Source organism: Leuciscus leuciscus, assembly GCF_965113295.1.
Source record: "Leuciscus leuciscus genome assembly, chromosome: 12".
NCBI lineage: Eukaryota > Metazoa > Chordata > Actinopteri > Cypriniformes > Leuciscidae > Leuciscus > Leuciscus leuciscus.
The window spans coordinates 40,811,406-40,883,494 of record NC_138736.1 but is presented as its reverse complement, the minus strand read 5'-3'; the positions used below and the strand labels follow the sequence as shown (position 1 = coordinate 40,883,494).

Here is a 72,089-nt window from a genome sequence, read left to right as displayed (position 1 = left end):
TAGGATTTAGTCCTGCAGAATTGGTTTTTGGACACACGGTAAGGGGCCCACTCAAAATGTTGAGAGAGAACTGGCTGACTGAGGAAAAATCGGATTGTAATCTACTAGAATATGTTAGTTCTTTTAGAGAGCGATTGCATAATGCTTGTAAATTGGCTCAGACCGCACTGGAAAGTACCCAAGTGAAAATGAAAAAACGTTTTGACAAGAATGCTGTTTCTCGTTCGTTCTCTGAGGGGGACAAGGTCTTGGTTTTATTGCCAATCCAGGGTGCTGCATTACAGGCTAGATTCTCTGGTCCGTATGTCATTGATAAGAAGCTGAATGAGACGAATTATGTTGTTCGGACTCCTGATCGGCAAAGAAAAACTCGCGTGTGTCATGTAAACATGCTGAAGCTGTATGTGAGTCGTGGGGAAGATATTGAGTTAAAAAGCTCTGTTATCACTCCAGTAGCCTCGATCGTGATTGCTTCTGACAGTGATGTTGATGAAGATGGACTGAATCTACAGAGTACTCTGATGTTGGGTGGTAGATTGAATAATTCCATGATTTTGGAGAATTTAAATTCTCATCTGGCGCATTTATCTGACTCTCAGCGCACTGATATAGTAAAGTTGATTAATTCACCCTTGGGGTTGTTTTCAGACGTTCCTACCTGCACTCAAGTACTGAAGCATGATATTGACGTAGGTGATCATTCACCGATTAAGCAACGTGCTTATAAAGTGAATCCAGTTAAACGTAAAGTTATGGAGGCAGAGGTAAAATATTTAGTTGCGAATGGATTTGCAGTTCCGAGTTTCAGCGCCTGGAGTTCACCCTGTTTATTAGTTCCGAAATCGGACGGAACACAACGGTTCTGCACGGATTATAGAAGAGTAAATGCCGTGACAAAACCAGATTCGTTTCCCCTCCCGCTTATGGAGGATTGTATCGATAACGTAGGCTCTGCGCGCTTCGTCACGAAACTCGACATGCTAAAGGGATACTGGCAAGTTCCCTTGACGGAGCGCGCGGCCGAAATATCTGCGTTTGTTACTCCGGATGATTTCCTTAATTATAGGGTGATGGCGTTCGGACTGCGCAACGCTCCGGCTACGTTTCAGCGCTTGATGAGTCAAGTGCTGGGCGGTGTTTCAAACTGTAAAGCTTACCTCGATGATATTGTTGTTTATTCGAATACGTGGGATGAGCACTTGACAACATTAAGTACTGTTTTTAATCGTTTACTGGATGCATCTCTTACTCTTAACTTGTCTAAGTGTGAGTTTGGCAAAGCGACAATTACCTACCTAGGGAAACAGGTTGGGCAAGGGCAGGTTCGACCTGTCGCTTTGAAAGTACAGGCTATTACAGAATTTGCAGTGCCCCGTACGAAACGTGAACTCAGGAGATTCCTAGGAATGTCTGGCTATTATCGGGGATTTTGTAAAAATTTCTCAGATGTTGTGTTGCCTCTAACAAATCTGCTTCGCGTATCACAAATTTTTGAGTGGACTGAGGAATGCCAGACTGCATTCGATTCTGTTAAAAACCTTTTGAGTAGTGGTCCTGTATTAACGGCTCCAAATTATTCCTGTGCATTTCAGTTGGATGTTGATGCAAGTGCTACTGGTGGTGGTGCTGTCATTCTGCAGGATGATGAAAATGGGATTGAGCATCCTGTTGGGTACTTCTCAAAGAAATTCCTGAAACATCAGTTAAATTACAGCACCATTGAGAAGGAGGCGTTGGCCTTTTTAATGGCTTTACAACACTTTGAGGTGTACATTGGCTCTAGTTCTCTTCCGGTGGTTGTATATACAGACCACAACCCATTAGTTTTTTTGTCTCGGATGAAAAACTCAAACCAACGAATTATGCGCTGGTCTCTCTTTGTCCAGGATTTTAACCTGGAAATTCGTTTTAAGAAAGGCAAGGATAACGTGTTGGCTGATGCACTATCACGGTCGTTTGATTTCGAGTAAATCTACTGTACTTTATTGTATGTAGATTCTTTGTGTGTGAGGGTGTTACGACCTGTGTTTAGCTTGTTTTCTATTGTTCTGTTCTTTTTCTCTTTCTTGTTTTCTCTAATTTCAAACAGGTTATCCAATCATGGGTTGTAAGCAGCCATTGGTTGCCCAGTCGGGGCGGGGTCTTTATAAGGACGCTGCTGGCACTCATCGAGGAGCTCATTGTTGGTTCGGTCGCACGTGGGTTGAGAGCTCCGGAATCCCTCCTCCGGCCGATGATCAAATTGTGTATTAGAGACTTTAATTAGTTCAAGTGAACGTGCATCTTGTGATAACCTTTGAACCGTTCTCCTATGTTTAAACCATCTTAACAGTGTGGAGCGTAGGGGTGTCCTGCCTTGTTTATTTTGTAATTGTTTGATCTCTGTTTTTGGGCAGGGAGTTAGGTAAGATAAATGTATTTTCTTTTGGGATTTGATTAGGTTATTCATTTCTCCTCTTTTCTTTTTATATTCGTTTTGTTTGTTATTTTGGCCTTTTGGACACCCTGAAGATTTGCTCTTTATTTCACTTGTTATTCTTTAATAAATGTATTACTTTTTGCTTCAATTTTGTGTATGAGTTTGATTATCGACCGGAGTGATGCGTGCTGGGATTCCATTTCCACAACCCAATAATTATTTATTACGCCTCTCTAGTGATTTATATTCCCCTAGAGGCGGGGCGTAATAATTGTGTTTCATTTTCTCACGACTCTAGTTCTAGTTCAGCAATATAAGTTATCAAAGCAAAAGCCAAAAAGTTCATCGGTCTGTACAATCATGAGTCATTTTTGGGGCAAAGAACCTTTCAGTAACAGATCTTAGAAGAACTATTTTTTTTCTAGAACAGTTTAATGATCAAAAAACACTTTTCCATTATAAAGAAACTTTTTATGGCTCTTCATGGACCCATTGATGCCAATAAAGAACCTATATATATATATATATATATATAAAACAAATTTTTATTGTAATATCATGGAGTATGACAAGAAAATTTCAAAGAAAATAACTTTATCCTTAATCTTCTTAGATTGGTTTAGATGATGGCCAGATCTCACACACTTCTGTTGTGGGAAAGCTCAAACAATCATAATCATTTGTGGTTAATATTCAGTAAAATAGCAATTATTCTGTTTCTGCCACCGTCTTTAATGCAATATTTATTAATCCAATATCAACAAACAATATTCAAACTTAGAGTTTAAGTAGCATGTTTAAAGCAACTGGCGTTTTTTATATCAATAAGAAAAGCAAGAGTCAAGTTCCGTCACAGCCAAAACAAACAAACACATGCTTGAATATCATAGACCTTTTGTTAGAAATCTTTAGACATTATATATTTAAGAGCATTTATATGTACATATAAGCTGAGTTTAAAGAAAATATAAATGCCATCTATTTTATGGCACATAAAGCTCGGCTATAAATAAAAATGTGTTGAATGTTAAATCTGTTGTTGAGAGTGTGATGAAGTAAACGGGTCTCCTCAGTCCTCTATACTGGAGTGCAGTTCAGATGATGTCCACAAGAGGAGACTCTGCTATTATATATGAAGTCCTCTACACTGGAGTGCAGTTCAGATGATGTCCACAAGAGGAGACTCTGCTATTATAGATGAAGTCCTCTACACTGGCGTGCAGTTCAGATGATGTCCTCAAGAGGAGAATCTGCTATTATAGATGAAGTCCTCTACACTGGAGTGCAGTTCAGTTGATGTCCACAAGAGGAGACTCTGCTATTATAGATGAAGTCCTCTACACTGGAGTGCAGTTCAGATGATGTCCACAAGAGGAGACTCTGCTATTATAGATGAAGTCCTCTACACTGGAGTGCAGTTCAGATGATGTCCACAAGAGGAGACTCTGCTATTACAGATGAAGTCCTCTACACTGGAGTGCAGTTCAGATGATGTCCACCAGAGGAGACTCTGCTATTATAGATGAAGTCCTCTACACTGGAGTGTAGTTCAGATGATGTCCACCAGAGGAGACTCTGCTATTATAGATGAAGTCCTCTACACTGGAGTGCAGTTCAGATGATGTCCACAAGAGGAGACTCTGCTATTATAGATGAAGTCCTCTACACTGGAGTGCAGTTCAGATAATGTCCACAAGAGGAGACTCTGCTATTATAGATGAAGTCCTCTACACTGGAGTGCAGTTCAGATAATGTCCACAAGAGGAGACTCTGCTATTATAGATGAAGTCCTCTACACTGGAGTGCAGTTCAGATGATGTCCACAAGAGGAGACTCTGCTATTATATATGAAGTCCTCTACACTGGAGTGCAGTTCAGATGATGTCCACAAGAGGAGACTCTGCTATTATAGATGAAGTCCTCTACACTGGCGTGCAGTTCAGATGATGTCCTCAAGAGGAGAATCTGCTATTATAGATGAAGTCCTCTACACTGGAGTGCAGTTCAGTTGATGTCCACAAGAGGAGACTCTGCTATTATAGATGAAGTCCTCTACACTGGAGTGCAGTTCAGATAATGTCCACCAGAGGAGACTCTGCTATTATAGATGAAGTCCTCTACACTGGAGTGCAGTTCAGATGATGTCCACAAGAGGAGACTCTGTTATTATAGATGAAGTCCTCTACACTGGAGTGCAGTTCAGATGATGTCCACAAGAGGAGACTCTGCTATTATAGATGAAGTCCTCTACACTGGAGTGCAGTTCAGATGATGTCCACAAGAGGAGACTCTGCTATTATAGATGAAGTCCTCTACACTGGAGTGCAGTTCAGATGATGTCCACAAGAGGAGACTCTGCTATTATAGATGAAGTCCTCTACACTGGAGTGCAGTTCAGATGATGTCCACAAGAGGAGACTCTGCTATTATAGATGAAGTCCTCTACACTGGAGTGCAGTTCAGATGATGTCCTCAAGAGGAGACTCTGCTATTATAGATGAAGTCCTCTACACTGGAGTGCAGTTCAGATGATGTCCACAAGAGGAGACTCTGCTATTATAGATGAAGTCCTCTACACTGGAGTGCAGTTCAGATGATGTCCACAAGAGGAGACTCTGCTATTATAGATGAAGTCCTCTACACTGGAGTGCAGTTCAGATGATGTCCACAAGAGGAGACTCTGCTATTATAGATGAAGTCCTCTACACTGGAGTGCAGTTCAGATGATGTCCACAAGAGGAGACTCTGCTATTGTAGATGAAGTCCTCTACACTGGAGTGCAGTTCAGATGATGTCCACAAGAGGAGACTCTGCTATTATAGATGAAGTCCTCTACACTGGAGTGCAGTTCAGATGATGTCCTCAAGAGGAGACTCTGCTATTATAGATGAAGTCCTCTACACTGGAGTGCAGTTCAGATGATGTCCTCAAGAGGAGACTCTGCTATTATAGATGAAGTCCTCTACACTGGAGTGCAGTTCAGATGATGTCCACAAGAGGAGACTCTGCTATTATAGATGAAGTCCTCTACACTGGAGTGCAGTTCAGATGATGTCCACAAGAGGAGACTCTGCTATTATAGATGAAGTCCTCTACACTGGAGTGCAGTTCAGATGATGTCCTCAAGAGGAGACTCTGCTATTATAGAGAAAGTCCTCTACACTGGAGTGCACTTCAGATGATGTCCACAAGAGGAGACTCTGCTATTATAGATGAAGTCCTCTACACTGGAGTGCAGTTCAGATGATGTCCACAAGAGGAGACTCTGCTATTATAAAGAAAGTCCTCTACACTGGAGTGCAGTTCAGATGATGTCCACAAGAGGAGACTCTGCTATTATAGATGAAGTCCTCTACACTGGAGTGCAGTTCAGATAATGTCCACAAGAGGAGACTCTGTTATTATAGATGAAGTCCTCTACACTGGAGTGCAGTTCAGATGATGTCCACAAGAGGAGACTCTGTTATTATAGATGAAGTCCTCTACACTGGAGTGCAGTTCAGATGATGTCCACAAGAGGAGACTCTGCTATTATAGATGAAGTCCTCTACACTGGAGTGCAGTTCAGATGATGTCCACAAGAGGAGACTCTGCTATTATAGATGAAGTCCTCTACACTGGAGTGCAGTTCAGATGATGTCCACAAGAGGAGACTCTGCTATTATAGATGAAGTCCTCTACACTGGAGTGCAGTTCAGATGATGTCCACAAGAGGAGACTCTGCTATTATAGATGAAGTCCTCTACACTGGAGTGCAGTTCAGATGATGTCCACAAGAGGAGACTCTGCTATTATAGATGAAGTCCTCTACACTGGAGTGCAGTTCAGATGATGTCCACAAGAGGAGACTCTGTTATTATAGATGAAGTCCTCTACACTGGAGTGCAGTTCAGATAATGTCCACCAGAGGAGACTCTGCTATTATAGATGAAGTCCTCTACACTGGAGTGCAGTTCAGATGATGTCCACAAGAGGAGACTCTGTTATTATAGATGAAGTCCTCTACACTGGAGTGCAGTTCAGACGATGTCCACAAGAGGAGACTCTGCTATTATAGATGAAGTCCTCTACACTGGAGTGCAGTTCAGATAATGTCCACCAGAGGAGACTCTGCTATTATAGATGAAGTCCTCTACACTGGAGTGCAGTTCAGATGATGTCCACAAGAGGAGACTCTGTTATTATAGATGAAGTCCTCTACACTGGAGTGCAGTTCAGATGATGTCCACAAGAGGAGACTCTGCTATTACAGATGAAGTCCTCTACACTGGAGTGCAGTTCAGATGATGTCCACAAGAGGAGACTCTGCTATTATAGATGAAGTCCTCTACACTGGAGTGCAGTTCAGATAATGTCCACAAGAGGAGACTCTGTTATTATAGATGAAGTCCTCTACACTGGAGTGCAGTTCAGATGATGTCCACAAGAGGAGACTCTGTTATTATAGATGAAGTCCTCTACACTGGAGTGCAGTTCAGATGATGTCCACAAGAGGAGACTCTGCTATTATAGATAAAGTCCTCTACACTGGAGTGCAGTTCAGATGATGTCCTCAAGAGGAGACTCTGTTATTATAGATGAAGTCCTCTACACTGGAGTGCAGTTCAGATAATGTCCACAAGAGGAGACTCTGCTATTATAGATGAAGTCCTCTACACTGGAGTGCAGTTCAGATGATGTCCACAAGAGGAGACTCTGTTATTATAGATGAAGTCCTCTACACTGGAGTGCAGTTCAGATAATGTCCACCAGAGGAGACTCTGCTATTATAGATGAAGTCCTCTACACTGGAGTGCAGTTCAGATGATGTCCACAAGAGGAGACTCTGTTATTATAGATGAAGTCCTCTACACTGGAGTGCAGTTCAGATGATGTCCACAAGAGGAGACTCTGCTATTATAGATGAAGTCCTCTACACTGGAGTGCAGTTCAGATGATGTCCACAAGAGGAGACTCTGTTATTATAGATGAAGTCCTCTACACTGGAGTGCAGTTCAGATGATGTCCACAAGAGGAGACTCTGCTATTATAGATGAAGTCCTCTACACTGGAGTGCAGTTCAGATGATGTCCACAAGAGGAGACTCTTCTATTATAGATAAAGTCCTCTACACTGGAGTGCAGTTCAGATGATGTCCACAAGAGGAGACTCTGCTATTATAGATGAAGTCCTCTACACTGGAGTGTAGTTCAGATGATGTCCACCAGAGGAGACTCTGCTATTATAGATAAAGTCCTCTACACTGGAGTGCAGTTCAGATGATGTCCACAAGAGGAGACTCTGCTATTATAGATGAAGTCCTCTACACTGGAGTGCAGTTCAGATGATGTCCACAAGAGGAGACTCTGCTATTATAGATGAAGTCCTCTACACTGGAGTGCAGTTCAGATGATGTCCACAAGAGGAGACTCTGCTATTATAGATAAAGTCACAAGAGGAGACTCTGTTATTATAGATGAAGTCCTCTACACTGGAGTGCAGTTCAGATAATGTCCACCAGAGGAGACTCTGCTATTATAAATGAGCTGATGTCTTCAGTGACTCTTCCAGTGAGAGCTAAACTGTAATCTTCTGTCTTCACTCCTGGAGATTAAAGTTCAGTTTTTGTGGATATATGTATTTAGTGTTTAATCAGCACGACACCACAAGAAGATCAGTGGATGAGTAGAAATATTATTTATTAAAGCATTTGGACAGCTTAATGTATGAATCAATATAATAAATATATATATATATATATAACAATAAGTCAAAGTAAAGTGTTAAGTATAATTTTTGTTTGTTTTATTTGTTATTTGCAATGCCAAAATGGACAATAAATGGATTTGGCATATCCGAATATGTCAGAAACAGACTAAGCCATTTGTGTCCCTACAGAGGGGAAAGGGAAAGAAGAAAAATATAATTTAGGCTAGGTTGATATTTTGAACGAATATACTAATGCCATCCTAAGTTATAACTTATACAGTTATGTGAATGCAATGCTAATGATATATTATTATTATTATTATTTTTATTTTTTTGGAAGGCATCCTAATCTCAGGAATTTGTTCTTTTCAATCTCGCTCCTTATGGGGAAAAACAACAACAAAAACAAGGAAGTTAGCTCTTGTTAGTTATATTATTATAGACTCTGCATTTGCACTGTAGAAATAATATTTTTACTACAAGAACATAGATTATTCATGTGTTATGAATATTGAAATCTAAATTCTGATTTGCACTATATAATTTGTACTAGTATAGAGTTTGCTGTTCTCATCGTTCTGTGTGTATATTTATTTTTCTCAGAAACCGGTTCAATTTACCTCTATATAAAATAACATAGGTTATAGCTTATAGTTTTTTTTTTTTCTCACTTTATGTCTCTTTCTATAATTTCTTTTAATACTAGAGGGTTAAGAAACATTACAAAAAGGAAAACAATTTTTCTGTTTCTTAAACAATTTAAATCTGACTTTTGTTTTTTTGCAAGAATGCCATTCAACCAAAGAGTATTATGTTTTTTGGAGATCTCAATGGGGATCCGATTTGTGGATGGCTTGAGTTATGGGCTTTGGGCTCATGGAACCAGTAACTCAGCTGGTGTTTCTATTCTCAAAAACTGGTTTAATGGGAAGATTGTGTGCTCTGACTGTGATCCAGGTGGAAGATATATCTGTCTCATACTGGATATTTCTAATGTAACGGGTATTATTGTCAATATTTATGGTTTTAATCAACAAAAACACAACGAAAAACGTATTGATCAAGTAGAAGAACATGTGTTGAAATTACTAACTAAATACCCAAATTCTTTTTTAGTTTTTGGAGGGGATTTTAACGTGGCTTTGGATAATGTCTTAGATAGATGGCCTCCAAAGTCACCTGATAACTGGAGTCTGTACTTAGAGGTTTATGCTGAGATTTCCTTTACTCGACAGTTGGAGAGAAACTCATCCTTCTCAAAAACACTTTACATGGAGCAACAATTCTCTTTCAAAGCAGTCTCGTATCGATATGTGGCTTATCTCTAGAGATCTAAATAATGTATCCTCTAATATTACTCCATCGCCTCTCTCTGATCACATATGCATATCCATATTCATTTCTCTTTCAGATACTGCTAACTTGCAAAGATTTACCTCCTTTTGGAAACTGAACAATTCATTGCTTAAATATAAAGAAGTAAAAGATCAAATTAAATGTATAATCACTAGTTACTGGGAAAAAGCAAATAAGGAAAACAATTTTTGGGAATTAGTGAAATATGAAATTGGTAAATACGTTCTTTAGCAAATTGGCTAAAAAGAAAAAGATGTATGAGAGTAAAATGTAAAATTTCACAGTCTGGCTTTATGCAAAATAGACACATATCTAACAATATAAGATTAATATTAGATATTTTAGATTATTCTGATATAATTAATAATGACAGATTATTTTTTTTTCTTAGATTATTACAAAGCTTTTGATACTTTAGAACACGTTTTTTATTTCAAGCTCTTAAAAAAATAGGATTTGGTGAGTTTTTCTGTAAGATGGTTAATATGTTATATGGAAATGGAAATAGTTATATTAAACTAAAAAACGGTACCTCTCCCAGATTTTTCCTTAATCGTGGTGTTCGACAGGGTTGTCCAGTGTCTCCTTATTTATTTTTAATTGCAGTGCAATTTCTTAATTTGCATATTACAAAGAGCAACCTAAAAAGCATAACTGTAGGAACTACAAAATTAATCATAAGTCATAAGCTGATGATACAGTGTTGTTTTTAGAAGACTCTTCTCAAATCCCTGTAGCCTTAAATATCCTTCAGTCATTCTCTAGAGCTTCTGGTCTAAGTCTGAATAATGATAAATGTGAATTATTGGCCATTAAAAATTGTAATGTTTCTTCAATATGTGGCATAGCTGTTAAAGCACTGTAAAATATCTTGGCATAGGAATAACTAAAGATAAAACTAGATGTGCAACAAACTTTAATCCGATTATTGCTAAAACAAAGAGAAAACTTAATTGCTGCTTCAAAGGGATCTATCTATTAAAGGAAGAGTTTTGCTCACTAAGGCCGAGGGACTTTCACTCTCTCTTATGCGGCTCAATCTCTCTATGTTGATAAGTCCACATGTAAATTGATTGAAAGAGATCTGACAGATTTTGTCTGGAAAAATAAGAACCACTATATGAAGAAATGGCTTATTCTAAACAATTATAACAAAGGTGGTTTAAATGTGATTGATTTTAGTTCTTTAAATTATACTTTTAAAATAAATTGGCTTCATCGGTATTTGAAAAATCAAGACTCCATCTGGAATATCTTCCCACAACAAGCTTTTTAAAAAATTGGGGGTATAAGATTTTTATTAATGTGCAATTACAACATATCTAAAATTCCCATCAAACTTTCAAATTTCCACCAACCGGTACTTTTGGCATGGGCTTTAATATATAAACACAATTTCACCCCCCATAAATTCTTTATTTGGAATAATCAAAATATTTTATACAAAAATAGATCTTTATTTTTTGATAAATGGTTTAATAACGGCTTACTTTTAGTATGTCAACTATTTAACAACCAAGGCTTTTTAATGACTTACACTGAATTTCTTTCTGAATACAATATGCCAGTGACCCCCAAAGAGTTTGCCATAGTTATGGGAGCAATACCAACAGGAATCTGTACTCTCTTAAAAAACTGCTTTCACTCTCCTACTATAATTACTACTTTTCCTGAGCCAACTGAAACTCCAATAGGTAAAATATGTTTTTCAGGAAAAAAAAGATAGAAATAATAAAGTTAGATCCCCTTTTCTTGAAAATATAATTTCTGTTTCTCCTGCAATCTCTTATTGGAGTCATTTATTTAAAAATGTAAAGTGGAAAAAGATTTGGTCCTTACAACAGAAATATTTTCTAACTAATAAAGTAAAAGAAGTGTCCTTTAAAATAATAAATACATTCTACCCTGTTAAATATTTTATGATTAAATATAAAAATAATATTGACACAAGATGCTCATTTTGCCAAGTTCACACAGAAACTGTTTATCCTTTATTTTGGTCATGTTTCTATACTGAACAACTATGGACAAATATTGAAATATTTATTAAAGATAATATCCAGCAAGATATATCAGTAACCTTTAAAGACATTATTTTTGGATACTTTGAGTCTGACCCCAATAAAATAAAAGCTTGTTTTGTTATTAATTTATTTTATTGGCAAATTTTACATTCATAAATGTAAATTCACCAATAACAAACCATTTTTTATTGTTTTTTGAAAGAATTTAAAATGTACCTTAACACTATTTCATCCTCAGTAAATAAGAAAGCAATTAAAACTATTTCAAATTGTAGTGACTTTAATTTGTGTACACTAAATGATATATAAGATGTGTCTTACCCTCATGATTCCTTTTTTCTTCTTCATTTTTCTTTATTTGTATTTGTCTTGGTTATGCACTGCTATTATGTATGTTCAGATTACATTGTACATATTATTATATTTTGTATTGACATTTTTGTAATTCTGATACAAATTTGTATACCATGTTTGTCATCTCTGTATTGTTTGCAAGCATAATAAAAAATAAATAAATAAAAATAAATAAAAAGAAGTGCTCGGAGGTGGCGTCTACTGGGTCCTAATGTCCTACCCCTACAGTAGGATAAATGTAACTTTTCCATATTAGCTTAAAGGGATACTTCACCTCTGGAAAGATGAATGTGTATTTAAAATAGGTCATTTATGTAGAAGAAATGTGAAGACATTTTTTAATTTGGAGCTTTCTTGACTGAGAAAAGCCAGAAAATGTATTTTTGGCTTATGTGGATGAAAGACAACAACTCCCAGAATGCACTTGCTTCGCTGCCCTAGGAGGCCACGCCTACCGGTAAGAGAGTGCAGTTGAAAACAACCATAGACAGTATAAACTGGACACAGCGACCCCATAGGTTTCAACGGAGAAAAGTGAAGCAAATTAGAAGCACTCATTTTCTGATGGCTGAGCATACTGCGCAGACTCACACTGAGCTTGACGACGTGGATGTGACGTGAGCAGCCTGCCTGACAGTTGTAAGTCTTCTAGTAGCTGTGCCAAGAGAAATCTGAATCATTCCCTTCCGAAACTTGCAGAAACAGAGAGCGTAAGTAGGAGCTATACATGAGCTAGGAGCAGGAGAAACTTTGTGACTCTCTATGGGCTTCTCCCTTGACTTTATCGGACTTTATGCCTCCACGTCCCCCCGATTGACTGCGAGCTTCTCCTCCTGTCTCTACGGTAATATCCAGAGAGTCGCGTGGTTATGACGCAATCGTTAGCCTGTTTTTACAAAAACTGCTTCTACGTGGCCATAACGTAAGATACAAGGTAATGGAGCATTTTATACATTGTCGTTTTTCTTTAGAAATAAATAATGGACAAATGGAGTCTTTAAACGCCTCAGATGTAAAGTTATTCGCTGTCAAAGTGACGCCAAAATGTCTGGGATTCGGCTTTTGCGTTCTACAGTCGCCATTCATCATGTTTACTGTGGCGAGCAGGATGAGGCTGAGGGGCGCGGGAGAACGATGAGAGGCCGGTGGAGTGATTACTGAGACGCGCCGGTCTCGTATCTCTCACGGAGGAGCGGGAATTTTCTTAGCAATGTTAAAACGCACATCAACCGATCACTTGTTTAAAGTTCATGTAAACACTACATTCAGATTCACCAATCGGAATGAATTCAGTTAGATTGAAACAAAAGGTGTGCATGTAAATAATGAATGGCGACCGCAGAAAGCAAAAGCCGAATACCGGACATTTTGAACGATCTCGCCCGCCGGACAAGTCCGGGAAAAGGAGGATGGTAACCCCTACTACTCAGCTTTCTCCACAGAACAACAGCCTGCTAGCTTAGCTTCCAAAGAAAGATGGCTGACACTGTGTACATTCTTTGAGTGAGATCCCACCCTCTATGGGCGGGTTGAAAACATGCGGGACAGCCCCTCCTACTGGCTGTAGTCTTTATCCTCTGCCCAAAAAATCCTCCGATGACGCAAAATGACGATTTTTGCGTCATCTGAGGATTTTTTCCAGACAAAAAATACATAAATCTCTCCTCTCAGGGGGATATGAGGGTGGAAAGCACGGTAATTCGAAAATACTACAGGTTTTCTACTAATACAAAGCTTAATGCTAAATCCTGAAGTATCCCTTTAATGTTACCTGTTGCTCGTGTAGTTTGAAGACTCGCGGCGAACTGCTGTAGATCCGCTGCAAGGGAAACTCCGCCTATGACGTCACCTCCGCCAAATACTTACTTCCGCCAATTATTATTTTTTAAATAATATATTTTTTTGTATTATTATTGTTAGTGGCAATGGTGTATAAGTGTATTGATATGTATTATAATATTTATAATAATAATAATTTACATGTATCAGAGAGGGGCACAATACATTTACACAATAAGGGGCAAAAGGGGCAGGGGCTTATAGTGAAAGTGAAAGTACATTCCAGTGTGTTTTATTTACAAGCGCCATTTTACACCCGGGTTTAAGAATCTTTAAATGAGAACAACGGATCATAGTAGCCTATCAAGTGATGTTTGTATTATGTAAGTTTGATTTAACGAGCTGTTGATGGAAAACTCGAGCCTCGAGGTGTTTAATAACTTTATATTCAGAGCAAGTGTTCCGGTGTGGCGCATGAACATTAACTTACTTCCTCACTAACGTAAGTAACCATGAAATATTAAAGTACATTACACATGAAATTCTTAATATACAGGGGTTTTTTTTAACTTATCAAATATTGGACATAGACATATAGCCTTGACCCTATATGTTAGAATACACTTTTACACGTTTTATGTAGGTCTAATTTTCGTTTTCATTACTAAAAACCAAACTTTTCTCTTTAACTTCTGTAGAGTTTGTTTTAACTTTTTTTTGTGCTGTGTTTCTTAAACTTTGATATAGTTTTCTGTGTAAATGAATGTCAATTACAAAGAGTGCTGTTGTTACAATCTCCCTTTATGTAACGTCATTTTTATTGAACATTTAATACCAATAAATACATTTATTAGTTTACATAAAAATCAATAGGAAACATTTTATTTTAAAATATGGACCTGTGTATACTGTATTAGTCAGTTTCACAGATGTATTAAATGTGGGCTTACAGTAAACTGTCCCATTTGTACAATATTTGAGGTTTCAGTGGAAGAACATTAAACTCTAGTGTTACAAACTTCCCAGTCTGTTCAGCCGAGATATTTCTGTTTTAAACACACACAGATGAAATACTGGTGCAAACGTGACATATCTGACTGAAGCTCCATGAAGACTGAATGAATCATGGACGACACACACACATTCAGACATGGAGATTCTTCTCCAGGATTCAGGTACTTCAATCTTCATATGATCTTAATGTTATAGAAGACTCATTTTCTGCACATAACAGGGTGTTGTGTGTGTTTGCCAGGGTTGGTATAGTGATCTGTTGTCTCTATCATATTCTGGTGCCGGGATATACAGTAGTTGGAGCCACTCAGGGTCTTTAAACACTGTCCAAAGACACACAGATACAGTAGACAGCTAGATGATATATGACATTATCCTTGGACAGTCTCATCACTCTTCAACACACTGTCTTAATAGACAACCTTCTCATGTGGGATTTATTTTCATGTTAAATCAGCCAAGTTGATTCTTGTCTCTATTCTGTTATCTCTGTTCTATTAAAGTCAGTTTAAGGGTGAAAGATCAATCTCACCGGAGTCCAGCTGTGTGTCCATGAGGAGTGACCGGTCTATGGATCAGCCAATCAAATTTGAGGGAAAACACACATCAACTGATCTGAGGTACAACATATCATAGATAGATAGATCTTCTCGAGTTAAATGCATGCAAACTTTGGAAAACATTTTTTTTTTGCCTCTCAGACAGGTTTCTTCTATGCATTTATTTTAATAGAGGAAAACAAGAAACATTTATTGAATTGAACCACATAGGCCCTGAAATTTTGAGAAAAAAACTGCTTTGTATTAACCGTTGTTCACAAAGCAGTCTTGTGTAATATGATTAGCGCAGACATTAATGATTTTAGGTAACTTGAGCGGCAGATTCCCATCATAAACAAAATGAATCCACTGTGTCTTCAGTGGCTCAGTTGCCGGGAGTAAATGAAGAGTCTGATGCTCACTCTTACATCCAACAACACACCTGGCTTTCTTAGTAGGGAACTGGGACATTTTTCTCATTTCTACAGCTGCTCCAGCACATAGAGAATGGCGGACTGTGTTCAGCTCACTGAGGGCGGGGTCTATCAGCATTAGTGGGCGGGGCCTAGGCATTTTGTGATGTCACAAAAAGTAGCATCTGCAAATGGCCTTTTCTGAGGCACAGATTATGATTTATGGAGATCCAAAAAAGAGGAGTGGGTGGATTTTTACCATTATAGGGTGGTTGTGTACACAGGGGCGGATTTAGGTCAAATATAGGAATGGGGCCCTATATAATAGGTTGGTTTCACGTGACATCACATTGCTGCTTCGCAAGATCGTGAAATTCAGATGGAGGGGAAGAAGTGAAATAGCTGAGGACCTGCCGTCCGAAAAAATGCCCATGTTTTGTGTAGTTTACGGCCACTCCAACCGTTCTAACCGAGAAAGAGGAAAGGAGTTTTATAGAGTACCAAAGATTGTCATTTATAAAGATGAGAAATGTAAAAAGCTCACAGAACAACGCCGTAAAAAGTGGATTTTAAACGTACGTCTGCGGTCGGGAGGAGCAGAGTCTGCTAATGCCCGTGTCTGCAGCGACCACTTCGTCGGAGGTACGTTAGCTAAGGTACGTTAGGTACGAACGAGCGATCTCATATGTAATCATATGCTTATTGCTTATTGCCACTGTTGCCTTTGGCTTGCTCAGTTGGGGATATTTTGGGGATATTTAATTTAATTTTATCAATCAATAAATTCCTCTTGAAACAAACTTTGTTGTATTATTTTAATTTAATACTGTGAAGCTGCTTTGATACAATCTGTATTGTGAAAAGCGCTATATAAATAAACTTGACTTGACTTGACTTGACTTATGTAAAATAACACGATCATCAACATTAAACAGCATATAAATCAAAACTGCCTAATGTTACCTAGGTGTTGATAAAAGAATGTATGAAGCTAGAATATTATTATTATTATTATTATTTTATTTTTTTTTAAAGGGAGAGGGTCTGTTCTTTCTTTTTAGATATTCATACAAAAAAAATAATGTGTGGACCATGAAAATGTGAAAATGGATCAGGTCTCCTCTCACAGCTGATCCAGAGTTTCAGTCCTGATGTTTCACTAACATCTACTGACACACAAAACACTGATAATCTGGACCAGAACAAAACTGACAAACTCAACCAAACTAAACACAACTACATCACTTATTGGGAAACACAAACACAACAACAGATTAAAAAGCAATGATAAAAGATGGATGGATTGATTCTCTATGTGAGGTTTATCTACATGCACTGTAATATAATTAAGAATTCTTGTTTCTGTTCTTTTGTTTCTTTTCTATTGAAGTCAAAACCACAGGGAGAAATCAATCTCACCGGAGCCCAGCTGTGTGTCCATGAAGAGTGACACGTCTATGATGGAGCCGATGAGATTTGAGGGAGAACACACATCAACTGATCTGAGGTACAACATTTCATTGATAGATAGATCTTCTTGAGTTACATGCATGCACACTCTGGAAAAATAAAAATGTTTGGCTCTCAGACAGGTTTGTTCTATCCATTTATTTTAATAGAGGAAAACAAGATACATTTATTGAATTGAACCACATAGGCCCCGAAAAATATCAAAAAAGATATCAAAAGACAGTTTTTCTAAGAACTGAAATCTAAAAGGATATAAAGGATATTGAGTTACAGACATGCAAACTTTGGAAAAATACACATGACAGTTTCTTCAGAGTCCAAATTTTAAACTGTCCCCGTTTGGCATATAGTGCAACAAACATAGGTGTAATTTGCGAGTTGGACATGTGGGACATGTGCCCACCACTCTGTGCCAGGGTCGATATTGTCCCCACCACTTTTTGAAACATCTCGCAGCACGGATGTACCTAATACACACGAAACATCTCCAGTTGACTAGCAAGAGTATTATTTTCATTAGTTTGTGTTAATTTCATTCTGGTTCTGGAATGTGGTGTTTTTGAACTCATGCTGAGTGTGTGTTGCCACTGTTATCAGTGTCAGAACGATCTCTTGTCTTCATAAAGACAACAGACGGACACTTCAATTAAATTATTTAAACATTAAATACAGACATGGCCATTTCTGACCATTTTATTAATTCTCCTATACAACTTAAACACTCAACTTACATGTTTCTGATCATCGTCTATCTTAATACATTTTTTTTATACTAATATTCAGCTGCAAAATATACTTGTGCTAAAATACAGTGTTATGTTAAAGTGTTAACAGGAGCGTTGAGGCGCTCATTGGCACCGCTCTATCGGGCTCTATATGAGTACTATATGAATTCTTGTCTCTGTTTTCTCGTCTCTGTTATATTGTCTCTGTTCTGTCCGTGTTTGTCCATAATTAGTGAACAGACTATGGACACTCGAGGAACATTTAGGGGAAGACACATGTCATCTAAAATGAGGTACAACATTTCTGTCATAAAGATATTTTACTATCACTTTTACTTCTTTAATTTATGTTGTAATCTAATGATTTATTCTTTTAGTCGTGATTCTCAACTGGTCCAAAGCACATTTAAATCAAATCTGCTGAAGAAGTTTCAGTGTCTGTATGAAGGAACAGCAAAGCCGGGAAACCCAACACTCCTGAATGAGATCTACACAGAGCTCTACATCACAGAGAGTGGAAGTGGAGAGATCAGTAATGAGCATGAGGTGAGACAGATTGAGACTCAATCCAGGAGAGCAGAAACAGAGGACACACCGATCAAATGCAATGACATCTTTAGACCTTTACCTGGACAAGACAAACCCATCAGAACTGTGCTGACAAAGGGAGTCGCTGGCATTGGGAAAACAGTCTCTGTGCAGAAGTTCATTGTGGAATGGGCTGAAGGGAAAGAGAATCAGGACGTCCAGCTCATATTTCCACTTCCTTTCAGAGAAATCAACTTGATGAAGGGCAAAACATTCAGTCTTTCAGATCTTCTTCATGTCTTTTTCCCTGAAACAAAAGAAATGGAAATATCCAGTGATGAATATAAAGTGTTGTTCATCTTTGATGGTCTGGATGAGTGTCGTCTGTCTCTGAACTTTAAGAGCGAAGTGAAACTGTGTAATATATCTGAATCAGCCTCAGTGGACGAGCTGCTGATGAACCTCATTGAGGGGAATCTGCTTCCCTCTGCTCTCATCTGGATCACCTCCAGACCAGCAGCAGCGGATCTCGTCCCCTCTGAGTGTGTCCATCGAGTGACAGAAGTACGAGGCTTCAATGAGCCACAGAAGGAGGAATACTTCAGGAAGAGAATCAGTGATCAGAGTCTGGCCAATACAATCATCACACACCTGAAGTCCTCGAGGAGCCTCCACATCATGTGCCACATCCCAGTGTTCTGCTGGATCTCAGCCACTGTTCTAGAGGAGATGTTGAGTGAAGCAGAGAGAGGAGAGATTCCCAAAACTCTCACTCAGATGTACACACACTTCCTGATCATTCAGACCAACATCAAACATGAGAAGGACTATGAGAAGAGAGTGAAAGAGGAAGACATGATTCTCAAACTGGGGAAACTGGCTTTCCAGCAGCTTGTGAAAGGCCACCTGATCTTCTATGAGGAAGACCTGAGAGAGTGTGGCATTGATGTGACAGAAGCATCAGTGTACTCAGGATTGTGCACTCAGATCTTCAGAGAGGACTTGGGCTTGTATCAGGGGAAAGTCTTCTGCTTTGTTCATCTGAGCATCCAGGAACATCTAGCAGCTCTATATGCACACATTCACTTTACAACTGAGAACAGAAATGTGTTTGACAAAACCAGACAAAGTTTCTTTACTAAAATCTTAAACCTGATGAAATATCCTTCATTATCTGAGCTGCATCAGAGAGCTGTGGATGAGGCTTTACAGAGTAAGAATGGACATCTGGACCTTTTCCTGCGTTTCCTTCTGGGTCTCTCATTGAAGTCCAATCAGACTCTCTTACGAGAACTACTGACACAGACTGGAAGCTGCTCCTACAACAAAGAGGAAACAGTTCAGTACATCAGACAGAAGATCAGGAAGAATCGCTCTCCAGAGAGATCCATCAATCTGTTCCACTGTCTGAATGAACTGGGTGATAATTCTCTGATGCAGGAGATCCAACGTTATCTGAAATCTGGAGAAATAAGAAAAAACAAACTCTCCTCTTCACAGTGGTCAGCTCTGGTTTATGTGTTGCTGACATCAGAGCAGAAGATGGATGTTTTTGATCTAAAACAGTTTATTGGAGCCAATAAAAGAGCAAATGAAGTTCTTCAGAAGCTGCTGCCTGTGGTTAAAGAATCCAGATCAGTTCAGTAAGTCACTCTGACAACAATCATTACACTGATAAAACATGATCACATTTATGATTTTAGCATGTGTTTTCGTACCAAAGCAATACTGTAATTGCAGAAATTCAAATATATCTTAAGTAACCCTTTACAATAACAGTACATGAATAATCATATCCTAATACCTGAATCAATAGTTAATTCAACATGAACTCATGATTAGCGAAGATATGAACTAATAATGAACCAAAGAAGAGCAATATTAACTACGACAGGAGTAATAAGGATTCACACATGAATAACAGAAGCCTTAACTGTTAGTACATGTTTGATAATAAATGCATTAATTAACATAGGGATAAACTAAATCAACCAGGCGCCATAAGAATAAATAAATACTCTGAATTTGAATTAAACATGATTTAATACTCAATTAATACTTCTTTAAGTCTCAGTGTTGTCTGTTTCTCTCCTGTGGTGAATAATGAATGATATACAAAAATAATGTACAGGGTTTCCCATACATAAGGTAAATTAGGTAAATTGTGGCCTGCCCAGGAAGATACAATTCCAATTCCAATTCAGTTGGATGACCCTTGTAAATTGCGTAAATGCAAATGGATTAATTTATGTCCCGTTGACCGGTCCATTGCATTACAAATAAAAGCAGAATCAATAAAGTCAAAAATGTGATTTGCAGTCAGGTTTGAGTGTGTGCGCTGTTTGCAAATCCATTTTTTTTTTTTAGCAGCTGCGGACAAATTCTTTCGACACACACCCAATATTATACGTAACACTCTGCGCTTATGTTTTAAAAACATAATTTAATATATAAATAACTATTTTTAAATAGCCCTCTTAAAGTGTTTATTACAAATAAATGACTAAATGCTACAAATTTATAAATTGTAATGAACAAACATATGCGTTGCATTTACAATTCTGTGAAAACAGGGGGTGCTGCAGCACTTCCCGCGGCCCTGGTTCACAAGCAGCTTTAACTGAGGCTAGAGTGATCTGTCAGACACATTAACCCTCTGAGGTCTGAGCTGTTTTCTGGGCCCTGGAGGTGGTCTGACATGCTCTGACATTTGTGTTTTTTTCTGTTACTTGTGACATTTTCATGGCTAAAGTCTAATTACACTGTATTCAGCACAAACTCTGCTACAATAATATATCAGCAGCATGTATGTAAAAGTTTGTAGTTTTGAGATAATGACATTTATGCGTGGTTTGTGAAAATACAAAAAAAGATTCTCACTGAAATAAGGCCATGAAACCCATACTGATTATTTCTTCACAAGACTTTTGAAAATTGTATGACATAGCCTAGAATAGTTGCTCCAAAACTATGTGAAAATCACCCTGACTGCTCATTCAGATAAGACAATATATTGATTTAAAATTTCTAAGACGTGTTTTGTGTGACAAAGCCATATGCGAAGGGGCGTGATCATCTCATGAATATGTAAGCTTTTAACACCTGAGAAAGACAAAGACACTCCCCTAACTGCCCTATTAGGAGCGATCAGGCCCTGTCATTCAGAGCAACCTTGCACAAAGAATGAGGAGATTTAAAAAAGAATGGCTTTTAGATTGTTTGGATTTATTTACAACACAACACAATCCAAAAATACAAATGACAAAAGAGCACATTGAAAACAATGATCCAAAGACAGAGACCTTTGTGCCATTCCTAAAAACATACCTTTCATTTCCAAGGTGTTTGATTTTCACTTTACCATGTTCATGTACAGAGACTCATGTGAATGTTGAAGTCAGCAGGACTCAGTTGCATCTGGTCCCTGAAAGAAAGAAAAAAAGAAAAAAACTGTGAACATACTGATATCAAGAGAAACTATAGGGCTGCACGATTTTGGGAATAGATTTTAGATTTTTCTGGTTAAAATTTCTTTTTAAAATTCACAGAATACACACACACACACACACACACACACACACACACACACACACACACACGTTTCCAACAATATATAATGAACACCAGGTCTGTTGTGCCTTGTAGGCATAGGCTACGCAGTGCTGCATAAAATAATAATAACAATAAATTAAATCTTCCAAAAGATTTCAAGAACAACTACGCTAGAGAAAAATATATTGATTATCATATGTTACTTCAAATGTTTCCATTCGTTATGATGATATGAAATGAGATAATAGTAAAAACATAAAGCCTAATGTTTGGTGCATTTTTCCTTTCAAACGCAATCGCGCTCCAAAATATGATACATTCAAACCCACAGCGCGCTCCAAAATATGATACATTCAAACCCACAGCGCGCTCCAAAATATGATAGCCTACATTCAAACGCGATCGCGCTCCAAAATATTAAACATTATGGTTATACATATCTATGTTTGAGCAGATATCCACAAACAGTATTTAACAGTAAACACGGGTCTAAATAGTATAATATTCACCATATATCTAGCAACAGTTCAACTGCAATGTGAAGTTTATGCAACAATACCATAAACTAATAAGTAAGAATTTCTTACCTTACATCTTTCTTGTCTTCAAATCGCGTTCTTCTTCTTCTGATGTAAATCCAATGTAAGCTCAGACGTGTCTTCCAAACTCGACGAAAAGCAGAGACTTGTGAAGTGTTTTGGTGTTTTGTGTTTGAGGTAACGAGGGCGTTCGCGTTCCATGTGGAGATTTGCATGTGAATCTCTTTTGCGCGAGTGGGCGTGTCGAATTAAAAAATAATTAGCAAGCGTTTTGAGATACTGGACATCCTGTTGGTTTTATACAAATTACTTAAACAGAGAATATTTGTTTTCAGTTTGAATCCGATCATTTAAAAGTACACACTTAAATGTGTATAAAGGTATATGGCTCATAAATGTGTGAGAAGTATTCGCTGAGTTATGTTTCAGTTTATAGGCGTGCTCAAGAAAAAAAAGTTCACCGCGACGGAGAGGCAGAACGCACACCCTGTTTATTTTCTTTATTTTACAAAAGCACAATGTTTTGATTTGATTGTAAGTGGACACATACAAAAGTAAAAATATCACAGATTCTTTTTTTATATTTCTTTTTTCTGTATAACCATAAATGACGGAGTAATTTAAGTTTATGTTGCTGCTATGTGAAAAAAATCCATCAAAACGCGTCGGCGCGTTTCTCGACCTCAGAGGGTTAAAGAGCCTCAAAACGGTATTTATCGTTTAAATTTCTTTAAAAAATTACCAAATTTGAAGGGTGAGACTTTGTGTTTCATATCAAAAGTAACCTGGTCTGTCCTGTCTGTCAGCGCGTTGTCAGTGCGTAGTCAGTGGACTCTCTGCTCCGCCATGTATTTTCTCCGCTCTGCGTGAGAACATGGTGTGGCGTGAGAGAGGCGTGGCTTGTTGGACATAGCAACAGTAACAAAGGGGGCGGGTCTTTGCGAACGTTCAATTGTTGTGTCACTATAGACCTTAATATGTAGAGCCCCTTTACAGCGCTGCGCTCATTGTCTTTTGTCTTCCGTTTTGTATTTTCACTGCAATCAGTGGCGGCTGGTGAAAAATATCTTAGGCAGGCCTGTGCCATATTCAGTCAGTTTCAATAGTTTGGTAACCATGGGAGCCATCAGGTCTTTTAGCGTTGTGGCATGCTCTTCCTCAAGACATCCGTCAAGCATCCACCCTTCTCTCCTTCAAAAACCTCTTAAAAACACATTTTTTCTCTGAATATTACTCTTCAGCTCACAGTCTGTAAATTATACCTTGTTATTGATGCTATTTGCTTGAATCCCTCTTTGTTTGTATCTTTAACCTAACTTTGCAAGTGACCTCTCTGTATATTACTTTCTGCCCTTGGTATGTGTATTGCTTTTTACATCCTTCTACGTATTTGCCCCCTTGAATCGATTTTTCCAGTGCATTTTTTTACTTGTACAAATACCTTAATAAAATAAATAATGCTTTAAATAAATAAAAAAGTTCAGTAGAGAAATATGCAATGATGGTTAAAACGAAGTGATGCTTTTGAATATTAGATTAAAACCGCCAGTAGGTGGCAGTAAGTCATTGTCTTTATGAGTGAGTCATCGAGTCATTAATTCATACAGTAATGAAGCAAATATCTGTATTTATGAATGAATGCTGCTGTTCTGCTGTGGCTTTCGTTGGAGCTATTATTTTGTTGTAAATAAAATACTGACAAAACTGTGTTGAAAATGAACATCACTTAAAGGACAAGTTCGGTATTTTACACTTAAAGCCCTGTTTACAGATCGTATCTGATGAAATAGAACGGTTAAGATTAAAATTTGGACACATGCTGCTGTCCCGAGAATTTTAGGTTTATTTCGCTCCCCCCCCCACCTCCACAATGGTTGCCAATATGCACTGGAAGATTCCGTCCTAAAAACACATTAAACTTTCGTTTACAAAGACGTGAAACTCACCGAGTGGTCAGGGGTGTTCACTGATATCTTCACTCAAAAATCGCTGAAAAAGATGCATTCCAACAGGTTTTATCGTAGTTTTTGTCCAACTCCATTGACTTAATAGGACGTGCTGTGAGACCACAGCACCTTTACGGTATTACTCCGCCGCTTCTTCTTCTGCTTCTTCTGTGTATTCAATGAAATGCCCGTGGTTTGCTTGCAATTGGCAAAGGTGCATTATCGCCACCATCTGGGCTGGAGTGTCTATTATTCAAGCTCTCAACGGAAGAATCACGGGTGTGACGCGTTTGGCAAAATAGGTCCACAAAAGCGAAATAAACCTATAATTTCCCGGGACAGGAGCATGTGTCCAAATTTTAATCTTAACCGTTCTATTTCATCAGATACGATCTGTAAACAGGGCTTTAAGTGTAAAATACCGAACTTGTCCTTTAATATCATACACTTTTACAGACTATACATGATGTATATGATAAGTCATATTTACAAAAACAATTCATAGACTTATTTTAGAAACATACAGTACTACATTCTCTTTAAAAAATGATAAATGATAAATGATAATAAATGATTCAATAACAAATACATTTTTAAGTCACTTGTCGCCACCTTGTGGCAAAACAATGTAATCGATAAAAAAAGCTGATTTACTCTATTTTGATTGCTATCGTAGACATCAGTGTTTATATTTGAACTTTAAACTTTTATCCCAGTACTTCTATGATAATTTCAACTATTGTATCACAGAAATAATTATAGGCTACTGTCAGAAGTTATAGTTTTCACTATCTGAAATCTCAGCATTAGTCTATAGAAAAGCTCAACACTGAACACTCAAAGATAACGACACTTTTCATCCTCTGTTGAAACGAAAGTGGCTAACTTCTGACAACCTCATCTATAAGCAAGGGCAAAAATAAAGCAAATTTAATTTGAATTAATATCAATTCTGTAATAAAAAAAAATTTGATTTTAAAATCGTTTAAAAAAAAATCGAGATACCTAGGTGAATTGATTTCTTTCTCCCAGCCCTACAAAATATTGTCCCTTACTGAAAAAGGTGTGACTGCAGAGAGGACGTATGCAAAAGGATGTTAAAAGCCTTAGGCATGCCACTCTAAAAAGTTTGATAACCAGTGGTCTATATGATATCCATTTAAACAACATAAACTAAACAATATATAGACTGAAAAACCCACACAATATCTGAGAAGTAAATGGGAAAGAGTAAAATATAAAATTTCCATAACAATTCCTCCTCTTTATCATTCTCTGATAAACGATTTAGTTTCATTAACATTAGTTTTGATCAAATATTTTTGGTTGAGAACCAGACCCTCATTTCAGACCCTGCATCCTTCTAACCAATGTAGTTGTTCAAAATTCCCTCTAATACTTCCATTGCGGACTGTCTTTCATAGCTTATTACACATCAGTTAATAGATTTTCTACATTTGCACCTAACAAGTCAATACCTAGTTTGATTCAATCAAATAAAATCATAAAACTTTTCTTCAACCATTAATTGGTCAACATTTTCCTCCAGGTCTGTTGATCATCTTGTTGCCTCATGGATGTTCCGTTTTCACCATTTTGACACTTTGCGCGCCGTTGCAATGGTCTTTCCATCGTTGGCAGGAGAGGAATGTTTCTAGCACATATCCTTGATCACCCACTTTATTATTTGCGTTGGCGTGTGGGGTTGCTGATGTTGGTTGGTGTAGTTTAAGGTGAGATGCTTGGATCCAGGTCTAACACTCTCCAATCATTTTCAAATCCTTACAAGATTTTCCCTTAGATCACGATCGCACCCCCACTGGAATGAGTCATTTACTGTCTGCTGTCACCTGTGAATGGAGACCTTAAGTGATTTTATTAGTGACCGCTTGTCTTGTCGTCCCTTTTGGTGTGACCTGTGGAATTTTCAACCTGAAACATATCATCGGATAATTTCTTGCTCATTAAATAGCACTCAGGGTCCTTTTCCCCTGAAAAACACTCAACCCACGTTGCTCATGTTAACAAAACAATATTTATACATTTGGAACAGAATCAGTTCTGTTTGATGCAATCCGTTCCGACATCCTGAAAAATAAAATTTTTCAGTTATGCGCTGCGCAGGTGTGGCACCTTTCTGCCACAATAATAACCCAGGCCAGGATAACTAGTCAAATTCATCCATAGCCATTGTTTTCACTGGGCACAGTCTGCCCTGCCCGTTCACTCCTGTATGACAAGATCAGCTGGTTTTAGACAAAAGGTCCTTCTAACCCCCTGGGGCTTTCCTAAATGCAAATGGTCCTTTTGACCCCCTGGGCTTTCCTGTCCTTCTGACCCCTCTGAAGAGTTGAAAGGCTCTTATCTGACCATTTGTTCATGTGTGTGTGTCTTTGCCCATGCCATGTGCGCAAAAGTCTGCATCTTCTGTAAAGAAAAACAAATGTTGAGGTTATTGTCACATAGTTTTCTTTTGTCTGCTGTGCTGCCGCATCTGCCCTGGCGTTTCCTGTCGAAACAATTCTTGTTATTAGCACACTTAAAAATACAAACAATGCACACAGCAATTTTGTTCGGGGGAAAAATGACTTCTTGCAGGGTTTTTACCCAATTAAACCCAGTGTCCTTCCAACATTTATCTTCCCACCTGTGCGAATGCTTTCAGCAAATGTGAACCCCTTAGTAAACCTCTTGTGCATCAATTTAACATAATAAGATTCTCTTACATTTATCAGACGCTTTTATCCAAAGCGACTTACATTTCAAGATACACATTTACATTCTTATCAGTTCTTGCTTTCCCTCGGAAATCGAACCCATGACCTTGGCGTTACAGGTGCCAAACTCTAATGTTTGAGCTACAGGAAAACTGCAATATTTGTTCATATTTATTTGGTAACATTTGTTTGGATAAAGTTTGCTAACCCAAACGTTGTCCTTCAGCCAAATTTCATTTAGACATCTTTCTTTGCCTCTTAAACAAAAATATTACTTAAAGCCACAATTTCATCTTCTTATCAAATTGTTTTAAGGCAACGGCCCAGAGTCTCACAGCGTATCCTGCTTTTCAGGCCTGCTGTTGGTCTCGCAATTCAGTCGTCTACAAACATTCTCCAGGTCATCAATTGGTCAGGTCAGGTTGTGGTTTCCACACTTCGTCAACGTCAGTCGAATAACAATCTCCCCCTTTTTACAATACATAACTGTTAAGGGCTCTCTGGATAATCTGATATTTACTTAGCCTACGTGTTTTTTGCTGTCAAATCTATAACATTTTCTCAACACATGACTGACGGCTATCTACGACTTCACAATTCTAATTTACACATCAATAATTAAACCTGTCCAGAAAGTAATTCAAATTTACTGCACATCATAAATGACCAAAATAACAATTAACAGACAGAGCTCGATGATCAATCAACTTAAGGCTCGTCCTATGTTCTGTGTTGCCTTCTCATCAGATTGACTCACAATCCTCAGCTTACTTTCAAATTTGTCATTTGCCTTAACCCATCTATAATGCTAAAACACTCTTTCCAGAGGTTAATGACAAATTTATACACACTATTCAGACAGGATAGTTGTCCTTAACTAACACATACTGTACAAAACATGAATTAACACTCACACTCATCCCTGACCATATTTCTTATTCATATCTTTTCTCTAAAAAGATTACAATTTTAAATGACATTTTAACCTTACATTTTCCTGTATCTTTTATCTAATGTTTTTATGGCCTCTTAACCAGTTTCAAAGCATGTCTGTTCATTATTCATTTGATTTTAGAAAAGTCAGCTGGATTGTTTTGGTGCATTATTATTACTTTGCTTCAGCTTTCTTTGGCTGACTGATAACAGAAGGACAGACAGAGTACCATCCCTTCCTCCACTCAAGCAGTCTCTTTCTCTCTCACTATATAATCTTTTCAACAGCCTCCTAGGACTGTAACTAAAATAATCATAGTCATAGTCAACCCTTAATAGTTCACAAATGTCAAAATACAAATGTTTGACTCAAATTAGAACCATTACAACAATCTAAAATACATTATATTATGATCTTTTTCTAAGGTTATTTTTAGTTTAAATACTCAATTCCCTAACCTTCGTTTTCCAGAAATTTCTCTTGACTCATCACAAGCTGTTCTCATCTTTAGCCACCACCATGTCTAACGACCTTCAGGAGTTAAAACTAGTTCAATATCAAACATTTTTCCTTGCCCATAAGCAAACCAACATCATGTTCCTTATATAAATTAATACGTTTTGTTACTGTCTCCACAAAAAAATAATGACAATCACCTCACGGTCTCAGTTGGCTCTTAAAAGCCCGTTTCCATTAGCTCTTAAGCAATAATTTTCTTTTCTTCAGGGTGTTGTCTCCCTGGCATAGTTGCAGACACTTGTCACAATGGAAAACAAGCCATACAATCAACGCGGTTTCTGGTGAGTGGTATATAGAGGAACTCACATTTTCTGGGTCAGACTGCCGTAACTTCTCACAGCTCATCTCGCCTCTCAATGATCTGCTGATGCTGGTGGCCTCTCAGTCAATCAGCGCCACTCTCATATCCATCTCACATAAAAACACCTCCATCAGGAAATGCCCAGTGTTTGTGGCGTGACCCCCCTGTCTTAGGTTGCCCTCTGGCCAAAGAGGATCTTACCCGTCCCTGGGGTAATCACTTCGTACACACTGGTAACCGCTCTTCCCCATTACAGAATCTGTGACCATTTTCTTCAACATAATCTGTTGTTTTCTGGAGCTTAGGAAAAGGCGCATTCAAGAGTCATCAGAGCCATTCGGACTGCCTACTAGTGTTAAACATAGGGAGACAGGTTAAATAACCGCAGTATTTAATCACTTAAATTCATTAATCATTTTAAAGGCAGCAACTTAGCTGCTTAGATTATACTCAGTGAATTTAGATCACAACCGTACATTCAGTGTACTGTTACTTCTGTAGCCGGAGCCATCGGCCCTGTTTCATGGTGGAGGCTAATATCAGACATCAGACTAATATCAAGTGGTCCCAAATAAACTAGTCAAAAATGTCACTTCTATAATTTAAGGTCTGCATTATTATTTTAAAGACTTACTTTAAATCATTCAGATTTATTTCTAAAACATTTACAAATTGTCCTCTAAATTTATCAAATCTGAACTGCCTATAGCATGATTTGTTTGAGCTTTTCCATATCTATGATTTTCAACTGGAACACTGTGCTTTACACAGGCTCAGACGACAGCTTTCAGCTGGCATTGAATGAGAGAGAGACTCTTGAGGCATTCAGGACTGATACACTGCATTCTCATAAACTTTTAACTTCAGACTTTATCTACCATCTTTTATCTTCTTTAGCCCATCTTAAGGCATCTTTTCCATAAATTACATGTATTGTAATTTAGACATTACAAATTTCCACTCAGAATGAGTCTCTGTTGCACTGAAACTTTGGCAGTTTCAGTCACAGCACATGCCAGATTTAGATAAGCAAACCTGTTTTGGCCAAATCACAAGCTTATCTTTTAAAATCAACATTAACAAGCTTTTGTTTAATCAAATGCCTTCTTACACATTTTACATTTAGCAACTGTTAATCCTGTAACACTGCTTCTGCTTATTTCATCTTAAAGAAATAATAATATTCTAGTTCTTAATAACGTTTCAAATTTCATTTCAATTTTAGTTGTCAGGTTTCCAATTACCATAATTTAATACCCGACTTCAATGTTTTCTCTAGGAGTTTATCAATCTGCTTCTATGATTCATACTAACTTTTGAGACTGCGCTCTCTGCTTGTCATACATTTTTTTTATTATCGCTATAAATCATTCGTTAGATTTGTCTCTCTATATCATCTAAAACCTTATCAAAGCGTTTCATTCAAAACACAATCATCCTTTTAGTGACTGGTACTTTTAAAATATTTTGCAACTCATTTAGCTCATCTGTAATTTTACGTCAACCGGTACTTTTTATAGTTCTTTCCTTTCAAAAGGAATTCCTTACACTTAATATCTTTCAATCTTCTTAACAACTTTCAAAAGTTCCATCTATCAACTTTCTTTTCTCCCTCATTTACTTTTACAGTCATACAGTGGGCATTTTACAGTCACTGAATGACCCCGCTGACCGCAGTAAAACACTCTGTTATTCTGCCTACAGTCTTATCACTGTGATCTTTCTAACATCTCCACCCTACTTTACACCCCTGAAGCAGTGTGTTTTATTCAGGAAATGCAAACAGAGCCACTGATAAGTTCTCTGCATTTTCCCACACTGTCCCAGCTGCAAATTCAATTACAATAGCAGAATCATAATCTTCATCATATTAACATTGATTTACTTTCTAACCCATATTAACACAGACTTTTCTTTAAATTTGTGTTATTTTGGCACTTTCTTTGTTTGGAGCCAGTCAAAGTTTATCTTTCCAATCAGAATCAAACTTTTACAAAAACATAATCTGCAAATCTCTTTAAACTGAGAGCTTCAGAGCAGAGCTGCTTACAGCATTTGCTCTCTTTTGTATCAGGACTATTCAGTTACTCTTCATACAGTATAAAGAAATTCAGCATGTCATCAATTTCATTAACACTGGTTTTAAAAGCTTATTCTTCTATCAAACGGTTAGGTTGCAGATTCAACTTAAATCACAAGATTGTATTATAATTATTCAGTCCCACTTATCTCTACTGTTTCACAGAAATCACAAGATTCCTCAAATCTTGTTCTCAGTCTCTAAATTACACAGACAGCTATCCTAGCCACTTGCACCTTCAACTCTTGTTATAAAAATATGGCAATCTATTCTTAAATAACCTTGTTTTCATAACATTAATACAATAAAGCACATTCACATCATTATTATTGGCAGAACATTAATTTCCATAAGCGACATGGAAAATCTAAATATTCTAAGCGGGTTTCACAAAGTTTCTGATTAACTTTAGTCACACGTGTCTAGGGAAATTATATCCAACACATAATTTCCTTTATAAAATAGACAATGTCCTTGTCTTTCAATGACTTAATTTCAACAAAATATCTGACTTTGTACATTATTGATTTCCCAAATCTTCGGACATAGCTGTCTTTACATCTATCTAATTGTGTTATCATCAACAACACTGATTACAAATCACGTATATTAACATCCGGAAGCTGGGTTGAACAAGCAAGCGCTGTTGCTATACTCCCAGCATAGCTGGACCCTTTAGGTTCAAAAGACAATGGTTGTCAAAATAAACATCATTTCAATAATTATTTTCAGGGGTGCACATAACATTTTTGGTCTTGTTCTCAGGGGAGAACCTGGGGTTGTTGCTTGGTCCTCACATTTTCAAATGCATTTTTTCCTTAACCCACCTCACGGGAGGAACAATTAATGGGATGCATAATATATTGTTAAATATTGTTATCTCACTATACCTACATCCAAAAAAAATAAAAATAATCGAGCACACTTTAAAATAGTCAAATTGTTTATCAGGCAGTAGGCTAATATGGCCTGGTCGAGTCTATGCAGACTGCTTGTTATTATCAGAGATGGCAACGCCGGCGAAGGAGGTAACTTTACGTGACAAACTCAAAAAAGGAGAATTAAAAACAAAGGCAATAGAAGGTCATCCATCCATTCCCCCCCCCCCCCCCCCCCCCCAAAACGCTATAAATCCATCCTTTTTATATATATATATATATATATATATATATATATATATATATATATATATATATATATATATATATATATTTTTTTTTTTTTTTTAATTGATAGTTTGTCTTTTTTTTTTTTAAGCATTTTGTCATTTATGAGGAAAAAACAATCTTACGTGAGTGACAGTTCTCCATTACGGACGCGACCACTCTGAAAGCGCCGCGGCACTAAAAGACTTTCAAACTTTCACAGAGACCTCAAACAGAAAGCACAAAGCCTTTCTTTGAAGCGAATTTCGTTTTGTATTAATTGTATCTTAATTTTAATCCATGTTTCATTAACCAATTTCCTGGTTTTAATAAATAAAAAAGTAAATAGGCTATCTTGATTGTTTAGGCTATTTTTTAATTATAGCCTAAGTGTAAAATATTAGGCTGTGTATACCGACATGGATCAATTATTAATATTAAATTTCATCTGTCTTTTGTAGGCATAGGCTAGCTGATGGCACACCAACGAAAAATCCTAAATGATGTGCCAAAATGCGTTTTCTATTAGGCTACAATGAAAATATTGTACGGTCAGGTTTGCCGAAGTTCGTTTAATTTAGGCTATTTATTTATTTAAACAATTTATTTATTTTTGTCCATGTGCGCCGATCGGAGACTGAGTTCACTGCTGATATTCTGAGGTAAGAGAGTTTTCTAGTCTCGCGGCTGTCATCAGCAGCGCCTTGCATTGCCCAATCAGCGGATGGCGGGCGGGTGCGGTTTTGAAAATTGGTCAAAAACGTTGGTGCGGATGGATGGCGGACGGATGATGAGTTTTGCGATGCGGTTGCGGATGAAATAGCCCATCCGCGCATCTCTAGTTCTGAGGCCTATCCAACACCACAGATTGCGCACCTATCTATCCCCAAATCGTAGGTACGCAAATGAGGGTTGCGGCAATTCATCTGGTATGCATTGTTTAATTGGGTAGCGCATGCGCACCTGCGCACCACTTATGTGCATCCCTGATTATTTTATCTCTAAAATATTGAATTTTTTTTCTTCATTCTACTTAATGAAACATGATTCCTTATCTTTATATCATGTTAATCCCTGTTAATCATAAAAATATTCTATCTTCCTACTATCTTTCCCTAAATGCTAGTTCTTTCTGCATTTATTTTCGTTTTCTTCTATCTTCTTCAGTTCAACAAACTACTGTCTGTTCACAGTTTTACACTCATGCTGAACACAACTACAACAACCCTTTTGTTAAACAATTATCCGTTTCCCAATTTCTTGCATGCATTTCTGGCCGTAATTTTTTTTCATTTGATCGAAAACTGGTGTGTAAAAATTTTCTGGTTTAGGCCTACTGTTAGATAACCCCATATTGGCTGACACTCTCTCTCCTGGATTTTCCTTCGACACGCGTCTAATAATCTGTGAGACGTCTCTGACAGATCCGATTTTGTCACCTCAAATCGGCAAGGTTTAGCAAATATGCTTCCTGTAATTACAGTTTACTCAATTTTCCCGTGAGCACTTTAGTTTAGTTTAGTTTATTAGTTTATAATGACGTGGACAATCCCTTTTCCAGCTGTAGTCCCCAGCCAGTTGTTAGAAGGCATACATCAAATAAAATACTTTCCAGCGCTCGACTGATTCTGGTTCACCTAATTAGTCCGGTGTGGCTCTTCCGTCCACTTGTGGCTCTTTCGTCCACTTTTGCGAGACTTCCTCAGGTTACAGAGATTTTGAGTAAACCTAATTAATCAGGTGTGGCTCTTCCGTCCGTGTGGCTCTTCCGTCCACTTTTACGAGCAAGTTTTCGGCATACAATTTACTTGACTTTTGTGTTTGTGTATTCACAAAGCTTAATAAATATATTCTGGTTACAATCTATTATTTAATCTATTAATCTAGTATTATTTTGATTTAATACCGTGAAGCTGCTTTGATACAATCTGTATTGTGAAAAGCGCTATACAAATATACTTGACTTGACTTGATTTGATAATCTCCCCCTCGAAAACCTTCTCTGCCCGTACCAAAGAGATAGTTCCAGCCACTATGGTTCACCCACAGTTATATCACATTACACCACACAAATTAAAATAATTTTACTCTCTCTTACCCGAGAAGCTTTTACTGCTGCTGAGTTCTTTTCTGATTCCAGTGGGTTCCTCCTGGCCCTGATATAGCAGTTTTGGCTCTTCTCTCTCAATTTCAGCGAGGTAAGACTAAAGCCTTTTGTGCTTTAGGGTGATCAGTCCGTCAATACGCTTTCTCAGGACCAGAAGAAACCTCATGAAGTCCCATCTGGGTCGCCAATTGTTATAGCAAAAACAATAACTAACAAAACAGCATCAGGCATAAGAAACATTCAAAGTCAATTTGTATTAAAGAGAAGAAGTTTTATTCTCTTTAAGAGGTTTGTTCACAAAAAAATACCACGACAGCTACCTCGTGATAGGAACAAGACCTAATCACACAGAAACCAGACAGTCTTTTATACAGTCTCTTCTCCTGTAATTTTCCTGCTCCCCCCGTAAAACCAGATCGAGCTAGTTTATTTTCCTGCTCCCCCCGTAAAACCAGATCGAGACAATTGTTCTTCAACCCTCTCTGTCTTTCCTGAATAGGAACTCGTTCATGCCAGGTGACATACATGCACACTGAGAGAGAATCACAAGCTAAATCAAAGGAAAAACCCACACAATATCTGAGAAGTAAATGGGAAAGAGTAAAATATAAAATTTCCATAACACCTTAAACAATATTAAATTTTGAGCAAGACTTCTCAGCAATGAACAAGGTAAGTGATTTTAAACCATAATGCAAGAAAGCACAATTTGAAAATTGTCAGTTAATTTTCTCTTGTGCTATCTTCCAAAATGGTGATGTAAGTTTGTTTCTATTTCAGATCAAAACTGACATGCGAAATAAACTTCAAGGACTGCCCCTGAAGCCGATCCGTACAGGCAGGCCTTAGAAAGTTGTTTTCAAAGCAGAAAAAAATTAATTGCTCAGACAGAAACTGTCAACTTTGAAAATAGTTTTCATTATGAAAATATTTGTTCATGCTTGTAGTAAATTTTATGAATTTATGCATAATATGAATTTCTACATTATTTCTAAATGATTTCTTAAGGATATTGAGTATTTTGAGTTCATAAACCTTTGTTTGACTAGTTTATTCTGAACCCGCTCAAATCAGCGCCGCGCCACTTCGCCCTGCCCACCACAAGTACATTCTCAACCTATGGGAAACACTGACAAAAAAAGTTTACCATCAAGTAACTTAAAAGGATATTTAATCTTCATTAGATTCTTTCCAAAGCTTCTGAGGTCATTTTACTTTTGATAGTGTTTTATGGTGCTTATTAGTGTTTTCTAGACACTTTTAACCTTATTTTGATTATTCTCAGGTTAGGTAAAGTACGTCAAATCTGTCCTAAATCATAAGCATCTGAATTTTCATAATCACAATCTATAGGTTAGAAGACTTCTTCATGGTCTGTTCAGTTCAGTATTTTAGAAATCAAAGACTTTTGGCAGGCGAGCTTCTTAGATTCAATTAAATATAGTTTTATTATTTACAGTTAACTAGTTTACAAAAAGGCATACTTGTAACAGGACAATTGCATATTTTTCACAACAATAGGTATAAGCATGATTGGATGATGTGAAGAGGTGACAACTGCTTTCATATACAAATCTGTTGAGGAGAAAGGAAAAATTCATATATATCTTATCATTTATATCAGTGTTTCCTGAACTGAGAGACTGAAGAGTGTCATTGTTCTCTACAGGTTGTGGAATTGTGGTGTTACAGATGAAGGTTGTGCTGCTCTGACTTCAGCTCTGAGATCAAACCCCTCACACCTGAGAGAACTGGATCTGACATTGAATAAAGTAGGAGATTCTGGAGTCAAGCAGCTCTCTGATCTACTGCAGGATCCTCACTGTAAACTGGAGAAACTGTGGTAAGATTGTATAAAATGTCCCAACATAGTCCTCTATTTTAATGTTAAATAATTATTGCCATAAAAAAAAATAAAAAAATCTACTGTGAAATTACTAATGGGAATGTTGCTTTTATTTTCAATAGATTCTTTCCAATGTGTCTGACATTATTTTACAATATTAATGATAGATTAAACATGACTGGATGATGTAAAGATGTGACAACCGTGTTCATATACAGATATGTTGATGATTTTTGGGTATTTGCATAAAAAAACAATATTCGGTTACACTTTATTTTAAGGTGTCATTGTTACAATGTAATTATATATTTAAGTACTGAGTAATATTAAGCAACTACATGTACTTACTATAGGGTAAGGGTAGGATTAGGATTTGGTTGAGGGTTAGTTGCATGTAATTATGCATAATTTACTGTTATTACTATGGTAAGTTTTTGTAACATGTAATAAGGACACTGTTAAATAAAGTGTTATTGAATATTCTTGCAATTTTTATGATATGGAGACTAACCCGCTCAAGCAGTTTGTAGAAGCGGGTCTGAACCTTAGACTGGACCTGTTAATGGTGCTGTGGATTAAGTCTCTGATTGTGAAGTTCTGCTTATCTGAGCTGTAGATCCTGAACTGAGAGACTGAAGAGTGTCATTGTTCTCTACAGGTTGAGGGATTGTGGTGTTACAGATGAAGATTGTGCTGCTCTGACTTCAGCTCTGAGATCAAACCCCTCACACCTGAGAAAACTGAGTCTGTCATGGAATAAAGTAGGAGATTCTGGAGTCAAGCAGCTTTCTGATCTACTGCAGGATCCTCACTGTAAACTGGAGATACTGGGGTAAGATTGTATAAAATGTCCCAACATAGTCCTCTATTTTAATGGTAAATAATGATTGCCTTACAAAAAAAATCTACTGTGAAATTACTAATGAAAATGTTGATTTTATTTTCATTAGATTTTTTCCAATGTGTCTGACATCATTTTACAATATTAATGATAGATTAAACATGACTGGATGATGTAAAGAGTTACACTTTATTTTAAGGTGTCATTGTTACAGAGTAATTATATATTTAAGTACTGAGTAATATTAAGCAACTACATGTACTTACTATAGGGTAAGGGTAGGATTAGGATTTGGTTGAGAGTTAGTTGCATGTAAGTATACATAATTTACTGTTATTACTATGGTAAGTTCATGTAACATAATAAGGACACTGTTAAATAAAGTGTTATTGAATATTCTTGCCATTTTTATGATATGGAGACTAACCCCCTCAAGCAGTTTGTAGAAGCGGGTCTGAACCTTAGACTGGACCTGTTAATGGTGCTGTGGATTAAGTCTCTGATTGTGAAGTTCCTGCTTATCTGGAGCTGTAGATCCTGAACTGAGAGACTGAAGAGTGTCATTGTTCTCTACAGGTTGAGTGAGTGTGGTGTTACAGATAAAGGTTGTGCTGCTCTGACTTCAGCTCTGAGATCAAACCCCTCACACCTGAGAGAACTGAGTCTGTCTGAGAATAAAGTAGGAGATTCTGGAGTCAAGCAGCTTTCTGATCTACTGCAGGATCCTCACTGTAAACTGGAGAAACTCAAGTAAGATTTTATAAAAGTCTCAATGTTGTCTGTTTCTCTCCTGTGGTGAACAATGAATGATATAAAAAAATTATATATACTAGAAAAGTTTACCATCAAGTAACTGAAAAGGATATTTAATCTTCATTAGATTATTTCCAAAGCTTCTGAGGTCATTTTACTTTTGATAGTTTTTGATAGTGTTTTATGGTGCGTATTTCTAGACACCTTTAAACTTATTTTGATTATTCTCAGGTTAGGTAAAGTACGTCAAATCTGTCCTAAATCATAAGCATCTGAATTTTCATAATCACAATCTATAGGTCAGAAGACTTCTTCATGATCTGTTCAGTTCAGTGTCACAGTGTCTGGGTTGTGTTCTTTGGGTCACCACTAGATGTCCTCCTTCCCCACGGTGTCTGTCACATTCAAACTACATTCCCCATGATCCTTGTCTCTTCATTGCACTCAGCTGTCCCTTGTCACTCATTATTACACTCAGCCAATTCCCCATTTGCATTGTCATTTACCTGTGTATTTATACCCTGTCTGTTTTAGTATGTGTTACGGAGTCCTTGTTTGTATCACACCACTTCCGAGTTCTGTTCTTGCCGTTTGTTTTGTTCCTGTTTATGTTTGGATTGCTCTATTGGATATTGACCTTTGCCTGGACTGTTTATGAGATTGGATTACCCTAACATTAAAGTAACACATACTGCATATTGGATCTACCTTTCTTCTGTTCTTGTGTGGATCGTGACAGAAGGACTCCGTCCTGCACTAGATCCAGCGGTATGTACTCTAACTTCTCTTTCCCAGCCACCGAGCGGGAGAGGAGAGATTGTTTTAAGGGAACCCGCTTAGTCATTTTCCGTGGGTCCCGGGGAGGTCGCAGAGGAGTGGATGGGCGAGAGGGAGTTCAACACCACTCTCTACCATGGCCCCCCTTCGACTCTGGGTTGGTGAGGTCCAGCCCAGAGCCCTATCCGCCGCTGATTCCGCCCAGCTCAGAACCTGCACATTGCCATCAGAAACAGAGGAGGAGAAGGAAGACCTCCTCCGTGTCTGTTCCGGTGGTCCCAGTTCCGGTGGTCCCGAGTCCGGTGGTCCCAGTTCCGGTGGTCCCGAGTCCGGTGGTCCCAGTTCTGGTGGTCCCAGTTCTGGTGGTCCCAGTTCCGGTGGTCCCAGTTCCGGTGGTCCCAGTTCCGGTGGTCCGGAGACGGAGGAGGAGGAGGAGAAAGGCCCCCTCAATGACCTGTCCGGTGGCTCCTAACCCGGAGGCCATCCCGGAGGTGACTGCCATCCCTGACACGTCGCCCTGGTACCCTGCCCTGCCGGTCTCGCCCGAGCTGCTCGCCCTGCCAGCCCCGCCCAAGCTGCTCGCCCTGCCGGCGCCACCCCAGCGACCTGGCACGTCTGCCGATCCAGAGCCTGTGTCTTCGGACAGGATGGCCTCCGCCGAGCCTGTTCACGTCACGCCAGCCGAGCCTGGGTCTTCGGACAAGAGGGCCGCCGAGCATGTTCACGTCACGCCTGCCGAGCCTGTGTCTTCGGACAAGATGGCCGCCGCCGAGCCTGTTCACATCATGCCTGCCGAGCCTGTGTCTTCGGACAAGATGGCCGCCGCCGAGCCTGTTCACATCACGCCTGCCGAGCCTGGGTCTTCGGACAAGATGGCCGCCGCCGAGCCTGTTCACGTCACGCCTGACGAGCCTGGGTCTTCGGACAAGATGGCCGCCGCCGAGGCTGTTCACGTCACGCCTGCCGAGCCTGTTTCCCCTGACAAGATGGCCGTCGTCGAGCCTGTGTCTGAGCCTGAACCGGTGGTGTCTGTGCCTGAGCCGGTGGGGTCTGTTCCTGAGCCTGAGCCTGAGCCGGTGGTGTCTGTTCCTGAGCCTGAGCCTGAGCCGGTGGTGTCTGTTCCTGAGCCTGAGCCGGTGGTGTCTGTTCCTGAGCCTGAGCCTGAGCCGGTGGTGTCTGTTCCTGAGCCTGAGCCTGAGCCGGTGGTGTCTGTTCCTGAACCTGAGCTGGGGGTTGTCTGTTCCTGAGCCTCCGCCGTGGCCGCCCGAGGGGTCTTCTCCGCCGTGGCCGCCCGAGGGGTCTTCTCCGCCGTGGCCGCCCGAGGGAAAGTCTCCGCCCTGGCCGCCCGAGGGAAAGTCTCCGCCCTGGCCGCCCGAGGGAAAGTCTCCTCCCTGGCCGCCAGATGGACTGTCCGCTCCGCACTGGCCACCCGATGAACTGTCGTCTCCGCCCTGGCTGCCAGATGGACTGTCACTCCCTGTCCCCGTTTCCCTCCATGGACCTGGCCCCCCATCCCTCCCCCTGATCCTCCACCAGTCCACCTCCCGCCTGAACTTTTGTTTTGTCTGTCACGTCTTGGAGCGTCTGGTAGCCGCTCCGTAGAGAGGGGGTTGTGTCTGGGTTGTGTTCTTTGGGTCACCACTAGATGTCCTCCTTCTCCACGGTGTCTGTCACATTCAAACTACATTCCCCATGATCCTTGTCTCTTCATTGCACTCAGCTGTCCCTTGTCACTCATTATTACACTCAGCCAATTCTCCATTAGCATTGTCATTTACCTGTGTATTTATACCCTGTCTGTTTTAGTATGTGTTACGGAGTCCTTGTTTGTATCACACCACTTCCGAGTTCTGTTCTTGCCTTTTGTTTTGTTCCTGTTTATGTTTGGATTGCTCTATTGGATATTGACCTTTGCCTGGACTGTTTATGAGATTGGATTACCCTAACATTAAAGTAACACATACTGCATATTGGATCTACCTTTCTTCTGTTCTTGTGTGGATCGTGACATTCAGTTTATTAGAAATCAAAGACTTTTGGCAGACGAGCTTCTTAGTTTCAATTAAATATAGTTTTATTATTTACAGGTTAACTAGTTTATAAAAAGGCATACTTGTAACAGGACAATTGCATATTTTCCACAACAATAGTTATAAGCATGATTGGATGATGTGAAGAGGTGACAACTGCTTTCATATACAAATCTGTTGAGGAGAAAGGAGAAATTCATATATATCTTATCATTTGTATTAGTGTTTCCTGAACTGAGAGACTGAAGAGTGTCGTTGTTCTCTACAGGTTGAGTAATTGTGGTGTTACAGATGAAGGTTGTGCTGCTCTGACTTCAGCTCTGAGATCAAACCCCTCACACCTGAGAGAACTGAGTCTGTCATGGAATAAAGTAGGAGATTCTGGAGTCAAGCAGCTTTCTGATCTACTGCAGGATCCTCACTGTAAACTGGAGAAACTGTGGTAAGATTTTATAAAAGTCTCAATGTCGTCTGTTTCTCTCCTGTGGTGAACAATGAATGATATACAAAAATAATATATACAAAAAAAAGTTTATCATCAAGTAACTGAAAAGGATGTTTAATCTTCATTAGATTCTTTCCAAATTTTCTGGGGTCATTTTACTTTTGATAGTTTTTGATAGTGTTTTATGGTGCGTATTTCTAGACACCTTTAACCTTATTTTGATTATTCTCAGGTTAGGGAAAGTATGTCGAATCTGTCCTGAATCATAAACATCTGAATTTTCATACTCACAAAATATAGGTCAGAAGACTTCTTCATGATCTGTTCAGTTCAGTATTTTAGAAATCAAAGACTTTTAACAGACAAGCTTCTTAGATTCAATTAAATATCGTTTTATTATTTACAGGTTAAAGGTGCTCTAAGTCATGTCACGCGTTTTTTAGGCCAAAACATTTTTTGTCACATACAGCAAACATCTCCTCACTATCCGCTAGCTGCCTGTCCCCTGAACACACTGTAAAAAAACGCGGTCTCTGTAGACACCACAGGCTCCACAAACGGCAACAAAACAAACTGGGCTCACCCGCACCACGAAACACAACAAACAGTGCTCCAGCCAATCACCGACAAGAAGAATTTGAGGGGTGTGGTTTGGGGGTTAGTGCGCGTGGACATGAAGGGGGTGTGGAGGAGAGACGAGAGAGAAACATGAAGAGGGAAGTTTGAATTAAGGCCGACACACGACTAAAGAGACGATGTTCCGATGAACAAATTGTAAAGAAGAGGGACAAGGATAAGGAACGCGCGAAGTCCCGAATTTACATCGGAAAAACCCTCGAAATATGGCGAGAACTCCGCTGGCAGAAGGGCTTCCAATCCGACATTCAGTTGCTCTGTTTTTGCAGAACAGGTAAATCCATGTTTCTTTCTAAATTGACGTTCATGTTCGCCAAACCAACACAAGGATGTAATTAGCTAGAACTATGCAGTCAGCGTTAGCTTTGGTGAATACAACATATATGTTTCAGCTAGTGATCAATCTCTATTGTAAATGGTCAAGCAAATTCACAGTAGGGCGACAATTTGTGTGAATTATTGTTTTCACCCACTGTTTGTTATGGATTTGAATGTTCATTTATAGGCTATTGACAACTTTGACTAAATTTGTTTACGACGCCGCCGTTGTTTATGCTCACTGGGAAACGCGAAGCTAACGTTATCTTGCTATTATTGCGTCCTTGTATGGGAGCTATAGTTATAGTTATAACCTCAGGTGGCGAAACGATTAAGATAATGTTTCTCTTTTTCTGCATTCTGTTCTGCAATATATAAAAGCATTTATCTAACTTGGTGACATTCCACATTGAATGAAGTATCAGTAAAACTTAACTTTGTTTTTAGTGACTACTTTGACTTTCCTTTATGCCGGAAGGGAGGGGGAGGAGATGGGATGAGGAGGAGGGAGGGTCTAGCTAGCCTCCGTTTTGTTTGACAACAATTCGAATGTCAACACTCCCAGCATCACTTAGAGCACCTTTAACTAGTTTACAAAAAGGCATACTTGTAACAGGACAATTGCATATTTTCCACAACAATAGTTATAAGCATGATTTGATGATGTGAAGAGGTGACAACTGCTTTCATATACAAATCTGTTGAGGAGAAATTCATATATATCATATCATTTATATCAGTGTTTCCTGAACTGAGAGACTGAAGAGTGTCATTGTTCTCTACAGGTTGAGTGATTGTGGTGTTACAGATGAAGGTTGTGCTGCTCTGACTTCAGCTCTGAGATCAAACCCCTCACACCTGAGAGATCTGAGTCTGTCAGGGAATAAAGTAGGAGATTCAGGAGTCAAGCAGCTTTCTGATCTACTGCAGGATCCTCACTGTAAACTGGAGTTACTGTGGTAAGATTTTCTAAAATGTCCCAACATAGTCCTCTATTTTAATGGTAAATAATGATTGCCATACAAAAAAAATCTACTGTGAATTTACTAATGGAAATGTTGATTTTATTTTCATTAGATTTTTTCCAATGTGTCTGACATCATTTTACAATATTAATGATAGATTAAACATGACTGGATGATGTAAAGATGTGACAGCCGTGTTCATATACAGATATGTTGATGATTTGGGGTATTTGCATAAAAAAACAATATTCGGTTACACTTTATTTTAAGGTGTCATTGTTACAGTGTAATTATATATTTAAGTACTGAGTAATATTAAGCAACTACATGTACTTACTATAGGGTAAGGGTAGGATTAGGATTTGATTGAGGGTTAGTTGCATGTAAGTATGCATAATTTACTGTTATTTCTATGGTAAGTTCATGTAACATATGTAACAAGGACACTGTTAAATAAAGTGTTATTGAATATTCTTGCAATTTTTATCAAATGGAAACTAACCCGCTCAAGCAGTTTGTAGAAGCGGGTCTGAACCTTAGACTGGACCTGTTAATGGAGCCGTGGATTAAGTCTCTGATTATGAAGTTCCTGCTTATCTGAGCTGTAGATCCCGAACTGAGAGACTGAAGAGTGTCATTGTTCTCTACAGGTTGAGGGGTTGTGGTGTTACAGATGAAGATTGTGCTGCTCTGACTTCAGCTCTGAGATCAAACCCCTCACACCTGAGACAACTGGATCTGACTGGAAATAAACTAAGAGACTCAGATGTGAAGCTGCTCTCTGATCTGAAGGAGGATCCACATTATAAACTGGACACGCTTGAGTGAGTAGTGATGATTAAAACTGTTCATATTTTAATTAAAAGTTAATTTAGTTTCTTAGTTTACTTTCATTGTGATGGTGAATTACTCACTAAAAACATGTTTAATAAGAGTTTAATTCATTTATTTTTTCATTATAGTTTATAGCAACAATCAAATATCTTCAAGTTTCTTTTTATTTCAAACAATTCAATATTTTGCTTTCAATATCATTGTCAATGTCAATTGCAATAAAAGATAATGGTAAATATTTATCACTAGTTTCTTTATCATAAATAAAACTGACCCAGTGACACAGAAAGAGGACAGTCATACAGGATTATAGATAAGCTTTAACAATCGTGTATCTCAGTATTATATTATAATGTCTCACTTAATCATCTAAGTAATTTCTTTTAGTTGTTCTAAAGTTGATAATGCAATAATGTCGCACACATTTGACTGTCAGTGTTTTACTTACAGGTTTTAGATGTTAGTCTGACCTTCTCTGGATCAGCTGATGGAGAATAAAGAGCCTCTACAGACACAATCACATTCAACAGAATCAACAGACACAAACCCACAGTGATCATCACACACACATGTGTTTGTGTAACTTTCCAGAATTATCCAATCCTTCATCCAAAGTCAAACAAGGAAACTTTCAACCAGATGAAACTGAATATCCGAATATTCAGATCCAATCTGACCTCTGACCTGTAATGCCTGAATCATAATCATACACTGTTTGTTCGTTGGTCAGAGGAGAACTGAGAGACTGAGTCTGGTTTCTGACAAGGTTTTCTTCTCCATTCTGTCACTGATGGAGTTTGAGTTCCTGCCACTGTTGCCTCTGGCTTGCTTAGTTGGAGACACTTAATATTCAACAATATTATTGATCTGCATTGACACCATTATATGAGAACTGAACTGAGCTGGACGATGACATCACGGTTTTCTCCAGAGCGGCTATATAGATAAATTAACCAAATTAATAACTTTTTTACAACAGAAATGAATCAACACTGAACTTACTTAAGCTGGACTATGACAGTGTTTTCTTCTAGATCTGTTGTACAGCAGGAACAAACTTTGTTGCATTATTTTCCTGTTATCACTGTAAAGTTGCTTTGAAAACATCTGTATTGTAAAAAGCGCTATATAAATAAAGGTGACTTGACTTTTGTTTCTACAGAAGTGACATTTATACTGCAAACGCTCTACTACAAACATCTCCATATATAATATTTATTTAATGATTTAATTTTGAGTAATTCAGCCCACCAAACATATTCAAATGCCTTTGATTATAGTAACATTCACAATTAAATCATCTATTGTCTTTTATTTCTTTTTTATTTAAAAGCAATGATGAATCGCCACTTTTAAATGTTTAATGAAAATCTATTTTTTAAATTTGAATTCATAATCTATGGACACCTTTCAGTAATAAAATGGTTAATCATGTTTTCATTTTCAGTTGCAGAATATACATTCTCATATGCTGTCTTTAATCTATTACCAACTCCACATTAAATATTGTATATGAATGATTAACTGTATTCTATTATAAGTCGATTCAGCAGTCAGAGATGAAACTCAGAGTCCAGCTGTGTGTCCATGAAGAGTGACCGTTCTGGACAAACCAGTGAAATCAACTGATCTGAGATACAGCATTAATGTCTGGATGGAGAGATAGAAAGAACTAACTAGATATTTCTATGTGAGGTTTATCTGTCAAATTAACTATATTAATGCTTGTCTCAATTCTATTATCTCTGTTCTATTCTATTACTTACACCATTACTTTTACCTCTTTAATTTGTGGTAATCTATTCTTGTAATATTTTGTTCATGACTCTCTATTAACCCTTTTCCTCGCCATTGATGGACATTTCCAGCTTTCCGTTGTAACACTTCAAATTAAAGACAAAATGAAACACAAAAAATAAGGGGAAACACATCCAAGTATATTTGCCAAACAACAGTTCAAAACAAATGCATACGAATTTTTTGAAAAATGTTTTTAATGAAAAATACAACCACACCAGAAATCAACAATAGGCCTACGCCACAATCACCAAACAACAGCTCCAAAGACTCCTTCACTATCAACTTAGTCCATAAAATATCCACACAGAAACACAAACTGATAATATGGGAATATAGATAATGTGGGTGTAATGAATATAAGGAACCTGTAACCCCTGTAATCCAAAGATCAATCAGTGCACAGTCTGTGTACAAAAGAATTCAGTTAAAAAGTCAGTTCAGTCGCGACCACAGTCTCGTCGTAGCGAATAACTCACTCAGACAAAAATAGTTGAAAAAGTTGAAAAAAAGGGGGAAAAAATATAATCCACAAGGGTGATCCAAACGAAGAAGAGTTGATGCTGGTATAAAGTCTGTGGTGAATGCATAGATTTCGGGTAGCACCAAACAAACACAGTTGATGAAATATACGGCCTACAATGACTCATTTCACATTAAAAGACAACACAGTTGTGCCTGCTTCCATTTATTTGTGATTACAAGAATGCATAAAACAACTATATTCTACGATCTTTGTTCTTGTTCAGAAGCTCAGGGCACTGTTTAGCCATAGAAACAGGTAGATGGAGTAATATTCCAATGACAGAGAGATTCTGTAATTATTGTAATCTAACTATGAATACCTGAATATGTGACTGAAGACGAGAAGCAATTTCTTGTATGACTTTTCTTTGTATGTAGATTGCGTAAGAAATATGTGGGTGATCTCACACTAGTTGGTGATGTTTGTATTGATGTGTCACAGGTCTGTGAGTCGAAGCATGCATGGAGATTGGCATCGTATATATCATGGAATGAAGAAAGATTGACAAAATATCATGTTTACGTCACATTTCAGAGCATTTATATACATTTTCCACGAAATTATGCAATTATTGCGATGTGAGAAGGTTTGAGCGATCTCTTCGTCTCACTATAATGTGTTCCCTTTCGAGGAAACTCGCGTTGTGTCGATGATGCTTTGGGAACGCCTCCGCGTGATCGCGTCTGAAGCACGCATGTCAACTATTCTGATTTTGTTTTATGCTTTAAGTTGAACATTTTGTGAAATGAATGTTGTATTTCGATAAATACTTAAGAATACCCTCCTATTCTGTCATTATTTTGTGCCAATAGGTTTTGCTTAGTCTTATGTAACTTTATTACTCTGAGTTTGATTAACTTAAACCATTTAAGGCAATCGGTTTCCTCAAACCATTTAAGCAACGATATAGTTGTTAAGACTTAGTTAGCTTTGTTACCCGAATTCAAACTGAATGAATACAAACCTTAAATATTTAAGTTGAGTCTACTCTATAGATTGACTAAACCAACTGTTACAAACCTCTTACGTCGAGGGAGAATAAGGATAGCAAAAAATCAAAACACTGAACGTGTAGTGGAAAACAATCTCACACAAACCAGTCAAATTTAGGTAAAGTGATCATTTATTACAGTGAGATACGAGATGAAAAGAGAAATACCCCAAGATACTTATTTACATAAATGTACAACTTACATACAAATCTTAACCAAGGAAAAGGTTCACAATAGAACGAGGAAAAGAGAAAAGAACTAGACCGAGCCAAATCAAAGAAAGAAACAAAACAAACCAATCTTACTATATATAAACAAAAACAATTTCTAATCTAACAATTTAACATAATCTAACAAGATCTTCAGCGTCAAAGATGCCCTAAATAAACTCTTACTACAAACCAGAAAATACAAAGAATCTCACGTGTCGCTAAACTAGTGTTCTATACACAACTGACCAATCAGTGTGGCACATGTATATCACGTGATGTAACGAACTGCTCCGAGACACGAAAGTTGAGGATCCAAATGCAGTGTTTTAATGAAAGGGTAATCCACAATCGTAGTAAAAGACAGGCAAAAGTTCCTGTTCCTTCCACAGCAGAGAAACCCTGTTTGAATATAAAACCCAATTGAATATAAAAAAGTCCAGTATTGATCGCGCTCGTCATCGGCAGCTGTCACAGTTGCTAGGAGACAAGAACAATCCTCCGTAGGCTAGACCGGTCCGAGCGCTTCAGATGCGCCCTTTGATATGGGACGCAGCTGTAGTTAGCAACAATTTGTTAATATTGTGACTATAGACCTACATTTTGTTACTTTAATTTTCGGAACTGCATATTTTGTTAAGTATTCACGTACAAATGTGAAGTAACCTACTGAAGTACTTTTTTCCCCTCACATATGATTTTACATTAAACTACACAAAAGTATATAATGTAACAACCTTGAAAATATTCAGAAGTAAAATGCAGTAGTAGCATAATATAAATACAAAACTATAATAAAAACCCTGATAAGGAGTTTTTCCCCTGCAGAATACATACCTCTAGTTTTACTCTTGATACTAAAAACTTGTTATTAAAAGTACTTTTTTCAGAAATATACTCTTAAAAAAAAAACAAAAAAAACATAAAAAACCTCAGTGACATGGCAGCCGTCGACTGAGTCAGCCCTGCAAACCTGTTGGTAGACAACTTAGTGGATAGTGGAAATAAGCACTCAAACACTCTGGAGAGTGTCCCAGATGATGTCCCACCAGCAGAGAGGCCTTACCAGTGGTAGCCCATCCCAGTCCAGCGGCTCCAGGGTCTCCCTGCTCAGCTCAATACAAGTCTACATCATTTTTTTCTTATTTTATGTAGGCTACTGTAAATGTTTGTTGTTTAACGTATGTTGTTAATAGTTGGAAAAAGTACTTTAATGTAGCCCGTGGAACAAATGATTTTCATTTACCAATTTTATAAAAAAAAATAAAAAAAGGTATACAAGAGTTTGTTTCATGTAGAAATTATGACTGTCAAAAAAAATAAACAATGTCCAGAACAATTCATTCTCTTTTATTTACACATTTAAAGTTGCATAAAAATAATGTACAGATTTTTTCTTTCCTTTTAAAAAATAAAAGTGAAAAAAGTTAAACAAGAATATGTAGAAAAATATATATTTTTCAATCATTCTCTCAAGAAGAGAAAACAGCCTGTCCATCCTCTCCCTACTCTCCTCCTGTGCTCTCCTTGCCTCTGCCTTCGTGCTGGTGCTGCTGGTGCTGGCTCCTCCTCACCGTGGGCACCCACTGCTGAACTGGGCCATGAGGACAAACCAGAGCCAAGTTTCAGCAGTGGGTTTCCCACTCACACCCTCACCTGTCCCAGGACACTTGCAATCCTAAGGGCAGAGCAAATGAACTATGGCTTGTTAACAACAACAGCACAATACATTTCAGCAAAGACGTGCGTATTAACTTTCTTACTTTGTATTTTTTTCTCCTGATTTGCTCTAAAAAAGCTTAACACAGGGGTGCAATCTTAAGTACATTGTTAACACTGCAAAATATGACACATCAAGACATGCATACAAAATACTTAAGAAATCATATTTCTATATACTCAAATTTGGTTAAAACCACATAGCTTTCATGACAGCACTACAAAAACACATAAAAGTGAAACCCCATCGCCTTATCAACTGCTTTTCTTATTGTTGTGGGCTTTATAGGGTGAGTGATATTTCTTATAATACACAAGTGCTTATATATATATATATATATATATATATATATATATATATATATATATATATATATATATATATATATATATATAACCCATCAGTTATCAAAAATTTAAAAATAAGATTTTTTTTTAAGAAAGACCATTTAAATCTACAACGGGGTAAAAAATACAGATGGCCGACGGCAACAGTTCAAAAGCAGAGGCGAGAATATCCTCTTATCATTCATAATATTATTTTTTCTTATTTAACGCTCTCTCTTCATAGATACTTTCTATGCTTGGTTATGCAGTCCCTAACAATTTACTTGTTACTACTATTCTTAATAATTTCTTCTGTACCTCAGTAGCAGTTCCATACCAACAAATAATACAGAATATCATAACACTTTCAATGAAAGCACTATAAAACATCAGAAGCTTTATGTTGTGGACATTACAGCAAAGTTATTGCTTTAAGAAATTCATTCTCTGTTGTGGCCTATTAATTAAAACATAATTTCTACTCTTAAAAAAAAAATCAATAGACATGTCCTTATTTTTCTGTTTCCTTTGTTTCAAGGATGTTGATGTACAGAGATAGTCAGTGTTTGAAATATTGCTCAATTTAAATGCAACCAAACATATGTCGTTCGTTACCATCCAACAGTGGACCCTTCTTGAAGATCTAATTCAAAACTTTTGAGTTGACTTGCTGCATCTGGTCATTTTGAAGAAACAAAAATGAAATACAAAATTTTTTCTTTTAAGGTCTTTTTTCATAATATAACTTCAAATATGCAAAAAAATAAATAAATTAAAAATAAATAAAATTAAACATGCCGAGATTGAATCTCAACTCTCTCTCTCTCTCTCTCTCTCTCTCTCTCTCTCTCTCTCTCTCTCTCTCTCTCTATATATATATATATATATATATATATATATATATATATATATATATATTTAGGCCTAGGCACCAGAGATCAGAATATGCATAGTTAAAAAAATAAAGAAAAAGAAAAAAGAATGACGAACATCATCAGTTATCAAAAAATTTAATTGCTTGAGGAAAGACCATTTAAATCTACAACGGGGTAAAAAATACAGACGGCCCGACGGCAACAGTTCAAAAGCAGAGGCGAGAATATCCTCTTATCATTCATAATATTATTTTTCTTATTTAACGCTCTCTCTTCATAGATACTTTCTATGCTTGGTTATGCAGTCCCTAACAATTTACTTGCCATTGTTATGTGCCATTGCACTCACACATACATATCTATATTACTAACAGACCAATGTCGCTCTACACTGGCCGAGTGGGGACTCTATGAACGATGTCTATCTATACAAGTGAGGACTTGGCTGCAATGGAGCTGTGTGTGTGTGTGTGTGAACAGTGAAGTGAACTGGCAGTGAATAGTATATTATATATTATACCTTTTATCATTCATAATATTATTTTTCTTTTTTAACGCTTATTTTCTCTCTTCATAGATACTTTCTATGCTTGGTTATGCAGTCCCTTTAGGGTTTATAGGATTAATCAAACAGAAATAGCTCTTTAAGGTAACGATTTCAGGTCATATTGTCATGTATTGTCATGTCTTGTCATGTTGTCTTGTTCTTGATCTTTCTCTCTACTCTGTCTCCCTCTGCTGGGGTTTTGGAGTTACTGTTTCTTTCCCTTCTCCCTTCCTCCAGCTGTTCCTCATCTTCTCTAACTACCTCGTTTACTCTCTTCCCACCTGTTCCCTCTCCCCTCTGATTAGGTCCCTATTTCTCTGTCTGTTTCTGCTTCTTTCCTTGTCGGATTCTCACTAGATTATCTCATGCAAGAAGCGATCACAGTCCTGTTTGTCTTGTCCGAGTCCTGTCCTGTCCCGTCCCGTTGGCATCTGCCTGGTGAGCGCGATCTTTACCATAATAATCATCTTGATCTTTGTATTTCGTCCAGTTCATCTGATGCTGAAAGAGATCTGGTAACCACTGCTGTGATCTGAGCCTTTTCTACACTGAGAGACCCGCAGCCTGTCTCCGCTATCACGGACTTCCCTGTCTGCTGCCAAAAGAGACTCTTTTTGATATTTTTCTGATTTTTCTTTTACAAAGTCTTTGTGTTTTGTTTTATATCGCCCTCTCTGCGGGTTGCCTGTTTTGCCATTATCTCTCAAGAAGAGGATTTGTGTTCTACATTATTGCCACCCTGTGATGCCATCCTGTGTTCTCATGAAAGACTCTATTTTTGTTAATTCGCTATTGGGTCCTCTCTTACCTGCATAACAGAAGAATCCGACCAACAATGGATCCAGCGACTCCTAATCCAATCCTGTCTGCAGTCGAGATCCAGGGAGCGATGATCGTCCGGCACGAGGAGGAGTTGTCCTCCGCTCGACGAGCCGTTGAGACCCTGGCTGCCCAAGTCTCTGATCTCTCCGAACAGGTCCATCGTCTTCGCCTTGACCCACCGGTCGCTTCCAGGGCTTCCGAACCTCCCGAACCCAGAGTCAATAACCCCCCGTGTTACGCGGGTGAGCCTTCTGAATGCCGCTCGTTTCTCACTCAGTGTGATGTGGTTTTTTCTCTCCAGCCCTCCACATACTCCAGGAACAGAGCCCGTATAGCCTACGTTATATCTCTCCTCACCGGACGGGCCCGGGAGTGGGGAACGGCGATCTGGGAGGCGGAGGCTGAATGTACTCACCAGTATCAGGACTTTAAGGAGGAAATGATACGAGTTTTTGATCGTTCTATTTTTGGAGAAGAAGCTTCCCGGGTCTTGTCATCTTTGTGTCAGGGTAAGCGATCCGTTACAGACTATTCAATTGAGTTTCGGACTCTCGCTGCCTCTTGCGACTGGAACCCGCCGGCCTTACTCGCCCGTTTTCTGGAGGGGCTCTGTGCTGATGTAAAGGATGAGATCCTCTCTCGAGAAGTTCCTACCAGTGTGGATTCCCTGATTGAACTCGCTATCCGCATTGAGAGACGGTTCGACCTTCGTCGCCGAGTTCGCGGAAAGGAGTCCGCCTTTTCTGTTACCTCTTTCTCCGCATCTCTACCGTCTTCTTCCGCCAGCTCGGACTCCGAGCCCATGCAGCTGGGGGGCATCCGCATTTCGGCTAAGGAAAAGGAGCGCAGAATCACCAACCGCCTCTGCCTGTATTGCGGTTCAGCTGCTCATTTTGTGTCCTCCTGCCCTGTAAAAGCCAGAGCTCACCAGTAAGAGGGGAGCTACTGGTGAGCGCGACTACTCTGGTCTCTCCTTCAAGGTCCAGCACTACTTTTTCGGTCCATCTCCGCTGGACCGGCTCGTCGGCTACTTGCAGCGCTTTGATAGACTCTGGGGCGGAAGGCTGTTTTATGGATGAGAACTGGGCTCGAGAACATGATATTCCTCTCAAGGAATTAGAAGATCCCACGGCCCTGTTCGCTTTGGACGGTAGTTCTCTCCCCAGGATTCAGCGTGAGACGCTGCCTTTAACCCTCACTGTCTCTGGTAATCATAGCGAGACCATTTCTTTTTTAATTTTTAAGTCTCCTTTCACTCCTATTGTTTTAGGCCACCCCTGGCTAGTCCGTCATAATCCTTCTATTAATTGGGCTAAGAATACTATCCTTTCCTGGAGCATTTCTTGTCATGTTGAGTGTCTAATGTCTGCTGTTCCCCCCGTTTCCTCTGTCTCTATTTCTCAGGAGGAGTCTGGTGATTTGATGGGGGTGCCGGAGGAGTATCACGATCTCCAGACGGTGTTCAGTAGGTCCCGGGCCACTTCTCTCCCTCCACACCGTTCGTATGATTGTTGTATAGATCTTCTCCCGGGAACTACTCCCCCCGGGGAAGACTATACTCGTTGTCCGGTCCCGAACGTAAAGCTCTCGAAGATTATTTATCCGTAGCCCTCGACGCCGGTACTATTGTCCCCTCCTCCTCTCCCGCCGGAGCGGGGTTTTTCTTTGTTCAAAAGAAGGACGGGTCCTTACGTCCCTGCATCGATTATCGAGGGCTGAATGACATAACGGTTAAGAATCGTTACCCGCTCCCTCTTATGTCATCAGCTTTCGAGATCTTGCAGGGAGCTAAATTTTTTACTAAACTGGACCTTCGTAACGCTTACCATCTCGTACGCATCAGGGAGGGGGACGAGTGGAAGACGGCGTTTAACACTCCGTTAGGGCACTTTGAATATCGGGTCCTTCCTTTCGGCCTCGTCAACGCTCCAGCTGTCTTTCAGGCACTGATAAATGACGTCCTGAGAGACATGCTGAACATTTTTGTTTTCGTTTACCTTGACGATATCCTAATCTTTTCGCCGTCACTCCAGATCCATGTCCAGCACGTCCGACGCGTCCTCCAGCGCCTTTTAGAGAACCGTCTTTATGTAAAGGCTGAGAAGTGCACTTTTCATGCCTCTTCCGTCACGTTTCTCGGTTCTGTTATTTCTGCAGAAGGTATTCAGATGGATCCTGCTAAGGTCCAAGCTGTCATTGATTGGCCCGTTCCCAAGTCACGCGTCGAGCTTCAGCGTTTTCTCGGCTTCGCAAATTTTTATCGACGCTTTATCCGTAATTTCAGTCAGGTGGCTGTCCCTCTGACAGCTCTTACTTCTGTCAAGACGCGCTATTGTTGGTCCGATTCCGCCCAGGGGGCTTTTGATCTTCTCAAAGAACGCTTTACGTCCGCGCCTATCCTTGTTATACCTGACATTTCTAGACAGTTCATTGTTGAAGTCGACGCGTCAGAGGTGGGCGTGGGAGCTATTCTTTCTCAGCGCTCTCTCTCTGACAACAAGATCCACCCTTGCGCATATTTCTCTCATCGCCTGTCGCCATCTGAACGTAACTATGATGTGGGAAATCGCGAACTGCTCGCCATCCGCTTAGCCCTAGGCGAATGGCGACAGTGGTTGGAGGGAGCGACCGTTCCTTTTATCGTTTGGACAGACCATAGGAACCTTGAGTATATTCGTTCTGCCAAACGACTAAACGCGCGTCAGGCTCGTTGGTCAATGTTTTTTGCTCGTTTCGAATTTGTAATTTCCTATCGTCCAGGCTCTAAAAACACCAAGCCTGATGCGTTATCTCGTGTCTTTAATTCCTCTGAAGTCTCAATGGACCCCGAGGGAGTTATCCCTGAGGGGCGTGTCGTCGGATTGACTGTCTGGGGAATTGAGAGACAAGTTAAACGAGCGCTCGCTCACACTACTTCGCCGCTGGCCTGTCCGAAGAACCTTCTTTTTGTTCCTGTCCCGACTCGTCTGGCCGTTCTTCAGTGGGCCCACTCTTCCAAATTAGCAGGCCATCCCGGCGTCCGGGGCACGCTCGCGTCCGTCCGTCAGCGTTTTTGGTGGCCCACTCGGGAACGTGACGCACGTCGTTTCGTGGCGGCTTGCTCCGTCTGCGCGCAGACTAAGTCTGGGAACTCTCCTCCCGCTGGACTTCTCAGACCACTTCCAATTCCTTCACGACCGTGGTCACACATCGCCTTAGATTTTATAACCGGACTTCCTCCGTCGGCGGGCAAGACGGTTATTCTCACGGTTATTGATCGGTTCTCTAAGGCGGCTCATTTTATTCCCCTCGCAAAACTTCCTTCTGCTAGAGAGACGGCGCAAATTGTCATCGAAAATATTTTCAGAATTCATGGTCTCCCGTCGGACATCGTTTCGGACAGAGGTCCGCAGTTCACGTCGCAGTTTTGGAGAGAGTTTTCTCGTTTGATTGGGGCTTCCGTCAGTCTCTCGTCCGGCTTCCACCCCCAGTCTAATGGGCAAGCCGAACGGGCCAATCAGACTGTTGGTCGCATTTTACGCAGCCTTGCCTTCCGTAACCCCGCGTCTTGGTCAGAGCTGCTTCCCTGGGCTGAATACGCCCATAACTCGCTTCCTTCGTCTGCGACCCGTCTGTCACCTTTTCAGAGTAGTCTTGGGTACCAACCTCCGCTGTTCTCGTCTCAGCTCGCCGATTCTTGCGTTCCCTCCGCTCAAGCTTTTGTCCAACGTTGTAAGCACACGTGGAGGAGAGTCAGGTCCGCTCTTTGCCGTTATAGAGATCAGACTGTGAGAGCTGCTAACAAGCGTAGAACTAAGAGCCCTAGATATTCTCGTGGCCAGAAGGTATGGCTCTCCACTCTCAATCTTCCTCTTAAGTCTGCATCTCGTAAGTTGACCCCGCGTTTCATCGGTCCGTTCCGTATTTCTCAGATCATTAGTCCTGTCGCGGTGCGACTTCTTCTCCCTCGTTACCTTCGCCGTGTCCACCCGGTCTTCCACGTCTCTTGTGTTAAGCCCGCTCTTCGTGCTCCCACTCGTCCTCCTCCCGCCCCTATTCTTGTCGAGGGCGCTCCTATCTATAGGGTCCGCAGGATTCTGGACATGCGTCCCCGGGGTCGTGGTCATCAATTTCTGGTAGATTGGGAGGGGTACGGGCCCGAGGAGAGAAGTTGGGTTCCCTCTCGGGACGTGCTGGACCGGTCTCTCATCGATGATTTCCTCCGAAGCCACCAGGTTCCCTCCTCGGGAGCGCCAGGGGGCGCTCATTGACGGGGGGGGGGGGGGGGGGAGGGGGGTACTGTCATGTATTGTCATGTCTTGTCATGTTGTCTTGTTCTTGATCTTTCTCTCTACTCTGTCTCCCTCTGCTGGGGTTTTGGAGTTACTGTTTCTTTCCCTTCTCCCTTCCTCCAGCTGTTCCTCATCTTCTCTAACTACCTCGTTTACTCTCTTCCCACCTGTTCCCTCTCCCCTCTGATTAGGTCCCTATTTCTCTGTCTGTTTCTGCTTCTTTCCTTGTCGGATTCTCACTAGATTATCTCATGCAAGAAGCGATCACAGTCCTGTTTGTCTTGTCCGAGTCCTGTCCTGTCCCGTCCCGTTGGCATCTGCCTGGTGAGCGCGATCTTTACCATAATAATCATCTTGATCTTTGTATTTCGTCCAGTTCATCTGATGCTGAAAGAGATCTGGTAACCACTGCTGTGATCTGAGCCTTTTCTACACTGAGAGACCCGCAGCCTGTCTCCGCTGTCACGGACTTCCCTGTCTGCTGCCAAAAGAGACTCTTTTTGATATTTTTCCGATTTTTCTTTTACAAAGTCTTTGTGTTTTGTTTTATATCGCCCTCTCTGCGGGTTGCCTGTTTTGCCATTATCTCTCAAGAAGAGGATTTGTGTTCTACATTATTGCCACCCTGTGATGCCATCCTGTGTTCTCATTAAAGACTCTATTTTTGTTAATTCGCTATTGGGTCCTCTCTTACCTGCATAACACATATAGTGAGCTATATTTAGTATAGCGTAAACCATACTTTATACTGTGAATAATGATTTTATTAATCAAAATGAACTTCGCGTCCCCAGTTGGATGGTAAAGAACGATACGTGTTTGGCTGCTTTGTACATTTCTTGCCATCACAAACACACTGTAAAGATTTTGGAGGTCAATCTCAAAATGTTTTGTCGACTTGCTGCACTGAACACTTTTAGTTGGTTCAGTTGAAATATGTGAAATAGGGATGTTCATTTAACATTTTGTTTTCTGACTGAAAGCTGATGGTTGTTAACCACTCATCATCAGTTAACTGACATGATTTGAAGGTTAGATTAGAATTAAATGGACTTAGAATAGATAATAGTCTGTGACCGATTCAAATACCTCAAAAATTTAGATTTACATGTGCAAATAGCAGCATAAACAACAGAACATGAGGATTCACACATCAAGCACCCGCAGTGCTTCTGTGAACACAGTAAACCAGAATAAAACTGTATATATAACTGTATATATAGTAAATAGGCCAACTTAAATGAACAGTTAACAAAACTAAAGTGCAATAAATAATACACGCTTTAGGGTCTGTTTACACTACATCATTTTCAACTGAAAACGTTTTGGCCGTTCATTTCAACGAAAATGCCATTTTGGGGGCCTGACAATGCAAGCTTTTGAAAACAAGTTTTTGTGAGCTCATCTAAAGTGAGGACTAGTTGGGCGGCAGTGGCTCAGTGGTTCATGTAGATTGTCAATCCCCGGTTCCACCTGACCAAGTGTCGAGGTGTCCTTGAGCAAGACACCTAACCCCAGCTGCTCCCGACGAGCTGGATCGCCTTGCATGGCTGACACCGCCGTCGGTGTATGAATGGGTGAATGTGAGGCAATATTGTAAAGCGCTTTGGTGGCCATTGGGTCTGTGAAAGCGCTATATAAATGCAGTCCATTTAGTTATGCCTTGTAAAGCATTTATAAAGGAGATTTAAAGGCTGTTAATATTTCTATGTTCTCTATCGCTGTGTTGTGTTGTGTTGTGTTGTGTTGTGTTGTGTTGTGTTTGTTTCCTTTTTCTGTTTAGAAGATAACTGAATCTTTAAATCTCCTTTATAAATTATTTACAAAGCATAACTAGTCCTCACTTTAGATGAGCTCGCAAAATAGTGAACTGACCACTACTAAATGCTTTATAACTCCCTGAATCTACTACATTTACTCACACTTTCTAAGTGATCTTATTAATCACTGTAAACACCTAAATAACTGATTTGTAAATAATGCTACACTTCATTTAGAAATGATAAATTGATAATTAATAAAGTATGAAAATACAATTATTAAACACATTATAGATATGCTTCTAAATCAATAATACAGCATTTAAAGGTTTATTTATAAACTGCTTATTAATGTCTGCTTTATGAATTATGATTTATCTGTTTACCAATGCTTAACTAATGATTAATAGGATGCAGTTATTATAAAGGGTTACCGTATATATTATATTTCTCATAATATAACTTCAAATTTGCTTCTTTTTTTTTTATAAAAAAAAAGCTTGCCAAGATGGGATCTGCAACTAAATGTCATAATTATAATGTAATTATTATTATATTAAGATATTAATAATGCGACTGATAGTATTGGCTGCCTATTAATTAAAACATAATTTCTACTCTTAAAAAAAATCAATAGACATGTCCTTATTTTTCTGTTTCCTTTGTTTCAAGGATGTTGATGTACAGAGATAGTCAGTGTTTGAAATATTGCTCAATTTAAATGCAACCAAACATATGTCGTTCGTTACCATCCAACAGTGGACCTTTCTTGAAGATCTAATTCAAAACTTTTGAGTTGACTTGCTGCATCTGGTCATTTTGAAGAAACAAAAATGAAATACACAATTTTCTTTTAATGTCCTTTTTCATAATATAACTTCAAATATGCAAAAATAAATAAATATTTAAACATGCCAAGATGGAATCTCAACTCTGAACGATCTCTACCTATACAACAGTGGACTCACAATAGCCTGCAATGGAACTGTGTGTGTGTGTGTGTGTGTGTGTGAACAGTCTGTCTTTATTTTGTAACTATAAGTTATATATATTTATATATAGGCCTTCATAGATACTTTCTATGCTTGGTTATGCAGTCCCTAACAATTTACTTGCCATTGTTATGTGCCATTGCACTCACACATACATATCTATATTACTAACAGACCAATGTCGCTCTACACTGGCCGAGTGGGGACTTGGAGCTGTGTGTGTGTGTGAACAGTGAAGTGAACTGGCAGTGAAGTCTGTCTTCATTATGTATATATATAGTATATTAGTAGGCTATATTATATATTATGCCTTTTATCACTCGTTTTGAAAACGATGCCTTTACCATCTGCATGTAAACAACATAACGTGAATTTGTGAAATTGTTACGTCATTCCAACCCGGTCACACTAAATGCGTCTCTATAGCACACATTGTGTTTATTGTGCAATTTATACGTGCATATGATAGGCATGGGTGGGTTTAGGGTAGGTTTAGTAGTGGTGTGTAATATGTAATATGTATTATATGTTTGGTTAGGATTAGTTTTGTAGGGTGTGTGTGTATTACACTCAATAAAGTGCGTATCATATGCATGTAAAAAACAAATTTTCGCGTAAAAATTGCACAATAAACACAATGCGTGCCATAGAGATGCATTTTCATGAGATCAGGCAGGTCATGCACAAGTATATAACATGTTCACATGCGTACTTATCATCACGTGTTCACATGTTCATGAGTATTACGTGTTTGCCGGGTTTTTTGTTTTTTTTGACAAAGTGAACTACTGGCCTGGCTTGCATAATACAGCCCTTTTAGTGTTTATAGGGTTTGTTTGTAAACAATGTTATAGTTGTATTTAACAATATTTTACATTTTGCACACAGGTGTGCAGTGTATTACTTTAGTTTGAAAATGACTTCTTGCATTATCTTTTTAACTGTTAAATTCTCATTCATTTCTCTTTCATTATGCTTAGATGAGGTTAAATCTTGGCTTGCTCAAAACTTTTTCTCTTTAAATGAAGACAAAACTGAGGTGATAGTTTTCGCCCCACTGATCATTTTAAGACCCCCATCATCGATTTGAGGAGCTTATCTGCATTCAGATCTACACATGTGCGGAATTGGGGTGTGCTTTTAGATGGGCCTTTAAAATTTGACAAACAAATTTCAGTAATTCAGTAATTGGATCTAGTTTCTATCAGCTCCGTCTTTTGTCTAAAATTAAACACTTCCTAACTGACAAAACACTAGAGATGGCTGTGCATGCTTTTATTACTTCCCATTTAGACTACAGCAACTCATTGTATTGCGGTATTTCCAAGTCACAAATCACTCGCCTTCAACTGGTCCAAAATGGGGCAAGCTGGGGCCAGTTGTACTGTTAGAGGGGCCAGTTTAGACCTTATTGTTGTCACATCATTTTCTGCACTGCACTATAGGCATCAACAGGCAAAATACCATGTTTACAATCATTCAACAACGTATTTGCATTTCCATTATATTTTTTAGATTTGCATTACATATTCAGAATCAGTCACATTAACTGCATTCTACGATTTTTGTGTTTTTTTGCAAAAAGATCAGCAAATTCATCTAGATTTAAGGCCTTTGCCCTCCTTGAATCAATACTTAGAACACCTGAATTGCTTAATCTGTCATCTGACATTGTGGACCTGAGATAGGTTTTCACCAGCTTTAGTGCATACAATATAATATACAATTAAATTATGCTTATTTTAAATGTATTGTGCAGGCTAGGTATAAAAAATATAGGAAAAACCATTATAATATGAAACGCTTCAAAACAGAGCGCACAAAGCGCGTATGCGCATCGCGGGTGCAGAATGATGTGCTCAAAGCAACATGGAGTCACAGTGTTCAGCGTTGCGCTGCACAAGTGCGCATTTAAAAGTTCACGGCACAAAGCGAAGAAATGTCGAGCGCACAAATCCTAGTGTAGCCTATATCTGTCCAACAGTTTATTGATCATTTGTTTCTTCACATAGTGAAGTTTTAAATTCCAGTTATTGTGCGTTTGATGCCGATTCATAGTCCTTGTGGTGTGAACAGGCACACGGTAGCGAGTCGTTTTAAAACAGCAACAAACATAAAATACAAATACACAAAATAAAGTCATTTTATGCAAATCCACAGCCTTTTATCTACAGATCAAGCATTATAATGTGTATATATCATATTGGAGAGAGTTTTACCGTGCATATATATAACATAATATAAATTAACATTACAAAAGTTAATGATAGTACTTTTCAAATACCTAAAAATTGACAATTAAGTGATTTTGTTCGAGTCAAAAATATGACTTAACATTAATGAACCAACGGTACACATTTTTTACTTTAGCAATCTTATGGGTTGTGGTCTCTCAGACATTGGCAGTAATAAAAATACAATAAAAACATAGTTTCCCTTTGGACTTAAATTACATATCTTTGTGGTATACGGTAGAAATATTGCACATTTCAGTCTAGCTTAGGTTTTTAAAATAAATAACACAGTCTTGGAAATAATATGTAAGCATGTGCAAATAAGCCTGTATAGTAAATCAAGTTCTGTTGGTCTTTGTGTTTAAGTGAGAAATTAATTCATTTAAATTGAAAGATCTCAATGTTTATAAGATCTTTCAATTATGTTTAACAGTTTTGAGCGTATAAAAGAGTGTATAAAAATGGGCTCTGAGTTTTGGCAGTGGTTGTGTCTAAGTGAAATATGTAGTTTGGAAGATGTAGTCACTGAATGCATTAATACAACATTGAATGACACAGACATTGACATTTGCAACACTTCTACAGTAATACCGTAGTAAAATATTTTCAGAATCTAAAAAATTAAATACTATCAAAACAATTAGATGTAGCTGAACACATACAGGTATTAATCTTTCAGTTTCATCACCATCTATAAAAAGGGGAAACTTGGGGGAAATGTGTACTGTACTGTAAACAATGACCATGTGACATAAAATGCTGTGAATTCTGAACAACAGAAAACAGCAGAAATATGTTAGAATTCTACCCGTTATTTGTGTTTTTTTTTATTTAACGTGTGTTTTTTGGGGGTAAAACCTTTTCTAGTGTTCTGATCTGAGAATGAAGTTTCAGTGCATTTTGAATGTGAAATGAACTGCTGTCAAGCTGTAAGTTGGTTTGGAGAAGATATCATGGTCTTTTAACCTGATATCATTTAACCCTTTATGACCTACCATAGAACAGTTCTGCCAGAGTATATCTTTGTATTTTTACATGCTGTGCTGTCATTCTTTTGAGCATTTTCATATCCCATACATCAAAATAATCCTTACTTTCCCAATTTGAAGGCTATATTTGTAATAAGTCAATAGTAACTAGATAAATATCTCAAAAGTGCAATAAAAATAAAAAATAAAAAAAATCATATTTTTTTTCTACATGTTTTATTCAATACAGAAATTTGATAAATGCCAGCCTCAAACTTGTCAATGTGAAAAACGTGCATAAAACGATTTTAAACTATACAGAATTGATTTGAACTGTTTACATAAATTAGTTTCTAAGATACACTCATTTATAGGTCTGTACAAATTGCGTAATATGCGTTTACAAATACAAAAGAAAAACAAACAAACAAACAAAAAACATAAAAATGCATTGCACATCATTTCTTTCTTTGGCTGCATACCTGGCTTTCTTCCTGATAAAACAATTTAAAACTATACAGAATTTATTTGAACTGTTTACATAAATTAGTTTCTAAGATACACTCATTTGAGTCTGTACAAATTGCGTAATATGCGTTTACAAAAACAAAAGAAAAACAAAGAAAAAAAAGAAAAAAACACAAAAATGCACTGCACGTCATTTCTTTCTTTGGCTGCACACCTGGCTTTCTTCCTGGGACGGATCTATTCCTTCAAGAAAGTCGGCTTCGTCTTTGAAACGGAATCTGGAGCCGATGAGCAGACGGAGAGTTCATGTTCATCGGACGCAATTAGTATTGCCAAAACATCCGCGTCCATGTACTTTCGTTTAGACTATGTTACGTGCGCGCGTGCGCGTGCGCGTGTGTGTGTGTGTGTGTGTGTGAATGTGCTTGCATTTGTAAAAGTGTATTTGTGAGTGTGTAAAGGAGAAATAAATGATGAATGATAAAAAGACAATAACGAAAAGAAAGAAACATACCAGTACAGCAAATGGGAGTCAAACGCATGGTCAAATGACGCAGCGTGTGACGTCACAGCATGTGACAACCTTTGGGGTCATAGTGCACAGAACGTGATACGTCAATGAGCATCGGAAGATGTAACTATCAATCGCAGATCTACAGAACATGTGTGCAAAGACGTGCAATGCATTTTTGTGTGGTTTTTTTTTGTAAACGCATATTACGCAATTTGTACAGACTCATTAGAGGGTGAAAACAACGCAACAGGAGCATGTTGGAGGCTTGATCTGAACATGTTACATCTCTGGTTTTGTATGCAAAAAGAGTTATTGAGCTAGCGATTTGGTTTCAGTTTCTATAGGCTCTTTAACAGACACACGCAAACGGGAGCGCCGGCGCTCCCGTCGGTCTTAAAGGGTTAAGACATCATTTAAGACTGTGGTATAAATGATTGAATGATTTAACCATAACTCATTACTATCCTTGATATTCTAAAATAGGTATTTTTCATGTGTATGTAGACTAGGGTGTGTATTGAGTTGTTGCACTTCCCCCCCCCACACGCAATTTACATATCAATGCAGGAAGGCCTTAAAGGCCAGTGTTTTTCTTAGGTGAGAAAACGTCTCAGGTTACGTATGTAACCCTGGTTCCCTGAGAGGGAACGAGACGCTGCGTCGAGACGCGGTGGGAACGCTCTGCGTGATTGCGTCGTGAAGCACGTGTATAATCAGTCCAATGGAAAGACGAGACGTCATAGGCGGGTGACGTCATCGACCAGGAAGCTATAAAGCACCCCTGCGACAGACCGCGGCAGCTTCTGAAAGCCGAAGCAAGTCGATCACAGGCATGCAGGGAGTATGGCAAGGCGACGCAGCGTCTCGTTCCCTCTCAGGGAACCAGGGTTACATACGTAACCTGAGACGTTCCCTTTCAAGGGAACTTCGAGCTGCGTCGAGACGCGGTGGGAACCCTATACCCACGATGCCATATGACAAATGCCTGTTCTGTATGAAGACCATGCGCATACTAGGAAACAAGCACCCTAGACCCTGGAGTGGAGTCTAGGTCCAAGTCATAAAATCTAACAAATGTATGCGGTGAGGACCTGCCTGCCGCATTACAGATGTCAGAGTGAAACTCCTGATAATAAAGCCTTAGAGGCAGCCATACTCCTGGTAGAATGGGCCGGGACAGCCAAAGGTGAAGGCTGTTCGGCCGCTTCATAAGCAAGTGAGATAGCCTCAACTACTCACTTGCTCATTATCTGTTTAGATGCAGGGCAACCTATCTTAGGTAACATGAAGCAGACAAATAACTGCTCTTATATATATGCCACAGGTTACAGCTCTGTGGACATAAGCATCCAAGAGCCCGGACAGGGCAAAACAGATTAAGTTCTTCCTGATCTGGCTTGTATTAAGGTGGAGGACAGAAGGCCTGCAGCACAAATGACCCACAAATTTAGTAGGAATACAACCCGGCAAGGGGTGAGGAAAGACTATCACCATACCAGGTGCAAATCCAAGTACGTGCAGGCCTCAGCCTCAAGTACCACGGAGAAGATGAAATAAGGATCTCTCCTCAGAGATAACCCAGCAAAGAAACATTCATTGCAGAAATCAAGTACTGTACCATAGGGCAGATAGCAAGATTCAGAAGGCATTCTCCGCACCAGGCAGAGAACAGTTTCCATTTCAATGCATATTCAGTCTTCTCGTGGAGGGAGCTCTAGACTGGAGTATGGTCTCCACGACCTCAGTCGAGAGACCTGAATCTATGAGTTGGGCCCCCTCAGAGGCCGAGCCCATAGTATCCATAACTCCGGAAGAGAGTAACTCCCGGGAGCAAAGATATCGGGAAATGCGTACAGCTGTAGCCTCAACCACACCTAATACGTTGCATCCAGTTCAAGCAGAGCTGGATGCATCAGGGAGAACCAAATGGGCAATGCGTTGTATAAACGATGCGAAAGGTAGACTTGAGTTTTGACCGAAGTTCTCCTAAAGGAGCTCCACCACCTTGGGGTGAAGTCCCCATTCCCCGGGCCTCAGCCCCTGCCTCAACAGGATATCTGCTCTGATATACGAGACCATCAGTGTGTTGTCCGGAAGGACAAGCACATGGTGACCTCTCAGATCTGGCAGGAAGTATTTGAGAGCTCGAAATACCGCCATCATTTCTAGCCGATTTATGTGGCAAGAACGTTGATGGTCCTGCAAAAGACCTTTCGCCGAGCGGCCACTCATGACCGCCCCCCATCCCGTGAGGGAAGCATCCGTCGAAAGCGTTACGCGTCGACAAGAAGCCCCCAGCACTGGGCCCTGGGCGAGGAACCAAGGTTTCTTCCACATGACCAAGGCACGAAGGCATCGCCGCGTGACCTTGATCGTGCGAAATGGATTTCCCCTCGGAGAAAACCCCTTGATCCTGAGCCACTGCAAAGGTCTCATGTACAAAAGGCCAAAAGTGATTACGTTGGACGCAGCTGCCATGAGCCCCAACAGTCTCTGAAACTGTTTCACAGTGAGTGACTGGCCTAGTTTTATCCCCTTTACGGCTGTGAGAATCGCAGAAATACGTGCAGGAGACAGACGTGCTTGCATTATTGTCGAATCCCATAAAACACCCAGAAAAGTGGTCCTCTGAGCTGGGAGGAACACACTCTTCTTGGCGTTGAGCCACAACCCCAACCTCTTTATGTGAGACAGAACGACATCTCGATGCCGAACCGCCAACTGCTCGGACTGAGCTAAAATCAACCAATCGTCGATAAAGTATAATACGCGAATGCCCTGGAGTCTCAGAGGAGCCAGAGCTGCATCCACGCATTTTGTAAAGATGCGGGGTGATAAACCTAGGCCGAAGGGAAGAACCCAATACTGGTATGCTTCGCCCCCGAAAGCAAACCTCAGGAACCTCCTGTGATATGAGGATGGATAGATAAGTAAGCGTCCTTCAAGTCTATTGTGACAAACCAGTCCTCGGACTGAATCTGTGACAATCATTTTAGCGTATAGCATACTTTGAACCTGAGATTCTGAAACCTGCTGTTTAATTGACGCAGGTCTAGAATAGGATGCAACCCCTCATCCTCTTTCGGAACAATGAAGTAACGGCTGTAAAACCCTGACTGTCTGCTGGGAGGAGAAACCCCTTCTATAGCTCCTTTTGCAGAAGTGTCAGTACTTCCTGCTCCATAACCAGAGCCTGCTCGGGGTCCACCACTGTGGGGAGGACCTCTAGAAGTCTGTGCGGACGAGAACCGAACCGAATTCTGAAACCCTTTTCTAAAGTGTGCAGGACCCACTGAGAAATATATGGCAGTAGTTTCCACGCTGCCAGAAATTCTACTAGGAGAACCAGTCTCTCGAGACTGGCCTCTGGATTTGGTTGAACAGTCACTTTGGTGCCCTGAAGCGGCGAACCGGCAGGGAACAACCAAACTGACCGTTCTACGCCCCTCCTCGGAGGATCGTATGGGGACGCTGACACCTCGGTGCCCTGAACGGAGAACCGGCAGGGAACAACCGAACTGGCAGCGCTGCGACCCTCCTCAGAGAGTCGCACCCCAGAGGGTGCCGAGGAGAAACGATTTCTCAAAACCGTCCCTGCCCCGGGGAAACCTTCAGAAGCCTGATAGCCTCAGCGTCAGGACTTCTTGTCTAAGTTTTAATAGAGATAACGACAGTCCTCAGATCTTGCCTACCTCTAACTAGCTTTGTTCCGACGACCCTCCTCGGAGGATCGCTGGAAAAAAGCAGCCACCTCGGCGCCCTGAAACGGCGAACCGGCAGGGAAACCGAAATGACTGCTCTACGACCCTCCTCGGAGGATCGTTTGGGGACGCTGACACCTCGGTGTCCTGAAACGGCGAACCGGCAGAAAAACCGAACAGCCAGCGTTGCGACCCTCCTCAGAGAGTCGCACCCCAGAGGGCGCCGAGGAGAAACGATTTCTCAAAACCGTCCCTACCCCGGAGGGGACCACCCTCAGAAGCCTGCAGCCTCGGCGTCAGGGCTTCTTCCATTTTTAGCTATTTTAGAGATAAAACGGTCCTCAGATCTTGCATATCTCTAACTGGCTAGACTGTGACCGCCACCCAGGTCCCCATCGATTGTGGATGAGCCCGAATGGCAAATCTTTGTTTTACCGCACTCTATGCTGCGAGGAGCTTAAGTATGCTGAGACTGCTCCCGCCCAGCAGTCTCAGGAACGTTAGATCGGTGAGGAAGAAACCTTTGGAACGCCACTGAAGAGTTTATTTCTTCGTTTTATTTTTTTTTTTGAAAGCGGAGCGTCCAGAAGAAAAGACATATTTTATCTTAATTTTTCTTTACATCAGAAAAACTATATATATATATAAATATAACACTCCGTGGCCACCAGCAGGAAACAACCGAACTGGCAGCGCTGCGACCCTCCTCAGAGAGTCGCCACCCAGAGGACGCCGAGGAGAAACGATTTCTCGAAACCGTCCCTCCCCGGGATAGTTTATCTGTTGCGCGACGCAATTCTCAAATAGCGTCAGTGCTGTTACATCCTCACATTCATCCATGCTTATATATTTTACCTACCAGTGCTGCCTAATAATATTTATCTATTATTTATGGTGGCTGGTGGGTAACGTCGGGGTTATTATGACACCAACACGGGAGAGAGATAGCTCGCAAGCGTCTCTTTAACCCGAGGCACTGTCATACCATGATACTTAATACCCATAACATTACTATAGTAGAAGTTTAGGGAAAAAACACATAAACAGAAACCGGTTTATTCCACGATCTCGACACCTCAGTGTGGAGATAGGGAAAAAACGGCACTCCCCGACGAGGAGGCTGAGATATAGAGTTTTCCATACTTTCACTCTCATATATGTTCGGCTGGCCAGTAATATTTAACTTAGCAACAGCATTATATAAAACCTCCTTTTATAAGCTCCTCTTTATTCAACAGAGTTATGAGCTGACTTATTTATTTATTTATTAACAGAGTTATGAGCTGACTTATTTATTTATTTATTGAAAACTCATAAACATCTGCCTTATTTTCTTTTATTTATTTATTTTTAAAACAAAAACACTAACGATACCAATTCCTCGGAACTGGAAATCGCAGCATGAGTGCCTCAGCCCGGGGAGGAGAAACCGCAGAGGGGAGCGTGCTTCTCCCCGAGATAAGGCACGTGGATCGAACAGGTGTTTGTTAGAACCATTTGCGATCCCCAAGATGCGCGTCGACGCCGTGCCTCGGCAGCAACGGGACCCGCGCCTCGAAGAACGGCCGGCGGGAGCGGAGCGTCCTCACGGACAGCTTCTCGCAATGCTCACAGTCAGCCCCCTCGAGAACTGACTGTTGGCATGCTCCACTCCCAAACAAGCAACACAAAGCTGAAGTGTGTGTCCCCACCCGTGATATAACGTGGGAAGGGAACAACACAACACTTGCTTGCTCTCTTTTTACAGACAACAATAAATATGACAAGGACAGAATACACAGATCGCTTGCTGAAGGCACAGAAAGCTGCCGCGGTCTGTCGCAGGGGTGCTTTATAGCTTCCTGGTCGATGACGTCACCCGCCTATGACGTCTCGTCTTTCCATTGGACTGATTATACACGTGCTTCACGACGCAATCACGCAGAGCGTTCCCACCGCGTCTCGACGCAGCTCGAAGTTCCCTTGAAAGGGAACTGGCCAACAACCCCCAGAGTCCTGTTACCAATATCTGTGCAACTTCTCAAATACACTAGAATAAACTAGAGAAAACGCTGGGATTTACCCTGCCAAATTTATTTTGTAAAGTATTCTTTTGTAAAAATGTATTTAAAAAATATATAAAACAAGAATTACACTATCTACTGTTCTCTGCAGTTAATGTTACATTATCCACGTTTACAATACTGTACAAAAATATGAAACTGAGATTAACACTTGTATAGGTGTTTAGTTAAATATATATATATATATATATATATATATATATATATATTATTTTTTTATTATTATTATTTTTTAGATTCAGAATTTAAATATTAGGTTTTGAACATCAGTTTTGATTAGAGAATGTAAACATCTGCAAATTGGCCTGTATAGAACATAAATGTCTGTTGGTGTTTGTGTTAAGTGAGAAATAATTTTTTTTTTTTTGCCAAAGCAATAATAAATGATCCACAGTTTGGCTCACATAAGCCCCGTTCACACAGATATTCCGGAAAATACACCTTGCACAATTCTGAAATCAGTATTATATATTATAATATAATATTTAAATATAAAATCTTGTTTACTTGTTTAGCACTATGTTTACAATGAAACTAAATTAATGATTATTCCAAACACAAATAAAATGTAAGTTTCCCAATTCTAAAGTCACTTTTTCAAAACTCTCTTCACACAGTGATCACACCTTCCGTCTATGTGAGCTAAACTGTGGATCACTGCTTTGAAATATGTCATTGAATGCATTTTGTTCCATTTACATTAATTATTCTTAAACACAAACACCAACAGAACTTTATGTTCTATACTGTCATGATCCTGCCTTCCTGTCTCTGATTTTCCCTGGTCTTGAGGCAGGATCATGACAGGCCCATGTTTTATGTGCAAGCACATGGCCATTTGTTTGGGCCATGTGCTTGTGTTGTCTCGTCACCTAGTCCCGCCCCCTTGTTATCCTCGTTTTGTCATTATTGCTTCACCTGTGTCACCCGTTTCCCTCATTAGTTTCTCCCTATTTAATCCCCTCATGTTTTCTGTCCTGTGTCGGTACATTGTCTAACTTTGTGTGTTAATCAATGTGAGATCTGTCTGTGAGAAAGTCTGTTGAAAGTCTTGTTTAAGTAGTAGTTTGTTCCTGTTTCTGTTATAGTCTAGTTTGTCAGTCATAGTCTAGTTTAGTTACCTGTAATCCTGTCTTGTTTTGCCCCCTCGTGGGCTTTGTTTTTCCTGTTATTTGTACAATAAACTGTGTTGCTGTGACTACTGTCTGCAATTGGGTTCATCTCCACACATCCACATAACAGAATGTACCGACCAACTTTGAACCCAGCAGACAGAAGGTCCTCGCCCGTCGAGTCCCAAGCAGACCTTCTAATAGAATGGTGGCACAAGACGAGCTCTGACGTCAGAATCGGCAAGCTGCCGATTCCTCCTCAGGGAGAAAGGACCATTAAGGAGTACGCTCGGGTCGCTCATGAGAAGAGACTCTTCCTTCCTGACATCCTTCTCAACCGCTACTTCATTGCGGGTCTCAACGCTCCTCTGCCTCTTGCTGAACGGGAGAGGTTGGTAGACCGCCCGTTTACTGATATGGTGGACTGCCTGTCGCGAAGGGAGTTGCGGGGCTCCATCTTGTCTTCACCACCAGTCAAGCTGCCAGTGATTCTGGAGGGTTGTGTCCTAGGTGTTGTTTCCCAGGGGGAACAAGCTGGTCCCACTTCCACTCCCGAGACGTCATCCGGACCCGAAGGTCTTCTCGGCAAACGAGGGAGGCGGACTTCGTGGGATTCTCCGTCGGAGTCATCCTCGACTGAGTCAGCGCTGCCTGGGACTACCCTTCCTACTCTAGTCACAGATCCCGCTGAGCTTCTCCAACCGGTCACAAGTCCGGCTATGACTTCCACACTGCGACCTAAGAGAAAGAAGAGGAGAAAGGGAGCCTCTTGTCCTTCGTCTCAGCCTGTTCCAGAGCCCGCTACTGCAAGCGCTGTTCCAGAGCCCGCTACTGCAAGCGCTGTTCCAGAGCCCGCTACTGCAAGCGCTGTTCCAGAGCCCGCTACTGCAAGCGCTGTTCCAGAGCCCGCTACTGCAAGCGCTGTTCCAGAGCCCGCTACTGCAAGCGCTGTTCCAGAGCCCGCTACTGCAAGCGCTGTTCCAGAATCTGCTGCGAGAGTTGTGGCTGATCTAGCCGCTAAAGAGGTTCTGCAAGCAGTTTCTGCCCGAAAGTAGATGCCTGTTATTGTTGCTGCCAAAACTTTGTCTGATTACCTGTCTAGTCTGGCCAAGATCCTTGAAATTCCTGTCATGTCCTCAAGTCCTGTGCCCACAGCTGAGGAGAGTGCTGTTTCCAGGGCAGCCGCCAAGAGCACTGGGTCCGAGTCTGCTTCAGAGAGCGAAGGTTCCGAGCCTGTCTCTGAGAACGGGGATCCTGTCCCAGCTAATGTGTCCAGCCCTGTCCCTGCTAAGGAGTCCAGCCCTATCCCGGCTAATGTGTCCAGCCCTGTCCCGGCTAATGTGTCCAGCCCTGTCCCGGCTAATGTGTCCAGCCCTGTCCCGGCTAATGTGTCCAGCCCTGTCCCGGCTAATGTGTCCAGCCCTGTCCCGGCTAATGTGTCCAGCCCTGTCCCGGCTAATGTGTCCAGCCCTGTCCCAGCTTCACAGTCTGCATCTTTCTCCGCTCCCTTACCACCTGCCACACCCATTGTCTTCACTCCGCTGCCGGCTGTAGCGGTCCCCTCTGTCACCCGACCCCTGTTTGTCTCCCCGGATGCCCCTGTCTCCACTTCACCCCGGACTGTTTCCCCCAAGACTGTTCCTCGTGTGTCCCCATCCAAACCTGCCCGGATTCCTTGTCCACAGCCCTCGTCCAGAAGACCCAAGACCACAGTCCCACCCACCTACCCTGGACATTCCCCCATGAACTTTGTTGTTCCTCCGCCCCCCATCCCGTGTTTGTTATTTTTATTGTTTCATCCCAACCCTGTTGTCGTGTTTTCGTGTCTGCCGTTGTTGGTTTTTGTCATGTTTTGTTGGTTTGTGTCCATGTCTCAGTCCGTCATGTCACGTGTTTAGTGTTCCCTTAGGGAGCGTCTGGAAGCCGCTCCTTAAGGGAGGGGTTCTGTCATGATCCTGCCTTCCTGTCTCTGATTTTCCCTGGTCTTGAGGCAGGATCATGACAGGCCCATGTTTTATGTGCAAGCACATGGCCATTTGTTTGGGCCATGTGCTTGTGTTGTCTCGTCACCTAGTCCCGCCCCCTTGTTATCCTCGTTTTGTCATTATTGCTTCACCTGTGTCACCCGTTTCCCTCATTAGTTTCTCCCTATTTAATCCCCTCATGTTTTCTGTCCTGTGTCGGTACATTGTCTAACTTTGCGTGTTAATCAATGTGAGATCTGTCCGTGAGAGTCTGTTGAAAGTCTTGTTTAAGTAGTAGTTTGTTCCTGTTTCTGTTATAGTCTAGTTTGTCAGTCATAGTCTAGTTTAGTTACCTGTAATCCTGTCTTGTTTTGCCCCCTCGTGGGCTTTGTTTTTCCTGTTATTTGTACAATAAACTGTGTTGCTGTGACTACTGTCTGCAATTGGGTTCATCTCCACACATCCACATAACATATACAGGCTAATTTGCACGTTTACATACTCTTTTTAAAACTGTTAATAATAATAGTACTGTTAAAAATAACAAGTAATATCACATTGAAATAGATATTCTGATTCTAAAATATAATAATATCAAAATAATTAGATGTAAGTGTTAGTCTTTCAGTTTCAT

General features: G+C 39.8%; 1 protein-coding gene across 28 annotated transcripts; it reads left to right on the top strand.

Moving 5' to 3' along the window:
* The first annotated feature begins 14,092 nt into the window (after positions 1-14,092).
* Positions 14,093-44,715, top strand: LOC309511328 (protein NLRC3-like). 28 transcript variants are annotated; one of them, XM_082186485.1, is made up of 13 exons: positions 14,093-14,122; positions 14,686-14,795; positions 15,138-15,254; positions 16,974-17,093; positions 18,015-18,074; positions 18,159-19,952; positions 35,819-35,992; positions 36,654-36,827; positions 37,413-37,586; positions 40,665-40,838; positions 42,581-42,754; positions 43,411-43,584; positions 44,045-44,715. In XM_082186485.1, the coding sequence occupies exons 2-13, from the start codon at positions 14,746-14,748 to the stop codon at positions 44,049-44,051; spliced, it is 3,192 nt and encodes a 1,063-aa protein (XP_082042611.1). In that variant the 5' UTR covers positions 14,093-14,122; positions 14,686-14,745; the 3' UTR covers positions 44,052-44,715. The 28 variants fall into 28 exon arrangements, with proteins under 28 accessions (XP_082042611.1, XP_082042595.1, XP_082042594.1 ...); XM_082186469.1 differs by lacking the exon at positions 16,974-17,093; XM_082186468.1 differs by lacking the exon at positions 18,015-18,074 and having other exon boundaries at positions 16,989-17,093; positions 18,183-19,952.
* The last annotated feature ends 27,374 nt before the right edge of the window (positions 44,716-72,089 follow it).

Bases quoted from the DNA above. Each gene is read 5' to 3' on its own strand.
- LOC309511328 (XM_082186463.1), top strand. From the start codon at position 14,746: ATGGACGACACACACACATTCAGACATGGAGATTCTTCTCCAGGATTC. The intron at 36,828-37,412 runs GTAAGATTGTAT...TGTTCTCTACAG, and splicing joins TGTAAACTGGAGATACTGGG to GTTGAGTGAGTGTGGTGTTA. The intron at 37,587-40,664 runs GTAAGATTTTAT...TGTTCTCTACAG, and splicing joins TGTAAACTGGAGAAACTCAA to GTTGAGTAATTGTGGTGTTA.